General features: G+C 42.5%; 1 protein-coding gene across 2 annotated transcripts; it reads right to left on the bottom strand.

The window, feature by feature from the left end:
• Positions 1-12812: 12812 nt before the first annotated feature.
• ACP3 (acid phosphatase 3) lies at positions 12813-53716 on the bottom strand. 2 transcript variants are annotated; one of them, XM_028518421.2, is made up of 11 exons: positions 53448-53716; positions 44755-44850; positions 41933-42019; positions 41312-41464; positions 36776-36874; positions 34753-34845; positions 33001-33133; positions 28460-28542; positions 26481-26584; positions 24599-24768; positions 12813-14539 (listed from the first exon to the last, which is right to left on the bottom strand). In XM_028518421.2, exons 1-11 carry the CDS (start codon positions 53565-53567, stop codon positions 14421-14423), a joined length of 1257 nt encoding a protein of 418 aa, XP_028374222.1. In that variant the 5' UTR covers positions 53568-53716; the 3' UTR covers positions 12813-14420. The 2 variants fall into 2 exon arrangements, with proteins under 2 accessions (XP_028374222.1, XP_035886548.1); XM_036030655.1 differs by lacking the exon at positions 12813-14539 and adding an exon at positions 23031-24246 and having other exon boundaries at positions 53448-53714.
• Between the last annotated feature and the right edge of the window lie 18373 nt (positions 53717-72089).

Raw genomic sequence — 72089 nt, 5'->3', positions numbered from 1 at the left:
CATTTGGAACATTGCTTGGTACATACAGCTCCCACTGAAAACCAGATGAATTTTTCTAGAATTATTTTCAACGATCTTTGAATTATTTAGATAGTTCCTAAAATACATATGTGAGACATGTAATTCTAGATAGTGCACATATCAACATTTTATGGTCATAGTAGTTACATTTAGTTTAATGAACATGAGAATACAGATAGCCAGGTTTTCTGAGTTCGCATGCAGCGTAGAATAACACTTGAAAAGAAGTCAATTAAAAGACATATTAAACCATAAATAGTATAGTGATGGCCCAAATAGTGAAGATGAAACTGAAATGCTTGAAATTGGCATTTGGGAATTGCAAACCTAAGACTCTGCAAAGGAGGGAGAGGAGTAGAGAAATGGAGTCATTTATTCTTAGTCACAGAACCAGCACCAAATGCTAGCACATCTGTGCCTCAGTCTATTCGGTTTTACATTCGACCAATCAAAAATGGGCAGACTACACCTGCTTTTCAAGAGGACGATGTATCTTTAATGGGGTGGGCTGCAGTCTTTTTATTTTGGCATGTTTCTCTGAAAAAGATCATTCATTGTGGGCTCAAAAACACTGGTCTACAAATTTATTGTGTTAATTTGGTAAAAGTAAGTTCTTACTAGGTTGCCTACTTTTGTTGTCCTGTGCTCTGGTTTCTGGAAACTTGTTCTTATTTATTTTTCTGGTGTCAAGATGGAAGCACTCTTTGAGAAGTTTATAATGGACTGTTAATAATATTCAGCTATGATTACATGACTGGGCAGTGAGTGACTTTGTAACACAAAAGTTAGGGAGAGATCTGGAAATTCTGTTGGAGGTTTTAGCACTAAGTTTTTTTGCTAAGTAAGGCTAAGGCGAAAGCTTGAGTCGTTAACAAATATCTGACTACTTTATCAACATATTAGGTTGTTAACCTGGGTGCATTAGCCTCCAAATGAGAGTATCACATCTCATCTTCACATCCTCTTACATCTCCATAAAAGCTACAAGCTTGAGGTTGTATCTGTGTCATTGTGGCAGGTCAAACTTCATCAAGAGAATTAGATGTTTTGTGAGTATAAAGCTACTTCCCAAATCTTTCAGTGATTTAGAAGTGTCAAAATAAGAATGTCATTTTCCTGAATAAAGTGTAAAAAAACCCCTCACTTTTATACTTTAAGAGGCATCAAAGTCACTATATGCAGCCACACTTATGGAGTGGGGTAACTTACACCATCTTTCCTCGAATGCAGAGTATTTATTTAAATTGTTGGACATTCTTCTCCATAAGAGATCGACCTATTCTTATCCATCTATTTATTTACTTATGGGTTCATGGCTATTTATTTGATATATTGGATTCTAGCCCAATACTTGCATTTATTCTGTTGCCCGACTTCCCAGCTTTGGCCATTGGGAGCTCTTTTAATTGGCTCCACATCTCTTTGGTGCACCCCAACCAGTGTGTGCATTTTTACGCTTCCTTCCTGTTACATCTACTAAAGAAGCCCATGGCTCATCCTGTTTTTAAAAATAAAGGCATCAAGTTTGAAATGATCAAAATAAAATGATATTTGATTTGGATGATACTCACATATCATCTTAGCAGCCATTTTCCTTCAGACATTAATATCACACAAAGAGACGTTTTGGGTAGAATAAACAACAAAGTAATATAAAAACGGGGAGCGGTTTTCTGAAAATCTTACCAAAGTACTTTCCCTCAAAGGATAGCAGTGTGGTTTGGCAGGTCAAGAGTGCAGTGTCTAGAAGAAGACAGCTTGGGTTCAGACCCCATCCTTGCCTCCGTCCAGGTCTGTGGCTGTAGGTAGGTTACTTGGCCTCGGTCCCCTTATCTGTAAAATGGGCATGATGCTCCTATTAGCACCTGCCTCACAGGACTATCATGCAGTAAGTGCCTTAAGGCTGTTCATTAAATACATGAAATATAAAAAATGTATTTGTCAATCACAGGAATGTTTTTTGTCAGTTGCTTTAATGAGATTAGGATATTCCAAGTTTACAACTTTCCGTCCATATGGGTACTTTTTCACATTTTAATGAAGAGTAACTTCTTAGGAATTAGTTATATAATTCCTAAGACTACATAATTCATTGAGGTCAGTAAAACCTGGGGAGGCAGTTTGCTTCTATAGTTCTAAAAAAAGAACTTGAGATATAGCAAAAGGCTAAAGAAAGTTGGAAAGATATCTACCACCTACATTCAATATTATTCTACTTTAACATTAAAAAGATAGCAAATCTTTAGAAAATCAATGCCTTTGCTTGGCTTTATTCTTTCTGCATTATTTACCTTCGTATCTGTGAACTGAAGCTGGCTTCACTGTGAATGTCTTCACATTTATAATGACTTGTTTTCTCAGCATTCTGTTAGCTCTAGTGGTGTTACATCTAGTGCTAAAATCTAGTTGTTTTGATTTCCTGAGAGTATTAAGAATATTGTGTTCTCTCAGAAAGAAATCCCCAATCAAAGTAACAGTTTTAATAAGACCTCAAGTTTTCTTGTTGCTCCATCCAATGGAACTTCCATCACTTTAATAATAGTTATTATTTCAAGATGTGGTTTAAGAAGATTGAAAAAAAACATTTTCAAGAGTATACAGAGAGCTAATGAAAAATGAAATCTTATGGTTGTTTACTTTAACTTCATAAAACTTAAAATAATAATGGGAATGATAAATTCCTACCTTTTTCTTTCAATATTTTTATTTAACAAACACTTGTCTAGTGTCTACTATATGCTAGGTACTGTTCCTGACACTGTACAACTATTAACCCATTTATAGTTCTCTGAAGTTGTTAATATTATTATTCACATTTTACAGATAAGGAAACTGAGGCGTACAGAAATTAAATCACTTGTCCAGGATCATATGGTAGTAAGTGGCAGAGCTGGGATTTGAACCTGGACAGTCTGGCTCCACTACCCTATTCTCTTGTTCCTCATATTTCATCATGGTTAATGACCCAAACATAGGGATAATGGTATTGAAGATAATTCCCCTTGAGTCACTTCACGAAGAATAGTAACTTCTAACACAAAAGTACTAGGCAAAAAAAAAATGATTTAAAAGACTTGGCCTCTCTTCTATAAAATTTTAAAATAATCTAGTCATAGGTAGATCAGATATATATGCGAGAAAGCACTGCCAAAAACACAGCTTTAAAGACTGAAGAGAAGACGTGGAAACTTTATTTTCTTCCTCCATTTTCTCTATTTCAAGTATGACTGACTTTGTGCAACATTTGTAAGGGGGGCAGAAGATAGGAAGAAGTGGTGATAACAAGTACTTCTGGAAAATGTACTTCTGGAAGATACGACAGTTACGTATTACACTTTCTGTGGCATGCTAAAAGTTGCTATTTGTCCCAGATTTTTTTCAGGGAAGTTACTGTTTCAAGTATCTTATTACATTGTAAGTTTATTTTCCCTGTGTTTAAACCTGGAAAATACCACCTTTTTTGAGGAGCTGCCACACCTTGTTCTCAAAACACCATTGTTAACAGGTCTTAAACCTTGAATTTCCTCTGTTCTTAAGGTGAGACTTATTAACACTACATTCCAAAATGTGAGCTCGCTTCCAACTTCCATGATTCTTTTTTGGAAAACGTACCTTTGTGGGGAGGGAGGGTGGGGACTAGGTGAAAAAGGGGAAGGGGTTGAGAAGTAGACTGGTGGCCACAAAACAAGTCATGGAGCTGTAAAGTGCAGCCTAGGAAACATAGTCGATAGCATTGTAATTACTGTGCACGGAGCCAGGTGGACACTGGACATATCAGGGGTAAGACTGAAAAGTATATGATTGTCTAACCACTACGTTGTACACCTGAAATTAATACAAAATAATATTGAATATTTTAAAAATACCTATACACCCACCAAAAATAAAATAAAAAGATTTATTTTGATATATAGATATATATATCTATATATCAATATTCATGGCTTAAGTCGTTATTCTATCAAATGACTTTTTTTAAAGCTTATTTTACCATATTTTTCAGACCATAAAACACATCTAGGTTTTAGAGGAAAATAGGAAAAACAATTTTGAAGCAAAAAATGTGGTAAAATATTTAATAACATAAATAACATAATATTTCACCAATGGAAATGTAAACAGAATTCAACAGCAGCATTAACAACCATTATTCCTCCCAAAGTTTGCAGGGTGCATCTTATAGTCCAAAACAGTAATTTTTTTTGTTTTCTTTTTTTTCAAGATTTTTTTTTTTATTTATTGTTACAGAGATGGCACAGGAGAAACAGAAGGAGAGAAACCCTGATGTGTGAGAGATACATTGACTGGTTGCCTCTCTCAGGTCCCCAACCAGGACCCTGGCGCACAACACAGGCTTGATCTCTGACCAGAAACCGAACCGGTGACTCCCCGGTTTGCAAGCCAGTGCTCAATCCACTGAGCTACACCAGCCAGGGCTCAAATGACTTTTTAAAAAAATGAAATACAGTTCTTACCTTCAAAAAAATAAAGTCATCTTTATACTTACCTAACATAATTTGACACCATATTTACCTCATTTAACTATGTTTTATTTAGGTTATGTTTAAAAGAAATTTATATTTCCTAAGCATTCACCAGTTGAAGATGTAAACAGTGTCATGAGAAGCATGTAGCCAGGCTATAATGAAAATTTTGCCTTATATTGACAGGACATAGCTGAGCAGTACCCATTCTTAGGTAGGAGCTGACCAGCAGCCGTTCCCAGACAGCAGCTTTTCCCAGATAAGCAGTTATCTCAAGGTCATACACTAACCTTCACTTTCTGCTTCTGTATGCTTGCTTTTAGCAGTTGTTCCCCCACCCCTTTTGCCTTGTAACAAGAATATAAGCAAACTCCAGCTTAAGCTCAGGGCACAGAATTTGGAATTTACCTCCTCTGGGTCCACATGCGTGAATAAACCCCACTTCGAAAACTCCAAGGCCGTCTGAGTCGTCTTTTCTGTAACAGTATAACAGAAACAGTGTAAAGTCCACCTATAAATAATAAGGGAATGTAGTATATATAGCCCAAGGTTTAAAAAAATCTTCAATGCCTACTTAATTAAGGCATTTTTGGACCTTTGAGTTACTTCACAGGATCTCGACGAAGCAGATACACCTGAAGCAGTGGGTGAGCACTCTGCAAATCCCAAGGCCTGCAGGGGTGTCTGACCCGCAGTCTGTGGGCCACATACAGCCCAGGACGGCTGTGAATTCGGTCCAACACAACATTGTAAATTTACTTAAAACATGGTGAGATTTTCTGCGATTACATGTTGCAATGTATTTAACCCATGGCCCAAGTCAACACTTCTGGTTCTGGTGTGGCTCAGAGATGCCACAAGGCTGGACTCCCCTGGTAGAGCACAGGTTAGAGAAAGGTCCTGAAAACAAGGTCAGAAACTGCCAACGGCAGAATCACACATGACACCGGTTAAAGTGGCAGATTCCTAGGTTCACCAGTTCGGGGTTTCGGGCGGTGCGGGCTGGGAATCTGAGTCCTTAACAAACATTCTAGGAGATTCTTAGGCACAGGGACATTAGAGAAGTGCTGACTCAGTTATGCCTCTGGGAGAGTCTCTGTAACCAGTGAATTTGAGGTGGGGCTTTATGAATCCCTTCCAGCTCCACATTGAGTAAAAGCTAGTATGGTTAGAAATACTGGTTGGGTCAAACAACAGGTATTTATAGAGGACCTGATTTTATTTAGCCCAATGTATATTCTTGAACAAAGGCTGGAAATGAGTCATAAGAATATCATGCAAGATTAACTGGAAAGAGAGGGGACCTCCTGGTTTTAAACCAGAAATGAGGTGCTGAAGGGCAAGATTTATGGCGACGCTAAAAAGGAAGGGCCAAATCCTTGAGGAACTCTGGAGGAAAAACACAAGCTAGCGAAAAATGAAAAGCCCAGTTAAAGGACCTGTTTAGCTGTGAGCCCAATGAAGGTAGGGTCTACAGCTAATTCAGTGCCTGTGCTCCCCATGCTAACTAATGACACCACCACCGCACTTAATGTTTCCTTGAGCTAAGGTTCCCTTTGTAAAATATGATGGGAACTAAGTACCCTACTTCAGGCTAAGAGCAGGCACTTAGGAAATGTTCGTGAGATTAAGTTACATTCTATACATAGTGTTATATTTGTTTTTCCTTCAGTTCAATAGCTTGACTATAGTTCTTAACTTTGGCAGACAATTATAGACCCTTTGCTAGACAGACAAACTCAGTGTTTCCTGTTTGTTGGGGAGAGGGGGAGACCTATTGCACCTAACTTCCCTTCCTCCCAATGTTTTATTGAAATAATAGAAAAGATGTTAAAAATAAAAATGAAATCATAACAGTGCTAGAGAGAATGACATCAGCGGGTCAGATATTTTGAGAAATTCCTCAATGATGAGCAGATGTGAGGAAACCAATGAAGAAGTTAAAATAGGGAAATTGCAGGCACACCCGTGAGAGAGGAACATGGTTCGTCCTGGGGGAGACACAGGGAAGGCTGGAGCCTGGCTCGTCCCACAGAGCGTCCACAGAGCGTCGGGGAACCGGCGGGGGGGGGGAGGGGGTACTTGTCAGGGTCAGTGACGAACACATTCCCTGTCAGCGGTTCATCCCACTTCTTCCTTCGGGTAGACAGAGTGGCTGGTTCCAAGGCACAATCTGGAGGCGTGCTCTCTGTGAAAAGAGGATGCTCTTTGGGGGCAGGGCTCCTGCTGTGTGTGCCCTGGAGAAGCAGAGCAGGTGGTAATTCAGGATTTACCTCACAGACATGAAGGGGAAAAATTTTAAAGTTAAGGTCATTCCACTCAGGAAATGTATACACAGAAACACTCCAGCCAAGAGTCAAGTCTCTTCCCTTTTTGACACATACCTGCTGACGTACCACTGCCTGTGCACAAACACTCCTGGGTACCTGATGCCATAACCCCACCCTCATCAGCCCTTCCCATTCTGGTGAGAGCACCTACTTCCAGTAATGGTTTTGTCCCTCCTTTTAGACTAACTTCCACAGGTAACAGCTATAAACTCTGGCAAAATACAATGTAAAGATACTTGAAAGCAATCAAAAGCAGGCAGACACTGGAGGAAAATCAGCAGTTGGAAAAAGAGAGAATTTTTAAATGGCTCTTAGCCTATTTTTTTTAGGGTTCAAGTTTGTGCCATGCAGGGGCAGACAGTGGGGAATAGAATAGCTAAAGGCAGGGGGGCAAAATCCATAGTCTTAGTGGTTTGAAATATCAGAGGACAGAGTTTGAAGGCATCCACCGCCTCTAAAGGAGGGAAGAAAATCCCCCAAAATTGAAAGCCAGAGAGAAAACTATACAGAAACTCTGCAGTTGCCCCCTACGACATGAACTAACCACACACAGGGAAGGCTCCAAGCAGCCTGATTTAGGCCAAAAGAACTGAGCTGAGATTTGAGCTGCTGTCCTTTGCAGGGGAGACGGTTTGCAGTTTGAGTTCAGCCAATTTAACTGACTGCTTAAAAACAAAACCCAAACATTTCTAGAAACAAAATAAAATCCAGAGTCTCTACAATATCTCATTTACAATGTCTAAGACACAATCCGAGATTACTCTATATACAAAGAAACAGGAACACCTAACCCCTACTTAGGAGAAAAGACACAGTCCTAAGATGACCAAGATGTTGCAATTAGCAAAAGAGAAGTTTAAGGCAGTTGTTCAAAAAGATGTTTCTTGGGGAAACAGACACACAGGGCTGACAGGGAAACCGACATTGGCCATTCGTACTAATCCCCAAGGATTTTCCTTTGTGGACAATGATTCATAAGAATTTAAAAAAAACCCAGGACATGAAAAAAAAAAAGGTTCAAGATTAATTAATTCAAACAGCTGAGCCTGGAGAAAACAGAGATAATTTAGGGAGTGCAGGAGAACTTGAAAAACTTCTAAGTAGTGTCCTCAAAGATACTCAAGGATGGATTGAATTCGTGAAATAACAAGAGGCCACTGTGAAAAAGGAACAATCAATAAACAGGAAAGAATTCTTGTAAATAAAAAAAGTAATGAATTTGCTGAAGACCAAGATGGTGTTCTAGAAAATATTTTTTAGAATATAGAGAAATAAGATAAAAAGATGGAAAATATGAGGACTCTCCCTCCCCCAGGCTTGGAGGATAGAAGTAGGAAATTCAAGTTCTAGAATGCAATTTTCTTGAGTCGAAAACACATGTAAACCATACAGGATTAGACAGAAAACAAATACCCATGCCCAAATATATTCTAGTAAAATTTTAGAACTTCCAGGATTAAAAGAATGCCTTAAAAGATTCAGCAATATGTACATGCATACATAAATTAAAGCAAACCACAGCCGATCACTTACAGCGAAATGAGAATCAGACTGATGGCAGATTTTCACCAGCGATCCTGTACGCTAGAAGACAACAGAATACTGCATGCAAATTCTGGAGGAAAATGACTTTCAACCTGAAAACTTTTATATGTAGACAATGGACAGGTAAGAGGACCAAATATAGACATATTTAGGCATGAGAGAATCAGAAAGCTTAAATGCTCATGTACCCTTTAAAAATTCTTTCGATAAAATGGAAAAAAAAAGATAGAGGACAGCATGGGTTATAAGAGCTGTAAAGACATGAAATTTCAGAAAATAAAAGTATAAATATAGCTCATAAAATTCATGCTGGCCTCTACGGGCACAAACACCAGATACTGTGACAGCATTGCCTCTTGCGACTAGAAGTGGCCAGGAAGATTTTTTACTTTGTATTTATTCTCTTCTGTATTATCTGCATTTATTTTTGTTCTGAATATAATTACTTATAGTAAAAAATAATATACTTTTTAAAAGACACCCTCCAAATCTAGCAGTACTTAACTTTTAAGCATATCGTCAATTACTTCTTTAAGTATATTTTATTGATTATGCTACTACAGTTGTCCCATTTTTTTCTCCCCTTTATCCACCTCCACCCTGTACTCCTCCCTCTAGCATTCCCCTCCTTAGTTCACATCCATGGATCATATATGTAAGTTTTTCGGCTTCTCCATTTCCCATACGGTTCTTAACCTCCCCCTGTCTATTTTATGCCTACCAATGATGCTTTTTATTCCCTGTACCTTTCCCTCAATTCTCCCCTCCCCCTCCCCGCTGAGAACCCTCCATGTGATCTCCATTTCTGTGATTCTATTCCTATTCTAGTTGTTTGCTTAGTTTGTTTTTGTTTTCAATTCATTTGCTGATAGTTGTGAGTTTGTTGTCATTTTACTGTTCATAGTTTTGAATTTCTTTTTCTTAAGTAAGTCCCTTTAACATTTCATAGAATAAGGGTTCAGTGGTGATGAATTCCTTTAACTTGACCTTATCTGGGAAGCACTTTATCTGCTCTTCTATCATAAATGATAACTTTGCTGGATAAAGTAATCTTGGATGTAGGTCCTTGCCTTTCATGACTTTGAATACTTCTTTCCAGCCCTTTCTTGCCTGTAAGGTTTCTTTTGAGAAATCAACTGACAGTCTTATGGGAACTCGTTTGCAGGTAACTCTCTCCTTCTCTCTTGCTGCTTCTAAGATTCCCTCCTCGTCTTTAATCTTGGGTAATGTAATTATGATGTGCCTTGGTGTGTTCCTCCTTGGGTCCAACTTCTTTGGGACTCCCTGAGTTTCCTGGATTTGCATGTCTATTTCACCAGATTGGGGAAGTTTTCCTTCATTATTTTTTCAAATAAGTTTTCAATTTCTTGCTCTTCCACTTCTCCTTCTGGCACCACTATCATTCAGCTGTTGGGACATATAAAGTTGTCTAAGAGTCTCCTACGCCTCAACTCATTTTTAAAAATTCTTGTTTCTTCATTCTGTTCTGGTTGAATGTTTATTTCTTCCTTCTGTTCCAAATTGTTGATTTGAATCCCAGTTTCTTTCCCTTCACTGTTAGTTCCCTGTATATTTTTCTTTATTTCACTTTGTATAGCTTTCACTTCTCCCTTTATTTTATGTCTGAACTCAATCATTTCTGTGAGCATCCTGATCGCCAGTGTTTTGAACTCTGCATCTGATAAGTTGGCCATCTCCTTGTTACTTACTTCTTTTTCTGGAGTTTTAATCTGTTCTTTAATTGGGGCCATGCTTCTTTGTATTGGTGCACTTGTTACATTGTAAGCGGTGGAGCCTTAGGTATTCGCCAGGGCAGGGCAACCCACTTCTTGGAGCTATTGCGCTGTCTTTGGGGGAGGTTCAAGAGGGAACAATGTTGCTTGCTCAGCTCTGGCCCCACTTTCAGTCACTTCCCCCACTACCCACAAGCCAATTCGGCTCTTCTGGTGCTGAGTCCCAGGCGGGTGGGTTTGTGTAAATTCTAGGACCCTGTGGGTCCCTCCAACAGATTCTCCCATGAGACTGGGAGTTTCTCCCATTGCCACAATCTTCACAGGTTTTTACAGCCAGAGATTTTGAGACTTTATTTCCCTGCACAGGAACCCTGGGTTACACAGTCTGTCTCACTCCCCAGTTATTCTGCCTGGTTTATCTGCACAGGAATGTGGGACCATCTGGTCTGCCAGCTGTCACCTTGTCATGTGTCTTCTCTGCCCCAGCTGTCTGTCTCCACCCCTCCTACCAGTCTGGATGAATGTTTCTTCTTTAACTCCTTGGTTGTTGGACTTCCATACAGCTTGATTTTCTGGCAGTTCTAGTTGCTTTTTGCTTTTAAATGGGTTGTTATCCTTCTTTTGGTTGTGTGAGGAAGAAAAGCATATCTACCTACACCTCCACCTTGGCCAGAAGTTCAATTTTTTTTTTCTTAAAACATTTAGTAAGAAGAGGAACTTGTCCTTTTAGTTAAGGGTAGTTAAAGAAAAAGTACATGTTCCTACTTAAGGCAAGTTTAAAAATAAAACATTTCAGAAAAATCTTTTATTGATTTAGCACACATGCAAAAATAGTAAGATACAGATATAAAAATACAACTTTTATGTTTTCACAATAATCTGAAAGTGGATTTTACAAATTATAACAAAGCATACATTCTTGTTGCTTCAGAATGGTCCCTAGTGGTGATGTCCAATACAGTAGCCACTATATGGCTGTTGAGGCTTGGCACGTGCCTGGTCCAAACTGAGATGTGCTGTGAGGGTGAAATCCACATCAGATTTCAAATGCTTGGAGTAAAAACCTGTAAAATGTCTCATTAATAATTTTAAAATATTGACTCTATGTTGAAGTGATATCTGAGGTATGCTGGCAAATAAACTGGTAAATAGCAAATAAATGCTACTATTAGGATTAATTTTATTCTTTATTTTTACCTTTTGAAATGTGGCTGATAGAACATTTGCAATCCCATATGTAGCTCTCATGTGTGGCTTGCAGTGTATTTTTATTAGCTTTGGTCTTAAGCACCCAAATACCCCTTATTGCATATGCATCCCCTTATTGTTCACATGGGGTTTCTACAAAGAGTTTCAAAAGAGAAACTGACACTTCAACTTTCACTTACCAAGAAACTCCCCTGGTTATGAAGCAAAAATCAATGTCAACGACATCAGAATAAGACAGAAAACAGGAAGTTGGGAGGAATAGGGAACACGATTAGAAGAAATGCCAGTTCTTACCTAAAAAAATTTTGTTGGTTGAATGATGTCCAGTAAAACATTTTCCTCTAATGCATGTACTCTTCTAATCCCACCCATTATTCCTTGTGTAATCATGTTCTCTCACATTTTCTTTATGCAATGCCATTCTAGCTAGGAATATTCCATCTACAGATCTTCCTCAGAACTTTCCTATACATACATGGCTGATGTTTTTTATGGTAGGGAATGTCCCTACATTGGTATAGTAATTATTGCAATATTGTAATTGTGTTCATTCTATAGTGGTTCAAATGTGGGGGGTGCACCTTGGGGCAGAGCTTATTTCAGCCCTAGCAATTGTCTTGCAAACAGTATTTATCTTTGTGTCAAATGGACCTGTCTTTCCTCACCCATCTGAAAAAGTCACTTTATCAGTTTCCTATTGCAGTTGGATGATTAACTTACTTCCTGAGAAATGTCACACTACATTTGTGCTTTCGGCTTTATCACTGTAGACCATTTGTCACTCTGAATTTTCATTTGTCCTGTGCGAATACGGCCATGAAGTATGAAAAACAATAACCATCCGTGGTTCTGTGGAAGGTAAAAGAAACAGCTAAGTTGGGAGGGGAGAGAGAGCTTTCTCTACAGTAATCAAAGATGGTGGAAGGAAGAGAAATCGGGGATGTTAAAAAAAGATCTCTCAGAACCAGTAGAAAGTAGAAGTCCTTTTAGCCACTTACAGTAAGAAAAAAATATGAGGAAAAGGTAGTGAAAGCTTTTATTTTTACATTCTATCAATTCTGTTTAAGATAGTTGTTGGGACCAAATACCTTAATAATCACATTACGGATGGATAATTTGGCATCTGGGCCAGTGATTAGCAAACAGTAGGTCTTCCATAGATGTTTGTTGAATGAGTGAGAAAACCCATGTCTTATGTTTCTGTTCAGACTTCTGTTTTAAAGTCTCATCACTCATTAGCATGAGATATTGTGGCTTCCTTACTGACATAGCTAGCTAGTTTATGCAGACAGAAATGTGTCCTTTGTTCCTGCTGCTATAGACGTTTTTCCCTTTCCCAAGCTGGGAACATAGCCAAATCTTGCCTGTTTCTTTCTTTCTTTTTTTTTTTTTTTTTTTTTTTTTTTTGCCCGTGTGCCTCTTGTGTTCCAGGAGAAAGGAGCAGTCACTAGGCAAGAGAAGGCAACTCCTCAGGCTTTTGGTTGCAATAGCCTTGGCTCAGTGAGACTATGTAGAAAGTGAGGATGATAGAGGTAAGTGCTTGGAGTTTAACTGGGGGAAGCCATGGAGTCCCAGGGGAGAGAGGAAGATTTCTGAGACTAAGAGATGGGGTAGGGCTGTGGGGGGCAGGGTTTTGTGCTGGTCAAAAATGCCAGCACTGCCTGTGGGTGTCACCTCAGTAGGGGACTGGACAATGCCATGCTGGTGAACTCCAACTGTGTGGCCTCGGGAGCCAGGGCACCGATGTCCTCTGCCTACCTTCAGGACACCACATGATAATAGAAAGCGAGCTGGTTGGAGACCAGTGTGGTCAGAGGCCTAGGGAACCTGTGTCTCACTCTTTCCACCAGGTATATTCTGGGGCCTTTAGATGAACCTGAGAAGGTGAAGAACACTACCAATGAAGAAGATTAACTTTCTCACCAAGTTGCATGGTTGGAAGCTCAACAAGGAATAAAACAGTTAAAAGTAAATTTCAGGCTCACTACAATGGTACCATTCACGAAAGTGCTTGCTTGGGCAATGACCCACCCAGAGCACAAAATGAGAAGACAGATTGTTCACAGAGCCTGAGAACTAGAGGTGACTCCTACGTTCATCCAATCAGGGCTCTTCACTTCTGGATTATGAAACCAAGGTTTAAGATTTTAAAAACTTGTTCCTACTTGGCGTAGAGCTGAGGCACTTGGTCTTCATCCTTAGTCTACTTTTCTATCTACCTCACCACTTGAGAAATTCGGATCTCTTTGTAGCAATTAAAATGCATTATCATTTCATCATGGCCATGAATAGCCCTTATCAAAGTAAAATCTCTTAAATTTAAAATGAAATAAGGAAATTAGAACTTTAAACACATCCAGCTCTGATAGTGGATGTTAAAAAAAACCCTTTGGGTACATAGATTTCCTGATTATTCCCCATCATAGAAATTGTGGAGAAATGGCCTGAGCTACAACTAAAGTAGTTGATATTATGGCTTCTGAGAATTAAAAAGTCTCTTTCTAAGGCATTTTCAAATACAGATATGTATGTTATGTATTGGCTATCAAACACCTGGTAGAAGCTTCTTTTCCAGAGTGTATATTTGTATTAAACCTACTTAATGACTGAAAAAAGCAGATTTATTAACCTTCTAATGGGATCTTATTTCTTAAGAATCCCCCTATTAATTCTACGTCTAGTCTAATTCCCCCCCCCCCTCCATTATCCAGTCTTCTTTGATCTATGTCTTGGCCACACCCCGTAACCTTTGGTTCTTTGCAGGGAAAAGGCAGATTGGAATGCGTCTTCTCATTTCTGTCTGGACACCTGTGCTAGAGAGCACAGCTGTCCTTCGCACAGAGCGTCTTTCCAGCCCAGTGAGAAGCCCGCACCGTGAGGAGGAGACCTAACTAAGCAACCTGGGTGTTCACTCGTCAGTCAGCCCGCTCAGCGGCTGTCCTCCGGTCACTGTGAGTTCCCGCTCTCGGCAGACTCAAAGGAAGAGTGTGGGTAGGGTGGTGCCCACATGGGGAAACTGTCCTTTGAGTGCTGCGTCCCTGAGAGGAGCTGCTCCACAGGAGTCTGGCCTGGCGCGTCCGCCCTCTTCGGCTGTCTGTTCAGAGGTTCCCGTAGTAGTCTCTCCGCCAGCAGGTCCCCGAGCGAATGAGCGTAAACAGCAGCACCGCCAGGATACCAGACACCAGGAAAAAGGCTACGGCCAGGGCGATCCTGAGAACTGTGGGAAAATAGGAGGAGCATTAACAGGTGAAATTAATGGATTGGAAAGATATGAAGATCACCAATCAGTGCTAGTTTCTGCCTTCCACGTAAATGTCAGTGGCGTTTCTGAAGGAGCCTTGAAATCAGCATGGCATGGTGAAAAGAGCACTGGACTAGGGGTCAGGAGATGACCTAGGTGCCGGTTCCTAGGTGACCTTTGACCTCGGGCCTCCGCTCCCCCACTGTAAAGGGAGGACAACTGGCTAAAGTGTTTCCAAAATCTTCTTCCAGGATTAACTTGATGTATTTTTTTATGAATAAAATTATCAGTTGTTTTACACTTAAAGTTATTAGTTGTTCGTGGTCTCAGGGTCAAAGGGATTTCTAAATAGTTAAGTGGTTGATCACTAATTGATTCTAAAAGAAATGGAATATTAGCTTTTGGTCTTTGAATTTGACTTTTGGTAAATATCTTTTAAAGAAGAAACTTTGAGCACACATTGACTATACGAGCATTTTTTAGGACAATTCTGTACTATTGCTAATCTGTACCTTTATTTGCACACATCCCTTTGACCGCTGACCAGTCAGGGTACAGATATGGGGGGTCATTTAAAATGAGATGTTATTTATTATTTCACCTGGAAAGTTACCCCCCCACACACACACACCCTCATCTACTGTAGTATATGCATTGTAAATGTCAGTTTGTACCATCTGTAAATGTGTGTCTGATTTTCATTGTAAAAATATGTATTTGTTGGCATAGGCACAGGGAGGGCAAACATCTCTCTGGCCCTGGCAGCTCTGTCTGCAGAGCCCTACTGCTCCGTGGAACGCAGCTGAAAATCTCTTATTTAGCCTAACTTATCACTGTAGAGAGGATGAAAATGGGATGTGCAGAGATGAGATAATTTGGCTAAGGTGAAGCAGGTAATTGAATTGGGGTTGGAATACATGGGATCTTATCAGCTGTATAATTTTAAAAGCCATCTATTCACTAATGACTTCAAAGTTAAATTTTTCCCTGACTCACAACTCATGTATCCAACTGTGTCCTTGTCTTACTCCCTTGAACATCTAATAGACATTCCCAAACTGAACTCCCAACTCCTGTGCACCCCTGCCCCCCTTTCACCCCGCCAAATCTGTTCCCCCAGCAGCCTCCCTATTTCAGGTGACGGAAACTTCCTTCTTCCAGTGTCTCAGTCCCAAACCCCTGCAGTCTCCCTCGACTCCTCTCTTTCTCTCACATCCTACACCCAGGCGGTCAGGAAATCCTGTAGGTTCTGTCAAAAACTGTATCTGGAAACCAGTGATTTCTCCCCTTCTCTGCCACGCCCCTGCTTTGAACCACCATCGTCTTTTGCCAGGGTTACCACAGTGCCCTGCTGACTTGCTCCCTAGCTTCTCTCCTTTCTTCCCCACTGTTGTCCTATTTTTAACACAGCAGGAAAATCACAGCACTCCTCCACTTAAAGTGTGCTCATCTCCCTTGGAATGAAAGTCCGATTTTTGATGACAACAGTTTATGAGACTCCTTGTCACTTGGCTTTATTAACCTCTTGGATTTCCTCTGTTACCCCTCTCCTTTCATTCATTCTTTTTAGGCCACACAGGCCTTCTTGTTGATCCTCAATCCTGCCAGGCACACTCCCCTTTACCACCTTTGTTGTTACTGTGGTCTGGATGCTCTTCTCACCTATCTCTGAGTCAGGCAACTGCATCGCCTGCTTTACCCAGATCTCATCTTCTCATGAAGGGCTTTCACTTAAAGGTGCAACCTGTATGTGTCCCCACCCCCATTTCCAGCCTGGTGCTTGTGGTCCTCACCTTCTAAGGTACTTATTTATAATGTCCATTATTTATTATCCACTCTTCTCTCTCTCTGATAGAATGTAAGCTTCATGAAGGCAGGAATGTTGTCTTTTTATTCATGAGTGTATCCCAAGCACTTAGAACAACAGCACCTGCACCACAGCAGGTGCTCAGTAAATATTTGTGGAATGAATTAATCATCTAGAACACCTGGGTTCCCAACTGTTAGTCCAGTGCTTTTCTCATGATGTCAGGATGCCTCTTAGCATCATGAGAAGGTGAATATTAATAAAATCAGATCCCGGTGGCTGGGTGCCATTAGTAGTGAGGATGGAGTTGATGAAAAGTTAGAGGAGACTAGGTAGAATTGAGGAAGGGAGAAAAGGACTGTATGGAAATGAGGGAAGAAGGCAGAGACTAACGGAATATTCATGACTGACTTTCTGTGTTTGGAGATTATTTTCACTGATTTGGGGGGGGTGCTATGTTGTCATGGTGATTCCATGGATTCCCTCTCTCCTTCCTTCATGCCTTCCTAGGCATGCAGTGGGCACACACCATGTGCCAGGCCAGCTGTGTGATAGGTTCTGGGGTTCCATGATCCCTGCTCTTGAGGAGATTCAACACCTCATGGGAGACTCAGATAGATGCTTATGAGATTGTGTGAGGAATAGTAAAAGAGGGATGTGAAAGCTATGCCATTGGAATAGAGAGGACATTGCAATCAATGCAAAGTATTCTCTTTGGAAGAGAAAGAGTTTGGAAAGTCTTCTGAGAAAATGGTAAAACTTGAGCTGGCCTGTGAGCCAAGTTAGATTTTGCCAGGAGACAGAATGAGCAGCACAGGAGCAGGTTTGGGGAGCAACGAGCCGTTGCACATGACTGGAGTAGAGGTTATGGGGAGGTGAGGCTAGAGATGTAGGTTGAGGTCCAGATTTTAGAAGCTGTGGTTTGCCAGGGGGAAAATGGAAATCATCAACAATTATTACACATGGATATGACATGGCCCAATTTGTGTTAAAAAAGAAACAAAAATTAACAAACCCAAAACTGTGGGAAAAGATGGGATGTTGGAGACACTGTATATATGATTGAGAGCTGTTAAAATGCCTTTGACAAGACACTGAGCTATGGCCCTGAGAATGCAGATGAGGGAATTCAAGAGACACCTCTGATGTCGGATTGACAGGTTTTGTGATGAGCTAAATATACCGGTAAAGAAGTTGTGGTGAAGGTCACCCTGCGGATTCCACCTTTTGTGAATGAGAAGACTAGGCTGTGGATTGAGATGAGAAGCATGTTAAAAAGGATCAGTTTGGAGTAGAGGAGATAAACGTTGCTTCACATGCAGGATTGAAATAGGTAATTGCCCTGGTAGAGACGACCAGTAGGCAGCTGGAGAAAACAGGCTTAGAATTCCACATGCAGATGTGGAAATAAGGACTCTAGATGTAGGAGATGGGGGCCTGGGGAGTACTGGCTCATGCTGAGCGTGGAACGAGAGAAACAAGGCATATGACCATGTAGGAGGTTGGTAGAAGGTGCTACTCCAAGAGAAACTAAACAAGGAGTCTGGGAGCAAAAAGAAGACTCAAGAGATTCTCTCTCTCTCTCATTCATTTTTAAAATTATATGTTCCCTATACTGTAAAGGATTTGGGAGTTTGACTAAGTAATGTTCTAGAATCTTGAAAAGAGAGCGTGATTAACTATATCTTCCTGCAAAGAGGTCTAGTGCAGGTAATGACTGAGAAGAAGTCCTTCAACAAGGGGATGCGTGAAGGCTGCTCAGGGCATGTGAATCGGGAATACTTTTTGAAAAGAATTTTGGCAATATATATCAAGAGCCTCTTCCTCTTGCCATTAATCCCCAAGTCCCATGTGCTAGATCTATTCCCCCCTTTGAGGACATCTGCTTTTCTCCTTCAGTCACCTTGTATTATTGCAACAGCCTCCCAAATGTTCTCCCTGCCCCCAATCCCACCCCTCTCCTATCTGGTCTCCTTTCTGATGCCAAAGAGGTCTTTCTAAAAGCAAGAAGCCAGTCACATCCTCTGTCTTCTGCCTGAAATCTGCAATGATTGGAGTTACTCAACTATGAGTCACTTAATGCCTGCCTCTCCAGCCTCTTGGTATTCTCACCAGATACACTTTTTCCATTTTCTAAAATGCCCATGATTTCAGCCGCATGGCTTTTTACACATGTTCTCTCTTTTGTCTGTAACATTCTCCTCTCTCATCTTCATTCACCTGGCTAATTCCGTCTTTCCTTTAGTTTTTGGTTTGAACATTTCCCCCTCTAAGAAGCTTTCTTGGGCCCCTTAGACCTGGGCTCGTTGCCTCTGTACGTCCTTTATTACAGTACTCACTATAGACAACAGGGAGGGCTTGTTTAATTCTGTCTTCTGCTCCTTCTTGCCTGCTTCCCACTTCCCTGCCAGTCCACAAGCTTGTCTTGTGGCTGTTTCCTCAGCAAACTTAATGCCTGCTACATACGTACATACTGAATACATAATAGGTAGTCAGTATAGATCTGCTGCTTGTTAAATATTCATATTCCCAGACCCACCAATCCTATTTTGGGGAATTTGTCCTCAGGAAATGGTCCACCAGACAGTGTGGGATGGAAAGGGGCTGTGAAATAGTGGGAATGTGGTGTTGGAAAGAGATAGGCTTGAACCCTGACCATACCACCTGTGGCATGTGACTTTCTGAGCTTCAGTACTCTTCTCTGCAGAGTGGGGGGATGTGGTGTGGACGGGGAAAGGAAACGAGCCGCTGGATTAGGCGCCGATGGCTTGCAAAAAGGAAGTTTCGAAAACATGAAGGAAGGATGAATGTCATTTCACAGAAGAGTTCAGGAGTGAAAGGGTTATGAGAAGACAGAGGCAGAGCATGCAAATCCTTAGTGTGAGAATGTTGGGACTGCAGAGGGTGACAGGTAGCAGGCACCGGAGGGCACTCTCTGGTGAGGGAAGATCTGGGCACTTTCGTTGTAGGAGGGAGGGAAGCCTCCTCCTGTGGAATGGAATGCAGCTGAGAGACTCACTGAGGCCCAGGGAAACTGAAGGGGCTGGGACCACACGCACAAGGAAAGGAGTTACGTGGCTTGTTGCTTGCTCAGGGAGGAATGCGTTTCCCTGACATACGGCAGGAAAGGCAGGTTAACGCCACCGAGATGCTGTATTTTGCCGTGTATAACACACACCCATGTTTCTGGCCCAAACTTTCAGGAAATACCTTTCTTTTCATTTTACTTTTTACTTCAATTATATATTTACTTATATCTTGATACTTGCTTTTTGTATTATAAAGGGATTTAGCACTTATTTTTGAACATACTATGGTACAAGAAATTTTATGTAATAAGTAATTATAAAACACAAGAACAGGTACGAGGTGTTTCAGGTACTACACATGTATAATGCACACCATTATTTTTCCCTCAAAAATTTGGGCAAAGCATGTGCATTATACACGGCAAAATACGGTATTTTGTGTCACTGACAGAACTTAAAAGGGTTTTCAGTGGATTATGTTGGTCTTCTTAGGACATCTCATGGGAATTAAAGAAGCCAAGATGGAATGAGAAATTTCAGAAAAATGGCAAGGCCTTTCTGTCGAAAGCAGGAAAGGAGTCCACTAAGTGTGAATACGTTTACCAAGCAGGGTTGAAAGATCCAGCTAAGGCTGGGATAGAAGTCTCAGCACTCACAGTCTGAAATGGTAACACTGGCTTAAGCTTCCCTCAGCAGATCAGAATGGAGAACCCGTGCGTTTGGTTTGCTCTAGGGTTGGATACTGACACGGCGGGTAGGGGATAAGATGGAGCATTGTTCTGACTTCCAAACGGCCTGGGCTGAGGACAGGAGTGGACATGGGGAGTGGGTTGGTGTATACCAAAGCAAGTTCCCAATGCCTTTTATGAATGATGAGCTATGTCTTGGGAAACTGATGAGAATGGCAACAAGGATGAGAAAAAAATTACAATCAGGCGGGCTTGTTTCTGAGGTGGGTGGGGTGCTGGGATGGGGTGTCATTGAACGTGGCCTCCAAACAGCAGTGAGGGAACAAGAGAACACCAAGGCGACTATGCTGAGAACAGAGGTCAGATAACACAGACGTGTCGATGCGCATACACACATCATCAGTGACTGCGCCTTTATAGCACAGTCGTGTTTGAGGCTCATTCACAGCTTCTCTCCCTTATTTATCGAACAACCGAGTCTGGGCTTCTGACATCTGAGTCCAGCCGTGAGGAAGTCAGGCTAGGTATGGAGGGCTGAGCATTTATTCAGTTAGCAAATATTGGTTGAAGGGACCAGGTTCTTGGCATTGTTGACTGCCTGGAGATTCAAGGAGTAAAAAGGTATGGGTCCCACCTTGAGGGCTCATGGTTGACTCCTGGGCATGTGTATTATGTGCTGTAGTTTCTCAGCTTTACAAGGAGTGTTAGGGGAGATGGGAACTGCCCACCTTAAACCTCCTTCTTATGAAACCACGGGGGCATGCTAGAGGCAGCCACACATTGATGTTTCTCTTCCTCTCTCTCCCCCTCCCTTTCCCTCTAAAAATAAACAAATGAATCTTTAAAAAGAAGAATTAACTGGGGTTGGAGATTGGGGTAGGGGTTGAGAGACAGCTAGTGAAGAAAGTCTGACTATGTAGCAAAGTTTTGGAATTAAATAAGGAAGCATTTTCTAAAAAAAGAATTTTATTATTTTTAAGTAAGGAACACAGTATGGAACTTAGACTTATCATGAATTTTCCAGCAAAGGCTCTGGTTAATTTAATTGATATGAGAATTAAGTTAATTGGTCTACCAGCTGAAGACACTGCCCACAGGTGTGATAGGATTTCATGGGTGGGAAAGCCCTAAGGTGCAGGGTTCTGTATACCTACAATACGTCTTATTTAATGGTTTTGTCCTGCTTCCTGTACTGGCTTTCTCAGAGCACCCTAAGTGTCCTTAATTTGGCCTTTTAAAACATAAATTATAAAAATTCAGCAGTTAGAGCTATTGATTAAATTTATCTGGGCATCCTGAATGTCTCTTTGCCAAGTTTGGTGGCCCTACTAAGGAGTCACTCAACCCCAACAACCTTCCGTGGTTCACCCTGCTCTACAGTCTCTGTTGAGGCGAGTGACCCCCCAGCCCAGTGGACACTTTCAGTCCCAGAAATTCCCTGACGTGAACACAGTCTATCTCCCTGAAATGTCCGCCTGCGGCCCTTAGCATCACTGTGTGAGACTGTGTAGGACCAATGCAATCCATTTTACTTAAGTAAGTTCCAATATCAAGTTCATGTTGAAGACCACCTCACATTACAGACTCTTGACAAGCTCTCTGTGAGCTAAAACCAGTTGTGTGCTGGTCACTGGGTCTAAGAAGGGGAAGGAATTCATCAAAGGACATGTATGAAGGACCCATGGACCTGGACAATGGTGTGGGGATCGACTATGGAAGTGGGGAGAGGGCTGGGCGGGTGGGGGTGCAGGGGAAAAATTGGGACAACTGTAACAGCATGACAATAAAACATTAAAAAAAACCCAAATCAAAAAAACAACACTGATTTGTGGTGTATGCTGACTTCTGTGGTGAAAACACTCCAGCTGTGATGAAAACGAAGTTGTTGAGCTCAGAGGTGGTGAGCAGCACCCCGCCCCCCACCACTGATCTGTCTGGGCTGGCCCCACACACCAGTCCCCGAGTGTTCTTTCTATCCCCGTGTTCTGCTGCCCGACTACATGTCACTGTATATGAACCTTCACTTGTTGTTAGTGGTGTTTGAGGAAAAGATTTCTGCAAACATAATACAGGCAGATTTGATAAGAGGCGACAGATGAGCTGTGGAGGATGAAGGAAGGGGGTGGGGTCAAAACTACCTCCCCGGTTCCTGGAGATTGCTGCTAATTAAGATGGAATCTGCTCTGGCATCATCCCAATATGCCCAGGTTGTGGGTTTGATCCCTGGTCAGGGCACATACAAGAATCAACCAGTGAATGCACAGATCAGTGGAACAACAAATCTCTCTCTCTGCCTCTCAGAGTTGGCTCAGGGAGGAAAGGTAACTAATTATATATTTATACACACAAGACACACACACACACACACACTCACTGAGCGCCAATCCATGCCAGGCGTGGGCACTCCCAGGTGCTGAGGACATATAGATACAGCAGAGAACACAACAGATAGAATCCTTGCTCTTGTGGAGATGACATTTTATCTCCTTAGAATTGGCCTCTTGAAGGAAACCTGTGGGGATCTCTTTGAACCCTGGATCTTCGGCAGAGTAAGTCCCCTATCCTTTCTGGCTTCAAGCCTCTAGGGCGTTTGACATGCCTTTCAAGTACCTGGCACCACTCCATTAGACACCTCCGTCCAAACTGACTTGAGATGGGTCAGCTGTCTCCTCCTGCCAGAAGCCTTCTCTGACATTCCTACCTCTCTCCCTCCACACCCACGTAGCTCTCGTTCCCATAGCAACCCGTGTAGTCCTAAAACACAAACCTTTGTCATTCTGTATATTATGTATCTCTTTACTTCCCACTACATTGTAAATTGCTCAAGGACATTTTCTTATCAGTCAGTTTAGCCTGTCTCCAAAGTAGTAAAGTCCAAACGAAATACAATTTCAATGTAAAATGTTAATTTAAGCCAGGCAAATCATTTTACTTTATATATATTTTCCTCCAGTTATGTTAAAATAAAACCTCAAAACAAAAAGAGCCCCTAAAATCTGTCCTCCAGGAATTGTATTATAATTAAACACACACACTTTTCAAAATTCATTATAAAAAGTAATGGTGTTGAACTTCCTAATAATGCTTTTATTCACTGTTTTACATCTGACTCACTTCTGGAGGAAAGTTACATGCATGGAGGAGAAAGAATAACTGGATGATGGCTGAGAGGCCAAATACTTACTTGGGAAAGAAAGAACACAGATAAACATGCCAATCACTGTCTCGTGTCAGTCACCCGTGGCCGACTGGGGGAGGGAATAGCTCTGCTCTGGACTCTGGCACCCAGAAGAAACCATCTCTAGAAACCACCTCCTCTTTAGCCATAACGGCAACGTTGTTCCCTAGACATACTACGTCTGCCATGTGGCAAAGCTACAGGGCTCGAAAGAGCGGTCATTTGAGCACGATCTCTCCCTATGTAGGGAGCAGTGTCAGCAGGACCCGTGGGTGTTAGGTTTTCTGAAGATACCAGGGTCCGAGCCTTATGCGTTGCCGTCGTCTGCAGAACCGGTGTCACAGCCCCACCTTCAACATTCCTGCAAGTTTTGGCCTCGGAGGCGTTCAGGACATTCGGACGTGTCTGATTTTGTTCCAGTTTGAAATGTGTCATCACACTTCCTCTCTGCAACCAACTCCACACTCAGCATCTCTCACCATCGGAGCTTCCAGGGCAACTCCACTGCCACAGGGCTCTCGTGTCTGATATGTCATGCCTGATTATCCTGTTCTCATCAGATCACGTATTTGCTATGGTGTACGTCCGCCAAGACGTACAGTAAAGTATTATGTACACCAAAGTTTTCTGGAAAGTTTGCTTTTGGTCTCTTCCAAAGTAACACGAGCTTTCCAAGGCCAAAGGATACAAAGAGGTATTTATTTTTCAGCTCTGTCACCCAAAGCGTTTTAACAGAAAATTTAAAATACAGGGTCAGTTTCCTGGTGTAGGAGATTTCTCCACATCTCTACTGTATCTCATTTCTTTGCTTCTTGTGGGAAGGCTGGAGGGAATGGGTAAATTGGTTCTTTGCCTGTTAGCCTAGGATTAAAGTCTTTCCGTCTTGACTCTCACTGAGGTTGTGGATTTTGTTTGAAATCTGTTCCGCTTCAGACACTTAAAGAACAGCCTCCTTCAATTCTGCTAAAACATCTTGAAATCTTTAAACAACAAAAGGTCCTGTGTGGCTGACCATGTAGCTCATGGCAGCCCCGTGAGCTTTGATCAAAGTTTTATCTCTGATTATGTTTGGCCTTGACACCCTTGTATACTAACACGGAAAAAAATCAAGTCAAGGTTTATGGCAAGTAGGGGCGGGGCCAGGCAGAGATGTAGGAGTTGCCTGAAACAGGGGTGCCCGAAGCGTACCATTATCTCCCCAGAACTATTTCCTTCAGACCTGGGGGTAATGGCCAAGCTATATATTCTCCACGCACCACCCACTCTAGGAAAGGGTGCGCCGCCCTTGCTGCTGGGCTTGGCATGCAACCTAACTTAAAACGTGCTTGGTACCTTCGTGTTTGTTCGTGATTTTACACTCCGCGGACCAGTCCTGGGGGATCACAGGGGCCACCAGCTCAGTGAACTTCATCAGAGGACAGCTGGGGGTGCAGCCGGGAAGCGTGAGGGGATACGGCTCGTGGTGCGTCTCGTTCCGATAGTACATCTCCATGAAGTACTCCCTGGTGGGGGAAGGAGAGGACAGAGCTCTGTTAGTTCTATGTGGTTGAATTGCCACTAAGTTTCTTTCCAGCTGGCCTGTGACACATCAGCTGAGGGACTAGTAGAAGAATTTACGGGAATGAGTAGATTTTAGCCAATTTCGGGGTGGGAATGTGGAGATTGGGGCAGGAGGGGCAGATCTGGAGGGTGAAGCACTGGCGGGGGGGGGGGGGGGGGCGGGGATGGTCTGTTAGATGACGGGGCAGAGGAGGTGGGGACCAGGAGACTGACTTCCCCAGGGAAGAGGCTGGAAGGCCGTGGCTGGAAGGGCAGGGGGTGATGTGATGAGTCTTTGGGGAGGAATTGCGGGGCAGGTGGAGTGTGGGGGTTTCTTTCTCCTGTTCTTTCCCTTTTATGCTTCTCATTTGCTCCTTCCTTTTCTCTCTTTTCATCTCTCAGTATTTTTCAGTTTTTCCTCTGAATGAATCTATCTCCTCTCTCCTTGACCAGGCCATAAACATGGAACTGAATTAACACATAACATGTGTGCTTGAAAATACAGCGAAGACTTTATCAAAATATATCCCTTAGAACGAGGGAGTGGTGACATATTCAAGTTCTTACACTCTCTCATAGTAAAGAGGACGCTCTCCATACTCGATTTCAAAAAAACAATGTACTGTTCAGGGAAGGTCCGTGGGCCTAAACCAGTCTCAGTAAAGCTGGTATGAGGTGCTTGTGAAAGTCATTTGCCAAAGAGGAAGGAGGGAAATTCTAGCAGGATTTAGTGATTTTTTTTGCAGGGGATGGGGAGAGAGAGTAACTGCACAATAGCCACTTTTGGATGTTGTTATAAACAAGCCTTTTGAAACATAACTTAAAATGCCACATAAACAAATATTCACTTACAAGGTGTTTTTAAAAACTTCCTTAAAATTATGTGAATGAGTACTTACATAGTAGGGCAACTTTTCCCGTGACACTATTTTTATCTCAAGATGATATGGCAAAGGTCAAAGTCCTTCCAAATTGGTAATTCTCTTTCCATACAATAGAGTTGCAGCTGAGAAGTGGCTACACTTCCCAGAACCCACTGCACCCATGGGACCAAGTGACTGATGTTAGCCAGTGGATTGTAAGTAGAAGTGACATGTGCCCCTTCTGGGCTAGGGGGAGTTCCTAAGCGGTTGCTTTCTTACCCTCTCATTCCTTTTTCAAGCTTCCTGCAGACGAGCACAGCCCTCTTAAGAACCGAGGGTCCAAAAGATGGAACCCTGGCTCCCTGAATCACTGTGTGTGACTCACACCACGAGTCGCCTCCTACCGGCCAGGAACTTCTACATTGAACTGACAGGTGAGGGAGAAATAAATCTCCATTGGGTTAAGGAAGCCTCTGAGAATGTGGGGTTCATTTCTACAGCGACCAACATTATTCTTATTAGTTAATATATCTGGTAAACAGCTTTAGGGGATTCAAATTTGGCTCTGGTGGTGAAGACACAAGTTAAGGTGCATACAAAAGGTTGGGTAAATTGTTTCATAAATTATGAAAATGGAAAAAAAGTAATATTTTTAATTTAGTGAATTATTTAATATAGCACAGGATTTTAAAGTCTATGTACCTAAGTAAAAATTAAATACTTTAAGAATATAGTCAAGCTAACAATAACAATAATAAAAAAACTTGAGGTCCAGCAATATTAATTTTGAAAAGCACCTCCTACACACTTACCCCTTTTCGAGGTACAACTCCATTAAGTGGCAGGAAGCATAAGGAGGAAGGATTCCGTTGTAAACATCTAGCGCCATCTGCAGGCCACTCACAGTTGTGTCATGCTACAGAGATTTGAAACAAATCATTTTTGATCTTTACCTCTGGTTCAGACTGACATTCAATAGGTATGTATTAAGTGTGTGTAGAGCACCATGATAGTTTGTAATTCAGTTACATTTCCAATGCCCCCATTGATTTAATAAGTAGAGAGGGGAAAGAACTAATTTGGTTGAGCATCTGCTGTGCTAGGCAGTGAGATTTGCATACATATTACTTCCCTTTAAAAGATGAACAGGCCATAGAAATTCAGCGACTTGCTTAATGTCATGTAATCCCAAACAGAAGAAAGCACATTTAAGCCAAGTCTTGTGATTTTCTTTTCCATGCCTGTTCCCAGTAGCATCTCTGTCATTGATTTTCATTAAATTTTAAACTATTTTGGAACCTATTAATGCTAGATTATTTTTGTGTTATAGATTAGAAAAATCTGTGATTTTAAAATTGGGGAAGGTTACTATATGAGGTTATAGATGTTTAGGGAGGATTAAACATAGGGAAGCCGAGTGTGTAGCTTAAAAATAATTGTTCAGTGTTTACCGCAGAATGGTTGGGAGGCAGGGGGGGTTGGTTTTGTCACTGGTTGTCTCCCTAACTTTAGGAACTCCCCCACCTCCATATACAGCAGATGGGTATAACATTTGTTTGCCTGAACTATGTTGCCGTGTACACATACTCAAAAGGCACGAGAACTGGTTTGCTGCAGAGAGAAATGGCGTTCCAGACACATGGCTTCCCAGAAGTCACGCACGTTAGAAATAGAAACCAGATTAGAAACTAGAATGGGGATGGAAGGAGACTTGACTTGGAATGGCAGACACTCAATTCAATATACAGATGAAGCATTGTATATCTGAAACCTATATAATTTTATCAACCAATGTCACCTCAATAAACTCAATAAAAAAAGAAGGAACTGGAGAAACTCATGTGATTGACTTTTCAGGCCTTCCTCTCTCCAGAAAGCACTGTGCTCCTGAGCTCTTCTTTTTCTAGTCACCATTTAGAACCCCTGATGACAAACAGAGCTCCCTGTATCCTCAACCACCTCTTCCCTCTCCGTGCAGAAAGGAAACACGGCCTTCTCCAGCCGAACCACATCCGAGAGATCCTCTGTCATGCACACAGTGGGTGACAGACCGAGTCAGCATTCTACCTCCAGTTTCCCGGCTCATCCCGGACTCCTCGGGCAGGCATTTCAGCCCACGGGCCCTGCACTCGCCTCCAGCTGTGTCTCTTCCCCTGTCTCTCCTGCCCCGAGATGGATCTCTCTCTCTCTTTTCTTCCTGGACCCAAATGCAGCTCTAGCTTGAAGCTGCAACTTCTCTTTCTCTTTCCCTGTTCTACCTGTTCCTTTGCCATCTGGAGTTTTCTACGTGGATGCCCCCTGGGCACTTCACACCCAGTTGTCTAGTCGGTCCATTCACCTGGCCCAAGACCACTCCTGTTCACGGTTCCAACTTCCTCCTCATCATCGATGCCTGAAACCCTGCCTTTATCTGTGGCTTTCCCTTCCAGGTTGTTAGCCTCCACCCACATCCCAGCTCATCCAGCTCAAGTCCTGCACACTCAGCTTTTCCTCTCCTGCTGATGCCCTGGTTTGGAAAAGAAGTGATTTTGCTTTTCTTTTCCAAGGCACCAAAGCCCCGGCTTGTGTGGCGCTTCTATATTGCTTCGCAGGGTGATTTTATGTTTACTCAGCTTCTTGTGAGTATCAAAGCGTGAATTCCTCCAGGGCCAGAATCACGTATTTAGTTTTAAAAGCTTTGTATGGATGTCTACCATCTCCTGGACAATAGGGAAATGGTGATGAAGAAGAGGAGGCCCCCCACCCCCAAGAGATTACAAATGGAGGGTTGAGTGGAATCAAAAACACTTACCGCAGAATACATGACGAGTTTTCTGTGGTTCGTTGGCTGAGTTGCCCTCTCCATGTGCTGGAGGATCTCACCGACCAGGACACCTTAAAGAGATAGATCAGCCATGGAGCTGGACCTAACACGGGCTTCTACTTTAGTTAATAAGCTTTCAGTGAATTCATACTTAATGATTCTCTCTGCCATGATCAAGAATCTAAGAAGGAAGGGGAAGAACTAATTCTGGCTGAGCATCTGCAGTGTGCTAGCAGTGTGACTTACATACATTATTTTCCTGAATCCGGGCTTGTACCCTTTTCTAGGTGGGGAAGCTGAGGCCTGGAGACATCAGTGCCTCACACAGCTGGGGAAGGAGAGTTGGCTGGCATGCCAGGACTTGACTACTACACCAGATTTTGTTAAAGCTCAGGTTAGGAGACCGAGGAACTTGGAAGTGATTTCAGATGGCATTTTTTTTTTGTTTTTTTCAGAGTTGTTAGCCAATACTCTCCCCTCCAGGGCAGGTCTGAAATGACAGCAGGGCATGCACGTCTCTGCCTTCACCTCTCACTTCCACTCTCTGTCAACTGGACATGTTTGAGACCCTGGGAGAAAGCAGCTCTCTAGTTGTCTGTACTGTGCATGGACTGTTTCCTGGGGACCATTTCCATAGGTTCCCGTGGGTGCCACGATCAGGGGGACCTCCAGCATCTTCAGCTTTCATGTGTCTGCAGAGGTGAGAGCTTCTGCCCCTCACAGTTGTTGCTCTCGGGGCGGAGAAAGGCAGGTGCACATCCCGGTCTTGACCTTGTCTGCAGACACTAATGGCTGAGGGGTTCCTTGAGGTGCCAGGTGTCATTTGGGAGGCATGTTGCATCAGGGACTTCCACCACCATCACTTGAAGCCCCCTTCTGTCTCTGTTAGTGGTCTCTCTGTTATGTGCTTGCTTGTTTTGAGACTGACCCATTTTTGTTTTTTGTTTTTGTTTTTTTAATGAGCAGGGCATTGCTGTTAACAGACACATACAGAGCAGTTGCAATGGGCCAGGTACTTTGCTAAGTGAATTAGACACGTTTCCTATCCTCACGAAGCTCACGAGAATGTAAGAAGAGACTTCATTGGTCTGTGTACCGATACGCACAGTAAAGGATAATTACGGAGGGAAGTGACCTGCTCTCTGTGGATGCTGGGACTTCGACTAAGAACAGAGGCAGCTGGGTGCTCCATCTCCAGCAGGTCCACATCCCCATCCCAGGGAAGGCTGCCTTCAGGGAGCCCTTTGCAGACTTTAGCCTTATCTTCATGCCACATCGGTACTACACCCTGTGGCCAAGTTTCTGTGAGTCACCACAATCTTCATCAACTTGACCCTCGTCAACAGGTGCTTCTGCAACAGCCTTCAGTGTTGGTAATGGAATGATACTGGCTCTTGGTCTGGAGTGATTGCTCACATTGTTTTAGGAAAAGCTAGGGGGAACTATCACCATTATCCCCAGGCTCTGGCATCCCAGTAATGATGTTTTATAGGAGGGGAAAACTGGGACCCAGAGAGGTTTGGCAGCTTGTCCAAGATCACACAACTGGGAGTAGGCAGGCTGAGTGTCTCTGGACCCAGCACGTCCGACCTGAGAATGCTTACTCTTAGTCATTAGACCGTGTGGTCCTACGAGCCAGCTTCTGAGATCCCTGTGGCACCATTGATTAAATCTGCATAAACTGGACAAAATGCCACTGGTCGGAAGACATGAACACCACTTCCCTCACTCTTGGGCTACAGCACGGACCGGCAACGGTCTTCTGTGAAGGACCAGGCAGTAACTATTTTAGGCTTTGTGTGCCTGCCACCACGGTGCACTCTTGGGCGGAGGCACAGAGGCAGCCATAGACACAACCTAAGAATGAGCATGGCTGAGTTTCAGTGACATTTTACTCACAAAAAGAAGACAGTGGGCTGCATTTGGAAATGCGGGGTGTAGTTTGCCAACCCCTGGTCTAGAGCAAGAAGAGGTTTCCATGAATATGGATATGACTAGCCATACATTTCTAAATGCACTGCAGGGATTTTCTTGGGGGGGTGTGTTGCGGGTGGGGGGAGGATAAGGAGACGGTCACCCAACAGCATCACCCCTGAAACTGATAGAACAGAAAGTGTTGGTGAAGGTCAGAAGATGCCAGTCAACATCCTGCTATCCCCACGGGACTCTGTGTCACTCAGATAGTATGTGTTTTCTCTGCTGGATGGTGTCCCGCCTCTTCATCATGCGACAAGCATGTGGCCAACCAGTCTCTCCTGCTCAGCCAGGTTGGCACAATGGACTGAGCTTGTGCTTCGGCAGGCATCACTCAGCAAACAATTTCCAGAGTATCCACAGCATTGGACTTCATCCAGAAAACAGGACGGGTGCATCCACATGAGGGCCAGCCCTTAGCGTCCAAGGCCGAGGGAACACCTTAGGGAGGAACTCTAATAGACAGAGTCTTGTTCAGCACACGCATTGGAGGGGAAAACTGAGACCCAGAGAGGGGAAGTGGCTTCCATGAAATACAACCTCTAGTCACCAAATGAAAAAAGAGAAAAACAGGAGCAAGCTGCTAGGGTAAACCCCATCTTTTGTTCATAGACAGACGGCTGCAGCTACTGTTAGGCTGTTGACAACTCTGGCCAGGATTTTTTGCTCTTTCCTCCACCATCTCTTGCGGCTAGAGAAGTGTTTCTGCAACTTTAATGTACAGATGAGGTTCTTAGGAGTTTGATTAAAATGCATATTCTGATTCACCTGGTTTGAGGTGGGGCCTGAGGTTTTGCATTCCTAGTCAGATGATAGCTGGTGTGGCTGGTCCTTGGGCTACATTTTCAGTAGCAAGGGCTTAAATTCCCCAGCTCATTATGACTAGGTTGGAAGAAATAAATCCAGAGTCGTGCCTCCACTATCTAAAGGGGCTTGATATCGAGTCATAACGCTGGCACCAGGTGGTCCATGTGTGAGGCCTGGTGCTTATACAGCCTACGAGACCCGACTTTCACCCTCTGCATCATTGTGTTGTTCAGTACGTAAGGCCGAGCTGCTTCCTGGGCTCCATCTCTACACACAGTCTGTGTTCTGCCTGGGAATTTCCCCCAACATACCAGATCCCATTAAAGACTCATCTCTGGATGCTCTCTCTTCCCAAAAGGCTGGCTCTTGTGCTTAGCATGGAGTAAAGACTTGCATGCTTGTCTCGGGTCTGCCTCTGTGCTGTGCAATTAAGACTTTTGCAACAGCAGGCCTGCAACTTCATTACATCATTAATAACCACTGTCCTAGAGTGTTTGCCACAAGCTACTTCGTATGCCTCGTATGGAATTGCTCTTGACCATCCTGACTTTAGATGCCTCATTAGCTATTTTTCTGGTTACAGCTTCCCTCACTCTTTTGTAGCTACAACCAACTCCTCTCCTGGCTGGTGATTTGAATCCTTTCTGTAGCGATGCAGCCCTGAGCAAACTTCTGCCCTGTCTGGTCCAACCACTAGGATGCTTTGCCTCTATGTACTCCCTAGGGGTTCTGCTGAACTTGTCCAAACGCCATGGTGCACAGTCTGGCCATGGCTGGCGTCCTGTTGTGACTGTACCGTTTCCCTCAAACTGTCTGGAGCGTATGACTTGAAATACTTCCTGTCGCTTAGAATTGCTTCATTGTTATGTTGACATGACATAATGGACCTATTCTTGTTCTCCATCCCTAGTTTTCAGGCCTACACTAACAACACCTGAACCTGACACACCCTCTGGTGCCTTGGCCTGCCTGCCGGATGCCCTGAGAGGCCCCAGTGTTCAGCCCCATCCTGGCCCCGGCTTCTTTCTTCCACCTGCCTCTCACGACTATAAGGGCTTGGCATCCCCTCACCTGGGTCTACCTTCATCAGGATAGAGTTCATCATCTGCTACGAGGGGCCACATCTAGTTGAGAAGAGGCATCACTGAGAAACAAACACTCTTCAACACCAGTGGAAAACTTAAGCTGAGTCATAAGCTTGTCAGTTGCAATGGGTATTAACCTGCAGGGCGTAATTAGCCTGCAAGATAGGTTTTGTTAACTTTCGCAATAGCTGCCATCAAGGGTTTCGGGAGAACAGGCCACTTCGGTCATACGCCCACTGGAATAATTCATGCCATAGGCCATCAGACACAACTGGTTTTCATGGGGCTCAGATACAAAAGCCTTGATTCTTTGATCTAAAGAGGATGAAAAGTATCATTTACCTTGAGCCCAAAGCTTGCATTTTCCAGAAGGCCAGAGTGGGTAATACTGATAATTAAAATGACACACAATGTTTGTTGCCAGTGTATTATGTACCAGGTAGACTTTATTCTAAACCTCTTTGAATATATTTGTTCATCTGAGTCCTTATGACCTATGAAGTCAATGTTATTGTTATCCCCATTTGGCATGATGGAAACTGGAACGAGAGTGGGTACTGGTTTGTCCGAGGTCACGAGCTGGTTACTGGCGGAAGCAGGACTCAGGACTCAGTCACACCACACAAATCCAATTGCTCTGCTCACGTTTCAAAATGTACTTACCCCCCTGCAGTCGGGATTTCTCTTTCTGTTTGTGAATCCCATAGGTGGACAGGAGGGACAATTCTGATAATTCCTTCAACTTCATCATGGCGTCCTCTGTGGCCCAGGAGGGCAAAGTGAAATTGTGAGTACGCTGCAGCAAAGAAAAGGGAAGAAAACATATTTTTATTTCCCACTGCCCTGTTTGTGGGCTTTTGAGCATCTTTCTCCCCACAAGAACTACTGGGTCCAGCCTTTCTTGTCCTGACATTTCTTTCTAGGAAAAGTCTACTTTGTGGAAAGTCATGGTATTGATTTTTAGAAGAATAATTCACAGAAGTGAATTTGCCCCTTCCTACCATGTCCATAGCTTTTGGCTTAACTCTGGGTGAAAAGATGATTCATATTTTGCAGAGTAAGGGTGGGGTAGGGCAGGAATGTACCTTATTCTTTTATGAAAGGTTTAGAAATCTTCCTATTGACCTTGGGGGGGGGAGGTAAAACTGACAAGGTTAGATGGTGTTTCCTTAAAAGTTGAACGAGTGGCCCAGGAGGACGTCTGGGAAAGGTCATATATTTCTAGAGCCTGCAATAATGTACTCCTACTGACACTGGCTTGTAGTGCACCGACTCCTGAGCAATGCCTGCACCTTACACGCAGCAGGCACTTGGTGAGTACTTGTTGCATTGATAACTGGACTGCACATGCACAGCAGGGCAGGTGGAGGCCTCGTGCCATGCCTGTGACCTGCTGTGAAGAGTTAATTTAGATGGTCCCAGTTTCAAAGGCAGGAGATAGGGTTTGGGGGGGAGGGAAGAGAGAGAGATAATGAAAGTGGAGACCTACGAAAAGTGAGCAAACAAGAGAGGAACAGGTGAAAAAGAACCACACACCATGACCACATTGTGGAATCGCTCAGATCAAATGGTAGTAAGGAAGAAGAAGAAAAAAATCAAGATTGAAATCAAAATGTGGGCTCTTTTCTCCACTGAAGAGTCTTTGATAAATAGGTTAACAAATCCTCCTTGAAATAGATGATGAAAAAGGAACAATATTAAGAAAGTAATGTGTGCTTGGGTCAATAAACTTTGACATGGAGGAGGACAAACTATGTCACTGTTACTGAGGTGGAACTATGAAAGTAATTGCTGACCCCCAGACACAATGACCTCTAAATCAGAAGTGGTATGAGTCACGTGGGGGGGGGGTCAGAATTTTGCCCCAGGATTCAGTGAGCTGGTTGGAAACCAGGACTGTAGAGTACTTCTTTCTGCCAGTAGGTGGAGCATGGTGAGTGAGAAACACCGTGTGTCCTTGAAAACCGCAGTCATTTACCTAGCTAAAAAAGTTATTTCGTATGCATTACACAACAAGAAAGAGATCCTTTCCTAATAAACCATTTTGAATAGCTTGGCTTAAAGTTGATTTGCTTGTTCTTATATCCAGAAATTGGATAATCTTTTTTCTTTTACTGTACAATAACTTAGTGTTTTTTCATTAAAATCCATGACAGGAGCCCAGCATTCCCGAGAGACAAGGCCTAGAAGAAAAGCAATTTTGTTTTCAATTTTCTAAAAGGTGAAAACATAAAAAATGGTAAGAAGAAGTCAGAATGTTCAAGCTAATATAAAGAAGTCTGGAGTTACACTGGAGCGTCAAAGAAAGTATATGTAATACATCTGCAAAGAAGCAAAAGAAAATGTATTCATCTCCTTCCAAGTAGGCATATGTCAAAATCAGATTGCAAGTTAGTTGATGTTTTTTTCTTTTACCTCACAAAATAAAGGGTCGTAGACTCTACTCCAAATTCCAAAAAGGTCCTTGCCATGGTATCCTGAAAGTTTTGCCAATGTGTCTATAAAATCCTGAAACAGAGAGGGAAAAAGAATTTCTACACCAGGGTTTCTCAACGTCAGCATTATTGACACTTTGGGCTGGACAGTTCTTTGTTGTGGGGGCTGCCCTACGTGTTATAAGATGTTTAGCAGTATCCCTGGCCCCTACCCACTCGACACCAGCATCATCCCCAGGCCCTCAGTTGTGACAACCCCAAATGTCCCCAGACATTGCCAAATGCTCCCTGTGAGGCAGATGACCTCTGTTAAGTGCTGCTATTCTTTACAGAAAAGTGTGCTGGTAATACTGTCTATGATGTTGCCAATTCAAAGAATTTCACAAATACTAATTGATCATTTCTCATTATTTCACTAAAAATGTGAGCGACAGCTGACTTAATGGCCACATGCTCCGGGTTTGTCCTGGAATCAGATTGATGTGCACTGCCTCGAAGTCCTTTGTGGAAATAGGTTAAGTATAACTCATGTATAAATGATCGGCCAACTTGAGAAGGGAAAGCATGTTCGAGGCCAAAGCATGCCGAGAAAACACAGCGGAAACAGGACCGGGCCTCTGGCTGTAGGCGTGAAATGTGTGCGGGATGCAAACTGTTCTCTGGGTTCCGGATCACTCTTACATTGTTGTGATAATGAGACCCACTGTTCAGCTATCTGCCCGCTGACATAGGCAGCCGTTTCTGGGAAGCGCTTTGGAAGATATTGTCTGATGGACACATTTTCTAGGAAATAGTTTGCCAGTATTAACCCAAGCATATGTTTGTGAAACAAATAGCATTAACCTCGATGAAGACACCCAGAGTTCACTGCAGCACAATGTCGCAGTGACACTGTGCTTCCCTGTGTCCTTCCTGATTTGGGAGGAGACATTCCTAGTGATACGGTTTTTCCCTGAGTAGATTGGCAAGCATCCCTAACGTTGTCTGCAGGCGGTTGACAGACCACGGAGAAACAGCTACTTTTCATGCATTGTTGATAGGAGTAGGGTTTGACATAACGTTTGTCTTGAGGGTAACTTGATAATATTTTAAATTGCTCCAGGATTTTACTTCTGGGATATTATTCCTGATACGCTTGTGAACTTATTTATATGCACAAGATATCCAGACAGCTATAAAAGTAAAAGATTGGAAATGACCCAGAGTTCCATCAATGGAGACTGGTTAAATAAACTCTGGTATGACCATAAATTCAAATACACAGTAGTAAAAAAAAAAGTGAGGAAACTATGCACAAATAGAGAACTATTTCCAAGATATTTTTTTAAATTAAAAAAAAACCCAACAACATCTATCCAATATTGTAAATAGTATGGCACTTTTGTGTAATAAAGGGGAAAACCACCAGAATATACTTAAATTTATTTGCATATGAATAAAAAAACTGCAAGACAGCATTCAAAAATACTGCCAGCAATTACCTGTGGGGTCACTGAGAGACTTTCCACTGTATTCCTTTATACATATAATCATATATATGATTTTTGAACAGTGTAAATGTATTACAGATTCAAAGTATTATTTTTAAAAATACCATCATATTTATATTTTGTAGTCTTGAAAAGGGGTATTTCACGAAGTAGAATCATAAAGTAAAAACAAAGTGACCCTTTGTACATGGAGACAACAGCCCAAACCCCTCAGCTTCACACCAAGTCAGACCATTTCAGATTTGCACTGATTCTGAGCCAGACACATGCTGTCAGCTGACCCCTCTCCGAGACATGGGAATAAGATCCCAAAGGGACTGGCTTCTTTACTGACTCGTGGCCCCAGCACAGCGGTGGGGACCATGCAGTGATGAGTGACCTTCATTAAACAGTCTAACCCACTGCCATAACCAGCCACTGCAGACACGTCCCGCCCACACTTTGAAGAAGCTGCAGCTTCATCCTTGGCCTTGGCCCTCACAGTCACTCCACCAAATGACGCCATTTTTTAACCTTATAAGGGCGCAGCCTCTTCTGGAATTCCTCCGATTTCAAAGTCTCTCTCTGAAGCTCGAGAAAACGAGGGCAGTTCCTGAAAGGCATGTATAGCAACTGAGGACGAAAGAAAAATCACAAAGCCTTTATAAGTCAGAAGAACTTAGCTAAAGATGCTGCAGCCATATTTTAAACATGCAAAGGGATCTTAATAAAAGATTCAAATGTGTTTTGAGATGCACAGAAATTCTAAAGTTGAGGGACAAGAGATAAATGGTCTGCAGGTCTTAAATAGTAGGATATGTACCCAGAACTGAAAACCTTTTATTTTTTATATCACAAATTTGCCTAAATAGGACTGTGCTGTTGGTAAATATTTACACTTCCTGGTTTTCCATGTGAAATAGTCACCACTATCTTGCTTTTTTTCCCTGATTCTTTATTTCTAGGTGTGCATGAGTACAGAGAAATGAGTTATAGGTTCTTGAAAGAATGTAAAGAGATCAATTAACCATTCATTGACTTAATTCTTGTCAATTCACAGATTGCTAAAAGAAGGGCACATATTAAATCAATAGAAAAATATATTTAAAGACCTATAACGAGGACAAAGTGATCGTGCTAAAATGAGTTTAAATTCAGCAATCTTTTGTTGCTTTAACAGGTTGGTGACTCCCAGGTTTATTTTGTTGCTCTTACTTTCCATCTGTGGCTAGGCCAGCCCTTGGAGGATATCACTACTTGGGTGGTTTTCTTCTTCCTCACATTTAACGTGTACGAAGCTGAACTCAACTTCTTCATTTTCAACCATTTCCTCTTTGTGATCTCTCTACTTCTGCCAACGGCAACATTTATCATTCTGCTTCAGAAACTCACCACTTTTGCTTGTTTGCTTTTAAAACATTTCCAGAATAGACCCCTTCTGTGTATCTTCATTTCCCCTTCCCAGCCCAAGCCACCGTAACCTGTGTTTCAACTACTGTAAGAGCAACCTGCTTGGTCAGTGGGTGCCCACTCTTTCTACCTTCACATTTCATTCTCCAGGAGAGGCTCCACTAATCCTTTTTATTTTTGTAAACACTAATCTTTTTTCAAGCCTCAGTCAGGTCATGCCATTCTGTGGTTCAGAGCCTTCATTGGCTTTCCATCTTACTTGGAGGAATAACACCCCAGCTCCCAGTGAGCCCCTAGTGCCTGCTCTGCCCGGGGTTCCCACTGCTGTCCTCACTCGCCCCTCCCCAGCAGCCCTGTGGGGCTCTGTGGTCCCTTGAACACACAGGCTGGAGGTCTCTGCCGACGGTTCCCTGCTTGAGATGCTCCCCTGTCCACTCCCACTTGGACTTTCTGACCACCCTGCCCCAGCCTCCACCACGTTGCCTTGTTTTATTCCCTTCAAGGGGCTCATCGCCATCTGAGATTATTTTATTTATTTACTTTTTTATAATCTAGTTCCTAAAAAATAAAAACTCGAGGACAACCAAGATCTTGACTAATTTATTCACTGCCGTGTTTGTTGTCAATGCCTGGAACAGGGCTGGGTATATTACTAGTTACTGAGAAAACTTTTTTTTTTTTAAATTAAGTTGCTTCCTGTTATTTCTGATTCTGTGTGTCACTTGTCTTCCCTCTCTTTCCTTCCCCTAATGTCTACACCATCTCATTTCAGGCCTTCGTTTCCTCATTGCTGAATTGCTTCAACAGTTATTCTCAGAGGCTCAAGTATCTTTCCTCCCCAGCCATTGTCAGACAAATGCCTCGAAGCACCACTTAGTGTGTGGGTGTTACACTCATAGAAGAAAATTTATTTAATTTTATTTTTCAATTACAGTTGACCTTCTAAAGAAGGTATACTTTTATATCTACTGCTTTACACCTAAATTTCCTTATATGGCTTTCAAAATTTTCCACAGTTTAGAAAAGACATTGTTGAGGGGAAAAACACAGGGCTGTTCATTGAAACGTCTAAGTTTCAATGAATTATTTAACTTTTCTAGACTTTAGCTTTCTCATTCCACACAATGAAGAGTCAGGATGAAAATGTATAGAATGATACCTAAACATCTGCCCAGCATTTTGCAGTTTACAAAGTCTATTCCATTTCTTAACTAACTTCTTTTCTCAAATCCCTATGAAGAAGTTAGGTGGATACTGTTCCCGTTTTACAGAAAAGGAAACTGAGGTGCAGGGTTACTCAAGATCGAGTATCTGAATTAGTTGGCTATCAAACCTAGGTTCTCCCAACTTTGAAGCTTTTACTGGATGCTGCCTTCCAGCCTCATGATGTTTCCTGGCTGTTAAATTTGGATTCTCTAATCTGTACCCAACATTCTTCCTAAATGTGAACTCTGAACTCAGAAGGGCAAGTGCTCTGTGTATTCACTCCCTGCCATGCTTTCCACTGCCTTCCTCTCTTCCCTATCCCTCCTCCAAGGTCTTGTTCAAGTTCTTACTCTCTCCCTGCAGACTTGAATGACTGCCCTTTGGTAGCTCCGTGTATATCTCATTCTCTGAATCCCTTCAGCACGTACAGCTTGTATTTGAAATCATTGTCCACCCTCTTACATGCTACACATTTCACATATATGAAACTTTTTTCATCAAATGGATTATAAATTAACAAAGAAACCTGGCTTCCTAATTCTCTTATATTTCTCCACAGCACTTAGCACAGCTCTGGGAATAACTTTGTGTTGATTGATTGATTTTGTTAGATTTCTTAGTTGATACTAGAGAAAACTGTTTTCATTTTAGTGAGTAGGTAGCTGGAAGATCTAGGTAGGTAATCTTACTCATTTCTCTCTTACTCTCCCACATTCTCCCCATTTTCCTGTTCCCCTTCTAATAGCAGCGGTATTCTCCTTACTATTTAATGTAATTACTATTTTTCAGGATTAAGGGTTTCACAGCTACCTTGGCCTACTTGGTTAAAGTTGCTCTCTCCAGTCTTTATCTAAGTGGAAAAGGCAGCAAAAAGTGACTTTTTTTTTGGAAGAATATATTCACAGTCTTGAGAACACTGATAATCATATACTTCACTCCTAATTATGTGATGGAAAGATGCATAAATAAGTAATCCTGTCCTCATAGGAAACACCAGAAAAACCGGTTGGAGCACATTTACCTATACTGAGGTTGACAGTGTTGAGATGTTTCTACAAAGCATTTGGGGAAAATTTTTAAGTCACGAGATATAGCAATTAGGTCAAATTTCTAGGAGCACCTGCAGGTCAAAAAGAATAGTAACTACCCGAGAGGTCACTGAGCGAGAGTCTGGGTCCAGCGGTCATGGTAAGCTGTGGCCATAGAGAGGTGAGATGGCCATGTTTTAATGTGTCAGGGGGATTAGAAGGATTCCTTGTCCCCAATTATTTTCTTCATATAGTCTTACATTCTTTTTTTTTTTAAACTAACATTTATTTTAAAATATTTTATTTATTTATTTTTAGACAGTGGGGAAGGGAAGGAGAAAGAGAGGGAGGGAAACATCAATGTATGGTTGCCTCTCGTGTGCCCCCTACTGGGGGCCTGGCCTGCAACCCAGACATGTGCCCTGACTAGGAATCGAACCAGTGACCCTTTGGTTCACAGGCCGTAGAGTCTTAAATTCTACACCTGGGAAAGTAGTTAGGTTTATTTGTTACTATTAAAAAATAGCAATTCCTCTGAAGAGGTTAAAGAGTTCTTGATCGGTCCCAACCAGTATAAATAAATTTGGGAATTTTTCTCAAAGCAGCTTGCTTCATTTCACAGTACTGTCTCTCAGACTCAGCTGTCCACTGGACTCATCTAGGGAGATTGTTTGAAAAATGCTGATGCCTCCTCCCAACCTCAGACATTCTGATTTGTTATGAAGACTGCCCTGGGTGTCAGGATTTTTTTTTAAAAATTGTCTGGTGATTTTAATATGCAGCTAAGTTTGAGAGCCACTAGTTTACAGAGAAGGACATTACTCTGGAATTGCCTGGTCTCAGTAGTGTTGCTTACCAGTTGTGGGCTCTGGATTCATTCTGGTTAAATTCTCTATGTACTAATTTCCCTGGCTATCAAAGGAGAGCAATAATATTGTCCATTCAAAATTGTTATGAAGGGTAAATTCAAGGACACATATAAAGTGTTGGGTATCAATTATGTATTCAACTCGCTCTTTTTTCTACCTAGAAATGAGGATTTTGGGGTTACTTTGTAGGTAAAGAGGTCTTAGGATATTTTAGAGGGAGAAGAACTCTGTGTGAGCCATCAAAATAATTGGAGGCAGAACACAGGGAGCCGTGTGTGATATGTGTGGGTGTGTGTAGACAGACAGGGACAAATTGCCGAAAGCTGAAAGAATGCCAAAACCAAATAGATAATAAAGATCCAAAGAGAAATTCTGTTTCTACTCTCTGTTGCCTCAGGCTTCCTATGTTCTGCACTGGCCTTTGCACTTTTATTTAGGAAAGAATTAAGGCCGCACAGCCCAAGGAGAGTCCAGAAGTCCAAATCCACAAGTACTGAGCAACCTGCGTTACTTCTTCTGGGACCAAGAGAATCTCCTGGTTTTCCCAGAATACTGACCTTATCTTCAGACACAGGGACTGTGTGCACAGGGATGGGCTGCCAGGGTAGTTTGGGATTCCAGACGCTGATACCCTCTGGGGGAAACAAGGCTGCCAGGTTTGTCATAGCACTCATCAAAGTCCGGTCAATGTCTGTGCTTCGAACATAGATCTAAAGTGGGAAAATGAAAGCAGACTCCAGCTAAGAGGAATTGTGGGTTTTTCCTGTGCAGCTAATATCTGACGAAGGGCGGGATACCCACACCAAAATATTAACAGACATTGTGATAGCATCATGATCATAGAATCTGTCACGGAAGAGACAGAATTATGAGCATGCCATGCTGTAAAGCAACCCAGTATGCCAATAGCTGACTTGACAAGGGACCAATTAAGTGATGGCTACTTGCCAAAACCTGCCAAGCTCAAATATTTACCATAGATGTCCATAAAATGTTGAACTTACTCTTATTCATAATTTTTTTGGAACAGACTATTTCTACAAAGAGGAGGACATTTCTAAACAAGATATCTGACTTGTCTAAGTTCCTTGGAAGCAGACAAAGCACTTCGACAAGTGCAGCATTATGTTAACTTCTTTCAGAGGGACAAGGTTCCCACTGTGAGCTCCCCAACTTGCCTGCTGATGTTTATAGGACTCGTTCAAGAATGTTCCATATCTTTTCCTTATGTACTCTCCAAGTTCATAATGCTGCTCCATGCCCACCTAGGGGAAGAATAAAAGCCAAAGTTTACTGAAATTAAGTTCTGTGAATCTTATCTATGCATCTCACCTCTCGTCAAATAAGTAGTGTGAGCAATTTCCGCAATAATAACACATTTGTAAATTGAAATGAGAAAAGAAAGCTGTAATTTTTAGTCATGACTCCCTGAGAAAACCCTGTCTCTTCATTAGCACTTAACACAGAGCCTTGCACAGTTAATAGCTGGTGATGGATCTGGTTTACACAAGTGGTCCATCTGTGGTATGGTAGAACATGCAATGGCCGTCTTTGTTGGCAGAGCATTCAGAGAGCTGGTTGACCACTTGGGGTGGAGGAGGGGCAGTTGGAGAAAGAAATTCAACCACCTGATAAGAGGTTGGATTTGATGAATCTGAAGATCACTTTCAACCTCTGGGTGCAACGTTTTATTATTTGCACAGTTCATCTATGTGTGGTACCTAAAAAACTAGAGCCTGTTACGAAGTGTGATCTGTAGATCAGCAGTGTTGGCATCATGTATGAGTATGTTAGAAACTAAGTTCTTGGGCCCCACCTGCTTTGGGGATGAGCTCAAGAATCTGATTTTAACAAGCTCCTTATGATTCTGATGGCCAGTAACTGTTGAGAAGCATTGCTTTAGCTCAATGGTCCTCAAACATTACTGTGTATCAGAGGCAAAATTTATCTAGGGGTGCTTGTTGACATGTGGATTCCTCAGCATTTTCCCCAGAGACTCCTGCTCATTAAATCCTGGGTTGTGGCCCTGGAATCTGCATTTTAACATGCTCTGAGCAGTTCAGATCCATGTAGTAGAGCACCATGCTTTGAGAAACACTGCACTCAAGTCTGTCTTTCATCTAGAGCTTCACCAGAGTAGCAGGAGTCCAAGAGGATGTGGTCACTGTGGCCTCTGTTTGGTCCCACTCACCCATTTGCTTACCACTCCTGGCCACCACTATCACCACCACCCCTCGAGAATGGGGAAGGAGGTAGAAAAGCAATGTGTGCTTTGAGGTTTGTGAGTTTCCTGGCTGACCTGGGGAGCTGAGCAAGCAGGTACTCTGGGTCTAATCATTGTTGTAACTTAAAACTGACTTTTGAGGAAATAGCCAACGTCTGTAGAGCAGCGCTTTTCAAAGTTTACGATGCACAGAATCACCAGGACTCATTGAACAAAAATTCCCAGGCTTCTACCCTGGAGTTTCTGACTTAGTAGGTGGGGCCAAAGATTTCATGGTTATATTAAGTTTCCAGGTGATGGTTACATTGCTCATCTAGGAACCATACTTTGAAAGCTATTGACCTAGAAAGCCATCACTTGTCATTATATACACTGGAAGTACCCGGTCAAGGGTAATTTTGAGCTCTAGAACCTTGCTACTTCAAGGGTGTCCATGTAGCAACACTGATGGCATCACCTGGAGGTATGTCAGAAATGCAGAATCCCAGGTCCCACGTCAGATCTGCTGCATTAGAATCTGCATTTTTGGCAAGATCTCCCAATGAGTCATTTGCACTTGAAAGCTTGAGAAACACTACTGTAGGAGATTCTGATGGTTAGTGGAGAAACTCTCAGAAGAAGAATACAGATCCCACAATCTGGAAGAGTATTTTGGTCTTACTGCAAAAGCACAGCAAGGGAACAGGAATCTGTATAGATTCCTAGTTATTAAGAAGCAGCCCCGAATTGTTATAACACCTCTTATTCAGGAAGTCACAAGCTGGGTAGGCTATGGTGGGAAGAGCTCTGACCTGAGAGCCAAAAGACAGTGGCCTCAAATAATCTCTCTGAGTTTCCTTGTCTATAAAAACTGTAGTTGATTTAGGGCAGTAATTCTCGGCTTTGGCTGACATTAGAGTCAGCCGAGAAACTGAGGAACTTCTAAAAATCCCAGTATCCAGGCCACACTTCAGGGCAATTAAATAAGATTTTCCTAGGCAGACAACAATACTTTTTAAAGTTCTTCAAATAATTCCAATGTTTGACCAAGAGTAAGACCCATTAGTGTTGGAGACATTCTTTGACTCTTAACATATTTAAACAGTGCTTTGGTCAGGACAGAAGGAATGCACCTGGCCTTATGGCTCCAAACCGAAGAGCCATTCACTCTACAAGTGAAGGGGATGGGGCACTGGAGCGGACACTGCATTTGCCTTTGTTCCTCAGTTCAGCTTCTCTTTAGTGCTCAATAGGAAGTAGGGCTTCCTATGTGTAAGCGGCCACTTATAAGGAAGGCTAAACCCCAACATACCCAAGCTGACGAGAAATCAAATTTGCTATCAGCACCTGCAGAGGAATAATGTTTTCCCAACACTGTTGATTCATCTTATTGGTTACAAGATTATTTTCTACTTTCTCAGGTGGAGCCTGAGAAACTTGGGGGCTGGCTTTTGGCTCTCTTCAGCATCTCTAAACTCCTGTTATCCATGCACATCTCTTATCCTTTAATAAAACTCACAGGGTAAAGAAACATGAAAACAGGCACTTCTCTGTACTTCTCCCAGTTACTGGTCACTAAGGGTGGCTTGGACATGATGAGAAATGGACAAAGCTAATCATTAGTTTCTCTTGTCCCACAATCGAAACATGGTTTAGACTTTCAGATCCTAGGTAATTGTGCAAAGTATTTTCCCAGATCTGAGTAATTAAAGTATGTGGTTTTGACAGATCACAAACCCCACAAGGTTTCATTTCTCTTGAGACCTATCACCGACATTAGCTAGAAATCCAACCAACCTGAGTGAGTTGGCCAAATCCCTGTGGCCATGAGGATTCTTTAATGGGGTCACTGGGGAAGGTTTCAATGGGACTTCGGTCTCCATGCCTAAAAACCTGAAAATAGATTAAGACAGTAATGTTACAAGTTTCACTTAGGTATTCTGCCTCTGCTCCTCATGATAGATGTATTTTCAACCACTGGTCCTCAGCTTTGGCTGCTCATAAAATCACCTGGGGAGTTAAAAAGATTCTGAGGATGGACCCAGCCCTAGTGGTTGTGTTTTAATTAGTTTGGGGTGCAGCCAGGGCATCAGAATTTTGAAAACCTCCTCAGGTAAATCTTAGGTTAAGAACCACTGTTCTAAGACCACTAACACTTCTCCTGTGTTTCAGGCAGTGCAAGTACCACAATGATTAGCCTTAGAGGAGGCAGGCGACCCACACCTGGAGACTGGCTTGTGCACTGGACAAGAAGGAACACAAAGCTTAGCAAGATCACTTTATTGCAGACAGACTCCAATGAGAATTATTCCTCCCTTAGTTGTAGTTACAGTAATAACGGTGTTCATTTTTTTTGCATGTAATAAAATAGTGGCTATTAAATGCTACAAGAATTTGCAACCACTGTGAGCCAATGATTTGTGAGTTCTTAGGAGGTTGGGGGTAAAGGAATTGGGGTGGGGAGATGAGAAGAGTGAATTCTCAATACTTTACAGACAGACTTTGGATATGTAAACATATCATGCTATTTTGATTGCCCATTTTATTCTCTGGGGAGAGTAGCCTGAACTTTTGAAATTTTGGCTCTTTGATTATACTCTCTGAGCATAATCAAAGCATATACTAAGTCAAACACAAAGTTATTTTATCGGCAAATGATAGGGAAAGAAAAATATGCAAGAAGTACAAGATGAAGTTTACACTGATGTCAGCAAACATATTTAATTGCATTATCTGAGATTCCCTGCACTTTGCACGTATACTACTTAACTAAGACGCTCCATTGAAAAGAAAGCCAGGAGGCTGCTGTTCTGAAATTCTATAAAATAGTTTGGCAGACACTGAATTAGGAACAGTCTCAAAACTTTTGCCATCTTTGAGGTGGGATTCCAGGACAGCAAGGGAGGATTCTGAGACCTGGGTTATGTCTCTCGTGTCTGAAGAAAACTGATCTTTTTGTCCCTAAACCAATGACACCTGACTCTTTAGTTAGCGGCACTGACCTCTTTTTCCCTGGACTGTCAAATAAAACAAACAAACAAACAAACAAACAAAAAACATGACAATGGCCAATACAACAATAGCTGTCCAGTGTGAATAAATAAAAAATAATATCTATTTTGTGTCAGATCAGCCAAAAAATCCAATATATTTTTTAGTGTGCCACAGAATTTTAGTAATTTATTGTGTGCCATGAGATGAAAAGGTTGAAAATCGCTTCCCTAACCTAAAATCTCTCAGCAGCACAGGCTGTGGAAAACAGAGGGCTAATGTGCAGTGGCTCTTAAGAAGATGTGTTGGTCAGGTAGGGAATTACTGCTGTAGATGGTACCCTCCCGGCAGGAAGAAAGGCTGCATGCTCTCTGAGGAGAACCTACAATTATTAGGCACTGAGTGTGACTTGGTCATGACCAGAGATTACTGAGGCCAACCCTTAGTGCTTCTCTTTTCAGAGTGGAGACAGGTCAGACATTTAGATCCCAAAATAGTCTGTGCAAAATACTTCCCCAGATCTGGGTAATCCAGTTGTTATATGGTTTCAATAGACTATAGACCCCACACTGCTTAGTTTCCAGGGTTTCTCAGCCTCAGAACTGTTACATTTGGGTTGGATGATTCCTCGTGAGGGGCTGTCCTGTGCATTGGAGGATGTTCAGCATTTTACATCCCTGGCCTTTGCCCACTAGATGCCAGTAGCATTCCCCATGTGCGACAATCATAAAGTTGTTCAGACATTGCCCAGTGTCCCCTGGGGGCAAAATCATCCCCACTTGAGAGCCACTGAGTTAGTGAAAGGAAGTCAGATGAGATAATTTACATTTCCTACCGGCCTATAACCACAGCAATAATGCTTCGACATTTTTTGAACTCTTGTTTCCTCCTGGAAACTCTGTAAGTGCTTTTTACACATTTCTTCCTTTCATCAGTTGTATAAACCAGCTATTATTTTCATTTCCCAAATGAGGAAACTGACCTGAGTTAAGTGAGCTCCCCAAGGTCACACAACAAATGAGTGGTAGAGAAGAGCTTCCAACACAGGCTGTGTCTCCAACGCTGGCATTCTCACCCTCGAGTGAGAGGTGCATTTCTCTGTGGTCCTACACACCCCTCAGCATTGCATCGCTAAATGTGCAAGATCTGGGATATGGGACTTTTTATAAACTCCACTCTTTCTCCCTCTCAGCTTGGAAGCTGTGTGTGAGTAAGGGTGGTGCATCACCCTTGATGTAAACCGCAAACATTATTTAAATAAAAGAGCTGAAGTTATGTAGCTAAATGGCAGAATGGCCTGGGGAGCAAAACAAGTGTGGTCCCTTCCAGGGGTGTCCAAGCTGCAGCCCATGGGCTGCGTACAGCCCAGGACAATATGAATTTGGCCCAACACAAAACTGTAAATTTACTAAAAATATTATAGGATTTTTTTTTGTGATTACGTGTTGCAATGCATTTAATGTGTGGCCCAAAACTCTTCTTCTAGTATGGCATAGAGATGACAGAAGGTTGGACACCCCTCCTTAGAGCAACGTGTTTGAAAATGCAGAGCGCTGAGACAGAATCATGAGACACGGGCAAGTTTCCAGACTCGGTTTCACAGGTCAGGAGTAACTGTGCTCCCCTACACTCCAGCAGATTTTAAAGGTTTCCAAGGCAGTGGCCCTAACACGTTTTGAACCCTTTGGAAGAAGTGTTGCCCAGAAACACTTAATAAACTATCCTTCAATTCCAGCGCTGGAAACCCAAGTGTGTGTGCATGTATACACAGGCATGTACACACACAGGTGGCATTCTTCAGCTTCTGGAGTTTCGCCAGTTCAGCTGGGGCCCTTGGACTTGGCCTAGCTGCTCTTTAAATCTGTGGCAGGGCAACCTTCTTAACTGCGGCTCTGCCAAATTTATACCTTCTCTTCTCAGTCCAGCAATCACACTCTAGGCAATCCTTCAGAAAACTCAAAATGTGTTATTAGCAGTGGGTCTATTTGCAGTACTAGTGGTAATTACTATAGGAAGACATTCAAGATGGTGACAACCCACTATGTCTGTGCAACCCTCCAAGGGTTTGTGCAGCCCCTTCTCCTGCTGTACCCCTGTGAGGACAAGCCACACTATTGCTGCACTGAACGAATAAGGAAACTGAGGCTCGAAGAGTTCAAGTCAGCTGTCCAGATCTCCTAAGTCTCCTGACTGCCAGCCTACTGCTTTCCCTACCACATCACATTCGTTTTGCCCTTTAAAATCACAGATAACTTTTTTCTTTAAAGAACCACAGTGTGCTACCCCGATAAATGCTGCTGCTCTGTGGAGTCTGCTAACCAGGTTTGTTGAGCTGCCTTGGGATGTGCAGATCCTGATGCGCGTAGACTGGGGGACACCATGCCCAGTCCCTCTCTCCATGCAGCAGGCATGTGCTTTTAAAAAAACTGCCAATCAGAATAAGTTACTTGACCGCTTAGAATCCTCTCATTCCACTAAAATGTATTTGGCAGAATATTGTAAGGCCACACAAAAGTAGAGGTTTCTATAACGAGCCCCTCCCTAGGAGTCCACCACTTGCTCCTGCGATTGTCAACTCACGTGTGGCCAGTCTTGTTTCATTCATACCCTCGTGCTCTCAGACACTGGATCATTTCCTATGGCTCTTTGCAGAAAAGTCTAAGTCCTTCCACTGACTCGCAAGGTCCTACCTGATCTGGCCCTGCCCACCCCAACGTTCTGATCTTACATTTTTGCTAAACATGCTTAGCTCAGAAGTCCTCCGGCTGCTCCATCGAATACATTAAACCTGTTCCAGCCTGAGGGCCTGGATGTCCTGTTTCTGCTTCTTTTCTCAGTGTGCTCTCACACATACAGGCCTCTGCAGAGAGGCCTCCCTTGACCACCAGTTATAAAGTAATCTTGCTCCATCTCTTTCTTATTGCCTGGTTCTACTTTTATCCTTGATATTTCCTTTTCTTTTTTTTTTAATTATGTTTGTATCTGGTGTCTCCTCTCCCCATAAACTCCCTGAAGGCAGAATCCTTGATGTCAGGGGTACTGCCCTATCCCCCAAACAGTGAATACACACACGTGGACACTGCTTGTTTTGATGAGTGAATGCATCTTGGATTGGCTCCAGTTCCTCCAGGTGCATGACGCTTAAGGCCTTGTACGTACCCTATTTCCCTGATAGCATCAGCTTTCCAGCAACCAAAATCAGAAAACTCAGAGTCACTTTGGTTTCTGTTTATTCCTTCATATTTGGATTCAACCCACAGGGATTCTGCCTTTATTTTCCAAGTCCACTGCTTTCTGATCCAACTTGGGTCTCCACTGTGCTTTTCCTGAACTGTGGCAGCATCCTCCCTCTGCCCTTGCCCTCACCTTTCCTCCTCCTCAAGCCACACTTCAGGTGTGTCGTCCCCACGAGAAAATACATTCGAATTTATAGGTGGGGAAGACTTGATTACAAAAAAGTGAAATAGTCTAGATAATTATCTAATACCTTATGTTCTCTTCTCTTTGCTTCAAGTTACAGATGTGCTTAACTAAGTTTATTTATTAATTTTATAAACTAGAAAATAATAAAATTTGTATTTTATTAAATTTATAAGCTCAGAAATAATAAAGGATGATCTAGAACCTTGAGGACATTAGGCTACGTAAAATAAGTCAGTTCCCGAAGGACAAATACTGTGTGATTTCACTCACACGAGGTGTACAGAGTTGTCAGATTCATAGGTCAGAGTGTAGAACAGTGCTTGCCAGGGCTGAGGGGAGGTGAGGACGCAGAATTACTGTTTAATGGAAATGGAGTTTCAGTTTTGCAAGATGAAGAGTTCTGTAGTTAGATGGTTTTAATGGTAAGGCAGCCATGTGAATACGCCGAATGCCACTGAACTGTACACTTAAAATAGTTAAGATGGAAAAAGTTTATGTTCTGTATATTTTACCACAGTTTTTTTTAAAAAAAGAATAATTAAGAATTGGTTAGATTTGATCCAAAAAGTTGGAAATCTCCTGTTTTAGCCTGATGACTTGAAGTGGCACCTTGCATTTGTTTCATGGTTCACACTTTCCTGTGTGTAGCATGTCCTTCGAAGCTAAAGGCAACTCTCTGAAGTTGGAAGCATAGTTATGGTCACTGTCCCCAACTTTAGTTTTGGGGAACTTCAGACTCAGCTGGATTAAGTGACCTGTCCACGGCCTCATACCTGGTAGCCAATGCTACAACTTAAATGAATGAAGTTTAATGTTTCCTTAGGTATAGCTTTCAACTTTTGTCTTAGCACATAGCATTAGAAAAGTTAGAACAGTACTGGGCTGCCAGCCTGAGAAGTAACTTGCCTCTTTTACTCTCCAGGAGGAGTGAGGCAGCCCCCAGAAGGTCTGATGTCCCTGCAAATGTGTGATGGCTAGCATCATTTGGTTTCACCCAACCATAATGTGCAAGCTTACCTGTCCCAGTGTGGAGATGATGTGCTTAAGATCTGGAGGCTATTTCAATTGAGGATATTCTGTGACTTAAGGCTTTTGTATGGTTAACCATGAAGACTGAGAAGGGCTTATACTATGTGACTCACCATCTTTGTTTGTAAAAGCTGGGTGGAATGAGAAGGAGTTTTCCTCTCTGTCTGAGATCAACTGAGCTTGTGGTTCTCCCCTCACTTAGGGGAGAAAGACTGCATTCCAATGGCAGCTCCCTATTGTGGGTGGAATATGGAAGTGGGGGTGATGGTAGGAGTGTGTGGGCACATGGATTGAAACAAGACTGGCCATGAGGGATAATTATTGAAGCTGGTTGATGGGTAGGTTGGGATTTACCACATGTATTCTCTCCATATAAATTTTAAAATAGCAGTTCTCTAAGGGTTTTCTACTTTCTGGAAGTCAAAATTTAGGAAATACAATTTACTAAATCTTTTCTTTGAAAGCCACAGCACATATTAGAATATTTAAGAATGCGAGGGGCCCCACATTTAAGAGACCTGTGAATACAGTTTAAACCACGTTTAATTCCCAGAACTGACTTGCTGTTGGAACCCATTTCACCAAGCAGCAGCTATTCAAAACACGTCAAACTAGCATGCTATGGGAAACACCTTGGGGAACTTGTTTATAAAAGATCATGGGGTGACCCTATGTATATGACAGAACAAGAACCAAGGACAGTGTTCTGCTTTCTGCCAAGAACAGCTTTTCAGTGTGCGGGGAGATTTATTTCTCTTGGATCACAGAGGAAAAGCAAGAAAACCACCTGCTGACTGTGAGTCAAGACAACACTCCCAACCTCCTAGGGGAGCTCTCGGCTCCGTGCACTGGGCTTTACGCATACAACAGTGATTAGGGGCATGGCCCCTGGGATCACACAGCCTGGGTTCAAACCTTGGCTGTGTGACCATGGGCAAGTTGCTTAACCTCTTTGGGCCTCATTTCTTTTTTTCACCTATAAAATAGGGATAATCAAGGTTTTACAAAAACCTAATACAGTGATTGCTGGATTTTGCAAACAAAAAGACAGGATGCTCAACTGTTGTGTGGAACATACTTACACTAAACTTTATTTGCTGTTTATCTGAAATTCAATTTTCACTGGGAATTCTGTGTTCTCCTGGAATACCACTTTGTAGGGTCGTCGGGTGGATCACGTGACATAATCCATATTGAACTCTCAAAACAGTGGCTGCCACTTAGTAAGCACTCAATTAACTATTGACTATTGTCATTAATATTACTGCTGTAATCAGAGGCACCTTTCTTTTATTCTGGTTCTCCTGTTAATTTTCTAAGGATTTCCCTGGCTATATAATTGAACCCTTTATAATCAAATATTTGCTATAATCAATAGAAAGAAGAAAGGGACATCTGGCTTAGTCCTTGGATAGAAGTTGTTGTATATCGGCCAAGATACATGCATTATGTTGCTCGTCATTTACTATTAATGGAAGGAGGCTGCAGTTGGAAAAATTGCTAACATTGGCCTTGTGTGATCATTGTTAATTTTTTAGCTTCAAGTGAACTACCTTTGTGAGGTTTTCCTTAGGGAACTTGGACTCCTAAACAGCTGTTAACCAAGAGTGGAGGGGAAGAAAGAAAACCCACAAGAGTTTGGTGGTCAAGGGATGTTAGCCTGGGCTGGAGTAAAACGTGGGGGAGAGACTCAAACCCATGCAATTAACTGAGAGGTTACTGTAATAGCTCAAGGAGGATTCCCACTCAACAGGCTTGTCTCAGGTTAGCAGGGTTGGCAGGGGCATTTCTGTGCAGTCCCCACACTTGCTTAATGCCTATGGTGGCAGGGAGCCCATGTCTAACTTGCCAAGGAACTAAAAGTCTAACTTGCCTGGATTTCTCTGTTTAACTGGGAGTCTAACTTCCCAGGGAAGGTACACAATATTATACAGCTTCTTTAGCACAGAAGCTGACAACTTGTGAATCACTTGTAAATAAGTTGAGGACACATTTCTCTGGTTCTCTCTCTCATTGTTTACTCGTGACCCAGTAAAGATTTACTAGGCGAAGAATCATGATTTGCATAAACACATGGTTATGAAACATTTTTGTGGAAGGAAAAGAAGTTCTGACTATTCTAAGCTGACAAAACAGAAACTTCATGTTTAATTCTTAAGTAAATTCTAAACATATAATGATTATAAAAAGAAATTACGAGTCCTCTTAAAGAAAAAAAATCTACTTATTTACGGGCACACTTTCATGATCAAATAAAAAATGGAAGGCAGGGAAAGAGATCGAGGGAGGCTGTGAAAGACAAAAGGGTCCAAGGCAGAGAGAGACAGTAAGTGAAACGGACTAAAGAGAAACAGAGATACAGAGAAAATCAAAGACACAAACAGAAACCAAGAGATATGTAAAGCGGTAAATCCCCTTTACTTTGCACACTTTCTATTTTTAAAACAATGCCAACAGTATGAGTTCCTCCCTTGACATCATGCATTAGGCAGCACCCCCATCAGTCACCTGCGTATGGATGAGAAAAAAGGTGATTTTTAATGGTCAACCAAATCTATGTATCAGGAAGTCATCTTAGAACTCTTGAGTTTAGTTTCATTTTTACGCTTCAAACACTGTTTACAAATACACTTTTCAATCTCCTGATAAAGAGAAGGGCTACATAATTCTGAAATGACTGTTTTTTGGTTGGCAAATTAATCATCATTAAACTGCACAAAGCTAGGTTAGCTCCCAGTACCACACGGTGCCAGCTGAGGCTTCCTTCTTCTGGACTGAGTGGCTGCCCGAGGGAATCTGCATTCAAGGCAGTTGTGAAGAAAGGGGATAAATAAAGAACATTGGCAAAAGCAAAAACAACCAAACCAAACACCTTTGTGTCAGGACACATTAAAGCTTCAGTACGAGGAACTGGTGAAACTTGACTACTCACTCTCTGAGTTTGGTCTTCTCAAGACAACACAAGGGTAAAATGAAACCAGGCACTTGGTTTTCCGACGCCGTGGTCACAGTTTGAAAAGAAAAAGCAAGGAGAGAATTCCACTCACCAGAGTCGCAAACTTGAGCTCCTTAGCGACCACCCCTGAGTCCAGCCAGAAGGAGAGCAGAAGCAGGAGGCAAAGGTGAAGACTTGCCGCCCTGGCCACCAGGAGCGGGGCGGCTCTCATGCTGGGGAGCGCTGTTTCTAGGAGGATGTGGAAGGTGCTGCTTCCCCTGCAAAAGCCATGAGAGGGGAAGCTGTTTAATCATGGATTAAAAGAGAAGGAAGAGCTGGGAGGAGCCAGGCTCCGGAATCGTAAACTCTCCAGGTAGCTTAGGGCGGGGTTTGGTACGTGAGATAATTTGGGGGCTGGGTGGTAGAGACCACAGGCTTCTGGACTGACCGGTAAATTAGCACACTGGGTCCCAGAAAGGGGGAAGCTGTTGCTCAAGGCCACAGAGCATATTAGCAGACATTTCTTTTTGAGTTTACTTCTAGCTTTACTTTAGATGGGGTGTGATACAGCATTTGCTTTGTAGTTGTCACTTGGGAAGGGGATTTACCCCGACCTTGGAAACCTTAGGCAGGTCCTGATCACTCTTTTGGGAAACCAGAGTGATGAGGAGTGCACTATGGGAGAAATTGCAGGAACTGGCATGTTTGGGGTCTGTTACCCAGGCTAAACATGGCTCTGTTTTCTGAAACTCCCATGCAGCCTATAGAGCTATTTTTAAATGGAAGAAAAGTAAGGGCAATTTCATCTTGAAAATTTTTAGTCACATGATACGATATTTGAGGCTCATCCGTGCTATCTCAGAATTAGGGTTAAAAATACCTTTCCTAACCTGACACAGTTCAAAATCAACAACATACTCACCAACTGTGGCCACAACCCTTACGTTCTGGGTGAGTCACACTCTTGCCTCTCCAGCTGTGATCTCATCAGGGACAATATGAAAGAGCGTAATCTGGACTAAGGACGTTTAGCTTTCCATTTTCCTCATCCTGTCAGCCCCAGTCACAGGCTGAAACGGGATTTTCCTGCAGAGAGCTCTGGTCCTGATGCTTCCAACCCGTCAGAAGAACGAGAATGACGTTTTCCCCCACTGCTTGTCCTCTGGTGCACTGCAGCCACCTGTGACAGGAGGGTGCTCTTTTGTGGTCACAGGGTGTCCTAGAATGTGGTGTGTGGGAGGGCTGTTGCTTCTTCCTGTAGGGCGAACTCTATGTGACTCGCGAGCGCATGTGTGGTTAGGGTTAGACCTCGAAGGGGACTTGGGAGCCTCTCTTTGCCATCACATTCTCCACCTGCCAGTCTCCACCATCATCTTTATTGGGTGAGATTTTGAAGAGATGGGTGCAGGGAAAAGAGGCTGTCCAGGCCACACTGATCCCTGCTATGTGTGCAAAGCTACCCGAGAGGGGAAGCTCCAGCACCTGTTTGCCATTCACAGGCTTGATACTGAACCACATGCCTTAAGTTGTGCCAGATACCCAATTCTGTTCAACGTCTTATCTTCTCAAGGACCAACCTGGCTCCTTGTTCTCTGATTTTCTTCCTTGTCTCAACCTTAAATTGATGTCTGACGCTATTCTGACTATGGCTGTAGTGCTTCCTGATACTCAGGTTCTCTAACCTACTTGTGCCGTGTGGTGTGCTAGGTTGGGTAAGCCCTACTTCTGACCCAGACCCCACTTTCTCTGTGTCATCTCCTCTGGGCTCCTGTTAGCCCTTCAAGTAAGAACAACAATGACCATGGCAACAATTTCTTATAGAGAGAGCCAACCGCCACCCCCTGCAAAACAAACAAACAAACAAACCCTGCTTGAAGTATATATACCTCAATTCAAACTTAGTTCAAGTTGGAATAAGTGGGTGGTTAACGCTTCTCAGTCACTATCCAAACTCCTACTTCAATTGTCAGATTATAAGGGGGGGGGGAAGAAGTTCATAAATGTAGGTCTGCCCACCATGAAGTAGGGTTTGAAGACCCTCAACTCAAATAAAACCTGTTTTAGAATCTTCTTTGGTCTCTTGAATCTTAAACTCATAAGGCCTTTGTAAAGACTTAAAGACTCTTCTGGAATAAAATATGGGTATGGTGGCATTGTAAGTGTGACTTGAAAAAATATTGAGATGTCTTTATAGACATTCCAATGAAGATTGTCAATCATTTTACTGTCAATGATTAGCAGAACTTACTGGCTGAATCATCTTTGTTTCCTTGTGATATTTCTTTCATCATACGTCAAGTGTGCAACCTGTAATTAGCACAGTGTTGGGAAGTTCCATAAGTGAGGTAGGTTGTGGTCATTGGAAAGCAAATTCCCAGATGGAGATTTGCATTAGGAAATTTGTTAGGGAGTGTTTTCAGGATCAGCAACAGTAGGGGGGAAGATAAGTAAGCAGGACCGAGAAGAAGGAGAAGGCTTCAACTGATCCTCCTAGGAGTTTTACAGCTGGGATACCCCTTTGAGTTGTGAATTGGGGTGAAGGCATAAAGCCTTTTACCCCTGCATTAGCCAATTATTGGATGCAGGCTGCTCCCGGCAGGGAATTTGACCACAGGTAAAGTGGGTCCTTCCTGCCATAGCAGTTCTCAAAGGAGTTGACAACCGAGTGAAGTCAGATGACAAATTCCTAAGAGCTGGAGGGAATTAATTCTTCAGCTCATCAAGGGAGGCCTGGATGGTGCAACACAGAATCAGGGCAATGAATAAATATGAATAAATTTGATATTTGGTAGATCTAGGGCTATAAAAGTACTAAGTGTGCCTCTGATAGCAAGAGACTGGGTTGGGATTGAAATCCACTCGTAGGTATATTGGTTGTTCACCAGGAAGAAAGCCTATATTTAAACTCTCTGACTTGCCACATCTTCATGATTATATTATTTGACTTTCAGTGCCATACGGACTTCGGACACTCAATAATATTGATTGAGCTCTGACTGGCGTGGCTCAGTGGGTTGGGTGTTGTACCACAAACCAAAGGGTCGCTGGTTTGATTCCCGGTCAGGGCATATGCCTAGGTTGCAGGCCAGTCTGTGGTTTGGGGCATGTGGGAAGCAGCCAATTGATGTTTCTTTCACACATCCCTGTTTCTCTCCCTCTTTCTCCCTTCCTTCCCTTCTCTCTAAAAAAACAATACATTAAAAATTAATATTGTTTGACTAGTCAATGTAAAGACAAATTATTGCATTAGAGCCTTGTTACAATGTTATGCTTTGGGGCACATCTAAGATGTGTTTAGAGTAAAAGTGCTTCTCCCCTCAGCCAGTCATTTTGTGTATGATCTGTGTGTATGTGTGTCTACTTGCCCTTGGCGTAAAATGACATTTAATGTTTAGGCAAACATCCCCCTATTACACAAGTAACTATGTCTTTGGAATATATCAAAGAAGGCGGTAGCTGAGGTCATCTTTCCTGTTCCTCTCTAACTGTAACATGTGTAAGAATCACCTGGAGAGCTTAATAAAATACAGATTCCTGGGCCTCACTTCAGGAGGTCCTGCTTCGGGAGGCTCTGCCACGATCAGTAATGGTGCGCTGCCAAGTCTTACGTGAGCGTGAAATGAAGGGAAGAATCAGTAATACTGATCCTGCCTTCATTTAAAGTTTTGATACTTTAAAAATGATAGATTAGCCCTGGCTGGCGTAGCTCAGTGGATTGAGCACAGGCTGCGAACCTAAGTGTCGCAGTTTTGATTCCCAGTCAGGGTACATGCCTGGGTTGCAGGCCATAGCTCCCAGCAACCACACATTGATGTTTCTCTCTCTCTCTCTTTCTCCCTCCCTTCCCTCTCTAAAAATAATAAATAAATAAATAATTTTTAAAAATGATAGATTGTTTACATTAATTTTTTAAAATATCATGTAAAATATTATTTATCTTGATTAAGGTTTTTTGGCGCTCCTTTCAATTGTGTGCCCAGGGTGAGTGCCTCGGAGTGAATCGGAAGACAAGAAAGAACAACTTTCATTTTTTCTTTTTGAGATTGAATTATTTTTGAGACAGAACTTTGTTCTGTCCACAAGGAAATGAATGCTTGGGGCGAGGTGAGGCCACTATACTGAGGCCTGGAGAACTGAAAGGAGCCCAGTATTTTGTCTGTTAGCCTGAACAAAGCTGACCCCCAGCTGCTCCTTGGATGGTAATTACCTGCACAGGGCTGGCCTCCCTCATAAACGTTCCCCTGCAGTAAGGATGCTTTTCTCACAATCAGATCTAACACCTGCAAGAACAGAGATGACAGTGACTCCTAGCTCTGGAGGACAGGATAGCGTCCGGTCTTCCTGAAGCTATCACCTGGGACTGAATCTCCATTGTTCACGTGCTGGCAGGAAAGAGGGGGCACACATGTTTTGTTACAGTCCGCTTTATGTGTCATTCCAAGGTTCTGATTGGTGGAATAACTGGGAAATACTGTCTTATTGTTTTTACCTTTCCTGTAGTCTTGCAGATGGAGCACCAGTTTGAGCCTATTGTATTTCCAAGATTAAGGACAGAACTCACAACTTACAACAATATTATCCTATCTCATTTGGTTGAAGGTGTATTCAAGAAAAGACTGGTGGACATGCACATCTTTTTTGATGGTTTTATTTCTGGGTGATGTGATTATAAGTGGTTTCTGTTTCTTCTTTCTGCTTTTTCCCACTTTCCAAATTCCTTGCAGTGAACAGATACTTTTATTAAAATCAGCAAAGAAATTTTAAAGTGCCTGACATTAACTACATGTTACTTCTCACTTGATTCTTGGGTATCTGTGAGGATTCACAGTTGTAGAAGGTGGGCCCGAAAGGTAATTCAGTTTATAGCATAGTTCACCTGCCTATTTCTATCACATGGTCAATTCCTAAGCTACTTCTCAAAAGAAAAAATTTTCTTTCTCCTGCCCCAATTTTTGCCCCTGTCTGCCTCCTTCTCCTTTGATATATCCTGTCTTAAAGAGATTCCACAATTTCTTATAGTATCATGAAAATCTAAGAGTAACACAATGTCCATTGATGAAGTCTTCAGTTTGTGCTTGAGGATTTCCTGAATCAAATGATGTCAATGGCCTATTAGAGATCTTCCACTAGTTTCCCATCATACTTAAAATCCAAAACCCTTTCATGGTCTACATGACCCCATTTGATTTGGCCCCTTCCACCTCTTCAACTCATCTCTTACTCTTCTTCCCTTGCTCACTCTGTTCTAGCCACACTGACCTCATTGTTTCTTAAGTCACACATGCTTCCACTTCATGCCTGGGGCATTTTATGGCTCCCTCTCTGGTACACTATTCCTTCAGATGGGCTGATTCTTTTGCTCCATTACTTTAGGTAGGCCTTCCTTGACCACCCAGTTAAGCTAGCAATTTCCTAGCAGTCACACCGCCTGTTTTACTTCTGTTAGAGCACTTTTTATACCAGACATTATTTGTATACTTTTTTGTTTCTTGTTTGTCTCCTCCATTAGAATGTAAACTCCATGAGAGCAGAGGAGTTTATAGCTCTGACCTCATTGGATAGAGCAATGCCTGGTACATAGTAGGGGCTCAATAAATATTCATTGAATGAATGAATAAATTCTTGCTAATCAACTCCTTTATCTAAGAAAAAAAACCCTTTCAACACATTTTGAGACTTTCTTATAATACCTCTAAACTGGTTTTCTGTTCATACCATTACCAGAAGAATGGGCACGTCTACAGCTTAGATGGCTTGCTTTGAATAAATAAAATCATGTTTATCTTTATCTGTTGATGGTGAGACTTTCAAAGCTTTGTGATTTTCTGAGTCTGCTTCTCCGTGATTGGGCTGCTGACCTTAGCTTCCCGGCTAATTTCTGCCAGTGGAGACGTGTTTGGGGGAAATCAGTCAAATGAGGGAGAGACACTTTTTTCAATCCCGTATTGGACTTGAACAATTAATGTAACTTCATTTTATATGATAATATCTTTGTTTATTTTAACAAAAATAATATTTTAAATTACTTATCATGGGACACCCATTTCATGATGAGGTTACACACACACACACACACACACACACATATGAATGCATGCCTCAGGATAAATACACCCTTTTCTGGAAGTGTGGCCTTAATTGTTCTCAAAGGGGCACTAGTGTGAGAAAACGTGGGACACTTTGTGGTGTTTAATAGGGGAAGTTTTGTGGTAGGTACAGGGCGTTTTCTGTTACAGCATAGTGAGGTTGAAAGCACGTTTCCTAAAACACCCTAAATATATCCATTTTACCCCCTTTCATCCTTCCTCCCTTCTCAATAACTTTACAACAACAACAAGGGAAATCCAGGAACCTAAAGTCCATACTGTTACCGGATGCTGCTCATTAGAAATGAGGAACATGGAAGTATTATTCTTGGCACGGGCAAAACTGAAACGCCTTTGTAACATGACATAATTTGGGGTATCATATTTTTGTAGAAAAGATAAAGGTGTTAGTGCTCCAAGTTCAGTTAGGCAGTAGGTGCCAAGACAGGGTCAGAAGCAGACTCTTAATGTCTGTTAAAAGAGAAAGGGAGAAGGGGGCAGGCAGGGAGAGCCTTCAGATGGTGATGCGGGGCAAACATCTGGAAAAAGACAGGTGGGTGGAAGGAAGAGTGGGTAGAAGGAATCTCAAATGGTGTGCAACCCTGAGTAAGGCTTGGGCTCCCAAGTGCCATAGGAGAATCAAAACTGGGCAGAGATTCAGTAGCTCGCGATGTAGTCACGGCCTGGGAGCTTCCTGAGTGGAGGGAGGCCTCACCGCAAATGTTACAGTGGATGCCAAGGGCTGTTAGCTAACTTCAGTCCTTGGAGCTTCCTGGCAAGTTTGTTCTTGAAGGCAGATCTGGGTATCACACCTCCATGTGTGCTTGGAAAATTTACAGCTGCTACTTTTCCAAGACAGCTCTCACTGGCTTAGTGTTGCTGTGAGGAACAGCAGGGCCTCCATCCAGGTACTGGCTCCTGACCAGGGTCCCCCCTCTGAATGCCTGATGTGGAGCTTCCTTTGAGAGGGTGCTCGGTCCCTTTTCTGAAGCCTGTCAACTTCTCTAGTACTCAGGAATCTCTTGGTGGCAAGTGACAGAAATCTATAGTTCATTTTAGGCAAGGAAGAGAAGTTTCTGTCTCAAATAACTAACTGAACAAAGGAAAGGTTAAGATCAAGGGGGACTCAGAACAAACATGCCACTGGAGTTCATCTAATTCATTCCTTTTTCCTTCTCTCTCCAAAGTGGCTTTAATTTCTCAAATCATACACCCTCCCACCTGAGACTAGAACCAAGGCTGCTTCCAACTTCATCCAAGAAGAAAGGGCTCTTCTCTAATGCCAGCTCAAAACCCCTGGGGATCAGTCCGATTGGTCTGGTTTTGGTTGTATGCCCATCACCTCACAATGATTCAAACAGTTGTTTATTGAGAATCTACGTGTATGGGGCTGTTCTAGGTTCTTAGAATGCTGGAGTAAACCAAACAGACCAGTGTCTTCTTTTCGAGAAGTTTCGAGAAGTTTTCGAGAAGTTTCGTGAAACTTTTATTTTGGCAGGGAGAATCAGATAAACAAGTAAATTAATAAATGAACAGGATGGTTTCAGATAGCGATAACTACTGTGAGTGCAACAAAACAGTGTGATAGGGCCTCGAGCAGCTCCATGGGGCTCCTTCAGATGGGTGGGCTGGGGGTGTTCTCTGACGTGGCATTTGAGCCAAGGCCTGAATGAGTATGTGAGCTCTGAGAGCCTCTGGAACGGAGTGGATGGAACAGAGTGAAAAGACTCGGTGACTGGAATGAGGTTGTGTATTGGAGGGAAGGAAAGGCAGCCGGTGTGCCTGGAGATTCATGAACATGGGGAAGAGTAGGAGGAGATGAGGTCAGAGAGGTGAGAAGGTGTGGAATCACACAGGGTCTTGCTTGCTGTGGTGAGAAGCCTGGATTTATTCTAGATACAGTGGGAAGACAAATGAGGAATTTTAATCAAGGAAGTGATATGTGTTAAAAATCACTGTGGATAACCTGTCAAGAAGGTGCTACAGAGGAGTAAAAGATGGAGCAAAAAAGAACAGCCAAGGAGGCTATGACATTGGCACAGATAGCTTGGATCAGGGTGGACCTAGAGCAGGTGAAAAAAAGTGGATGGAAAAGTACATATTTTGGGAGGACCAGTGTTGGATATGAGATTTGAGGGCCGGTGAAGTCAAGCAGCACTCCTCAGCACTGGGCCTGAGACCTGGATGAACGGTTGAGCTGTTGCTGAGGTTATACAACAGGAGGCTTCAGGCCCTGAGTTGCTGAAGAACCATCTCCGTTTTCATACAACAAGTAGTACAGAAGTAGAATGTTGCTGGATTGGTTAATTTAGGGGCTCATGGATGTCACCAAGATCCTATCTTACTTCTTTCGGCTTATTTCTATTCATGGGCTCAGAATGGCTGTCATTGTTTAGGTATAGAATAATTCTGCTATACCTACAATATAGCTATAATGTTATGCAATAGGTACTATTATTACACTTCATTTTATAGATGAGGAAATTAAAGCACAGAAAGACTAAGTTACTTGCCTAAGGTCACACAGCTAGTAAGTGACAAGCCAAGATTCAAATCCTGGGTGTCTGGCTGCAGACTATGGTCTTAGCCACTACACCATGGGGAGTAAATAAGCAACATTCAGGTGTTTGAAACGCCTATTAAAAAATTAAGTGCAGATGTTGAATGACTATTTGGGTATGTGAGTCTGGAGTTTGGAAGAGAGACTGGGACTATTGACATGGTGTGATTATCCTGGACATAAAGATAGTCTAGAAAGCCATAGGCTTATATGAAATCTTTAGAGAGTATGCCAAAAGAGAAAAGGAAAAGCCGCTTCACACATAGAGAGAGTGGACCAGTAGTTGCCTAAGCTGGGTGTGGAGACCAGAATTGGCTATAGATGAACAAGAGGGATCTTGTTGGGGCAGGAGAAATGTTCTAAAGCTGGATTGTGGTGAGGGTTGCACAACTTGGTATATTTACTGAAAACCAGTGAACTCTACACTTAAAATGAATTTTGTGATATGTAAATTATACCTCCACAATGTCGTTATTTAAAAAGTAGAAAGGAAAGGAACACCAACAGACCACTGTGGCAAATAGGAGGGTCCTGGAAAGGTGTCATGAGGACCGGGAAGGGACTGGAGGAGTTCAGTGTCACAGAAGCTGGGCGAAGAGAGTGGTTCATGGAGGAAGTGGTCAACTGTTTCAAAAGCCTGGATCGTTTGCAACAAGAAAGGCGGAGAGAGAAGCAGTGGCCACTGGATAGGGCAAGGCTGAGGTTGTGCTGACTCTGACGGGGGCATGCCGGAGCAGAGGGGGTGACAGAAGTATGGTCTGAGAGGGGAATGAGAAGCGAGGACAGAGAAGCAGCGACCACCAATGCCTCTTTGAGATCATTCTGTATGAAAAGGAGCTGACAATGAGGAGATAGATGGAGACACTGAGAAAGAAGATGTGGGCTTTCTTCTTTCTGTGTTTGTGTGTGTTTAAGTATTGTATGGTGATGCTGTGGAGAATACAGAAAAAACGCCCTTGAACAGGGAGAGGAAATGGGATGCAGAACACAGTGGCACGGTTGGAGAGAGGAGATGCGCCCTTCATGCATTTCAGTGGGAGTGAGATCAAGTTCTATTCTGAGAGCATTTATATTCTCAGTAAAACGTGAGCTGCCACATCACGTGGGGAAATGACAGCAAGCAGTGTTGATTTAAAGGTTTCAGGGGCAAGGGGGTGGGAGGTATGTGTCGTGGGGAGTGGAGAAAGGAGCATGCCTTGGATGTGCCGTGTGATTACCGGGCAGTGCCAAGGTCCCACTTCAAGGCTTGGCTGTAATTATTTCAACATTCCTTCACTCGTATCGTTTTATTCATTTATCTTTTATTTAGCACAAGTTCATTAAATGTACCTTTCCAGTTGTTTTTTTGTCTCTTATTTCTCTTTTCTAATTGTAACTGTTAGTACTTAAAACATCGTTTTAAATCATAGCTTTAAAAAGTGCTCCCATGTGCTAATGGAGACACAGCACATTTTTGACTTTAAAGGAACTACTAACGTTTCACCATTAAGCAGGAAGCTGAATTTCGTATTTGACACACACATACATATCTCTACAAAAACACATTCTTCACTGGCTCATTTATAGACTTAGAAATCCTGCCTTATTAAGAGTCTTTAAAAATTAAGAAAAGTATATTGAATAGGTATTGGATTTTCTTTTTTTTTAAAAAGATTTTATTTATTTATTTATTTTTAGAGAGGGAAGGGAGGGAGATAGAGAGAGAGAGAGAGAGAGAGAAACATCAATGTGCGGTTGCTGGGGGTTATAGCCTGCAACCCAGGCACGTACCCTGGCTGGGAATCGAACCTGCGACACTTTGGTTCGCAGCCCGTGCTTAATCCACTGAGCTACGCCAGCCAGGATGGTATTGAATTTTCTACAGATTTCTTTTTAACGTCTATGGAAAAAATTATTCTGGCTTCTTTGATCTTTTCCTGTGTGTAACTTTGAATTTCTGCAGTCAATTCTTTTTTATCATTTTGCAGCTTTCTTTTCATGCACAACTGTGTTTCACTTCTATCATTTGATTTTGGATTTTTAAATAGGATTCATAAAATATTGATCTGTGGTTCTCTGTGTTATTGTTTTCAGGTTTTGGGTGTCAGTGTTGCCCTGGCTTTATAATTACTGTTTGAACACCCTCCCTCTCATGCTTTGGAACTATGTGACTATCATGGGATGTCCTGTTCCTTGAGAGTCTGAAAGAAGTTGATTGATGTCCCCTGTGAAACTGTCAGGGTTGGCAGTTTTCAAAGGAGAGTTGTTTGACAATTTTCTCTGTTTGTGCTGTTATGTCTCCTTTGTTTTTTTCCATCTCTTTTGCTGTTTGTTTTGGTCATTTATACCAACATATAATTCATATTTAGTATGGGTTTGAAAGTTTATATTAAAATAATCAATTTCATCCAGATTTCTTATAATATTTTAAAATTCCCTTTATATTTGGGTATATGTATAGATTTTTTTCTCACACGTAAGTTTGATTTAAAATTGTATAGCCAATGAACCATTTATTTGTTGTTGATCCAAGATTCAAACTCAGGTGTGTTTTTAGCTGTCTCTTTTTCTTTCTTTCTCTCCCCGCTGATTCATTGCTTTCTGCTTTAGTCTTTTTTTCTTTCATGCTGTATCATTTGGTTTACTTTTGCCTTCTTCTAATGTCTTGATTTGAAAGTTTAACTTGTTCTTGGTCAATAATAAAAAAGTTTAACGTTGTAAGTTTTTATCATGCCTTTAGAAGTTTCTCACTGTTTCTTGTGTATTGTGATTTTATTATTGTTATTTTCTAAATTAGTTTCAATTTTTTATTTGAATTTTTTTCTTGACCAAATTGAGAGGGTTTCAAAAATTTTTGATGACAGGGCACTTTGTCTTTTATTAATTTTGAAAGGTAAGCTAAAGTTTCCTACTGTACTTATATTTCTGCCCACTTCTCATTGCATTTTTTGAAGTTGTCTTATGGATTTATATGCTATGATTTTTGCTCTATAAAATTTATGACAATTGGATCTTCATTGTGAACTGTACCATTATTTTGATATAGTGACCATTTATATATATATATATATATATATATATATATATATATATATATATATATTTCTCTATCAAAATGGCATATTTTCCCCAGTTACTACATGGCTAAGCCTTGTTTTCATTATAATGTATATTCTAAACTTCCTCCCATTTTGAGCCTGTCCATCATCAAAACAACCCACATCCCATAATAAACAGTTAGATGAATTCATAACCTCTCCATCTGGATCCATAACTTCAATTACATTGTTAGGGTTCCAGATGTCTCCATGTCCTTTCTTAGCATAAAAAAATGTAGGCTGTAGAGAATTTATTCCCCATAAGACTAACTAACCAGTCAAACACACAAACTCCTAACTTGGACAACACAGGGAGCTAGGAAACAGAAGGTAGGTAGATGCTAGAGTTGTTCTGAAAGAATCACCTGGGAAGTTGGGCGGGGGGGGAGGCAGAATTCTAGGCTCTGCTCCCAGAGATCTTGATGTGGAGGGTTGTGTATGGGCAGAAATGGGAATTTCAAGCAAGTACTCCAAGTGATGTTACTGAACATGGTCCATGTACCTGCCTTTAAAAAACACAGACTTAGGGGAAGGACTCTGGCTAGAAAATAAACACAGAGAGTCTAGGACGGAATTGGCTGAGAAGCTGAATGCCCCAGAGTTCACAGAAATAAAAGAAGACTGGCTCTCCAATTCTTCCTCAAGGATGCTTGGATGACTGTGCTGTGACTGCCTGCATTTCCCAACAGATGGTATTTTGAATGGGAAGAAACTGGTCATAGCCTAGGATCTGGCTGGCATGGCAGAGGATGGCAGGGAGAGGCCACTGAGTAAAGGGACCCCTTGGTTAATGGTTCCCATACCTAAAGAAAATGAGCGGACTTCCGGCAAGATGGAGGAATAGGTGGACGCACCGTATCTTCTCGCACAACCAAGAACAGAACCACAATAATTTACAACAATGATTTGCAGTCATAATATCAGAACTGTCAGAGGATTTATCTAAATGGAAGTCGGACAGCCAAGAAGTTGAAGTAGACCCGTACATCCAGACTGGTAGGGGACGACAAGCTGAGCGAGCGGGTGCGGGGCTGGTGCGGGTCGCAGGCGCGCGTAGGTCGGGGGAAATTTGGCGCAAAATCGGCACCACAGCAATCCGGGACGCAAGAGTGCAGCAGTGTAGCGGTGATCCCTGAGTATGCAAGCAGCGGCTGGGGGAATCAGTGGGGCAGCGATTGTGGACCAGGGCAGAGCTCACGGCCCAGAAGCACAGGGAAGTGTCTGACTCCAGGAGAATGGAAGGGTCACCATTGATCCCTCCTGTCCCCGCTCCCACCCCTGCCCCCACATATAACGTCACAATCTAGCGACTGGGACGCCCAGCCCCGGTGAACACCTAAGGCTCCGCCCCCCACCGTAACTAGAGCGACCAGACCGGAGAAAAAAAAAATAAATAAATAAAATAATAGGAGAGATAGGGAAAGACATAAGATATGTTTCCAGCAGAACAGATCAGTCCCCCAGGACTCATCGTTTTGAGTGACCAAGAAATAGCCAATCTATCAGATGCACAGTTCAAAACACTGGTGATCAGGAAGCTCACGGAACTGGTTGATTTTGGATGCAAATTACATGAAAAAATGCAGATTACCATAAAAGGGATGCAGGAAGACATACGGAGGAGAGCCAATTGTGAAAGGAAGGAATCTGAGTCTCAAAACAACACAGTGGACCAGAAGGAAGATAGAATCAACCAAGCAGGAGAGCATGATGAAATAAGAATTCAAAAAATTGAAGAAAAGCTTAAGACCATCGAGGACACCTTTAAATGTTCCAACATCTGAATTATAGGGGTACCAGAAGGGGAGGACCAACAAGTGGAAAAGTTATTTGAACAAATAATAAAGGAGAACTTCCCCAAACTGGCAAAGGGAACAGTCTTCCAAGAAATCCAAGGAGCGCAGAGAGCCCCAAAGAAGTTGGACCCAAGAAGAAACACACCAAGGCACATCATAATTACATTAGCCAAGGTAAAAACGAAGGAGCGAATCCTAGAAGCAGCAAGAGATAAGGGGACAGTCACCTACAAAGGAGTTCCCATCAGACTGTCAGCTGATTTCTCCAAAGACACCTTACAGGCAAGAAGGGGCTGGAAAGAAATATTCCAAGTCATGAAAGACAAGGACCTACATCCCAGATTGCTTTATCCAGCAAAGCTCTCATTTAGAATGGAAGAGAAGATAAAGTGCTTTTCAGATAAGGTCAAATTAAAGGAGTTCATCATCACCAAGCCCTTACTTTATGAAATGCTAAAGGGACTTATCTAAGAAAAGAAAGTAAAGAAAAGACATGTATAGTAAAAGGACAGCAAACTCACAATTATTAACAACCACACCTAAAGCAAAACCAAAAGAAACTAAGTAAACAACTAGAATAGGAATAGAACCACAGAAATGGAGGGCACATGGGGGGGCTAGCAGTAGGGGTGGGAGGAGGAGAGAGGGGGAAAAGGCATAGAGAATAAGTAGCATAGAATGTAGGTTGAAAATAGATAGGGGGAGGGCAAGAATAGTATGGGAAATGTAGAAGCTAAAGAACTCATAAGTATGACACATGGACATGGACTAAAGTGGGGGAACGTGGGTGGGAGAGGGGGCACAGGGTGGAGGGGAGTGAAGGGGGAAATTGGACAACTGTAATAGCATAATCAATAAAATATATTTAAAAAAAAAGAAAATAAACACAGAAATCCTGGAGAAGCATTAACATCATCTGCCTTAGGCTGTTTGCCCATGTTGAATAGTTGGCCTCCCAGGGGAGCATGAGCAATTAATTCAAAATCTTTTTCCAATGGATTCCACAGCTTCACAGGACATCTCCCCATGGGGCTACTAAAAGAACAATGCTGTTGTTATAAAACAAAAATTTTTAAGGGCTCCCAGTCAAGATGGTGGTATAGGCAGACATGGCTTGCCTCTTCACACAACCATATCAAAATTACAACTGAAATATAGAACAACCATCCCTGAAAATTGTCAGAAAATTGTCAGAATGGAAGTCTGGCAACTACAGAATTAAAGAAATCACATCCATCCAGATAGGTAGGAGTGGCACAGACAAGGAACAGGCTGGTACCCCACCTACGTGTGGTAGATAAACATTCAAGAGGGATAGATATCTCAGGAGTAGGAGTTCCAGCCCCATGCCAGGGCCCCCAGCCCGGGGTTCCAGTGCCAGGAAAATAAGTCCCCACAAATTCTGGCTGTAAAACCAGCAGGGATTGAGGCAGTGGAAGAAACTTCTGGAGCCCCAAGAAGTTCCTCTTAAAGAACCAACACATGGATTCACCTACTCAGACTCATTCTCTCTGAGCTCTGGTACTAGGGTAGCAGTTTGAAATGCAGTAGTGGTATATGGGAAGACACTGAAGTGTCTGGCATCAAGGTTAGCAGAGGCCATTGCTCCTTTTCTAAACCCTCCCCCCACAGAGCCAGCAAGCTAGTGCCATACCTGAGACTCCATCAACCTGGCTAACACTATTTGACCTGCCTTGGAGATCCCCAGAGGCTCTGCCCCACCCAGCTTATGGGCCTACTCAACTGCTTTTCCATATGAGTGGCTGGTCTTGGCTCATGCTTCACAACTTTCTAAATCTTATCAAACAAGCAACAGCTGGCCTCAGTGAGCCCCAGGCCTGGCACTAGCAGTAGCCAGCCTAGTTTCACAGCTTGGCTTTGCATGAGGATCTCCAAGTCCAGTACACATAGCAGCCATCTCAGACTGCTTCACAGCTTAGGCAGGGTGCCCTGGGAAAATCACAGGTGGGAGCTGACCTTGGCCTGCACCTGCTATGCAACCCCAGGGCCAGTACACCCAGTGGACAGCTACAGACTATGTCAGAACACCATCACCCTGCCCCTGCACAGCGGATCCTCCACAGAGGGCAGATGTTGGTGGTCAGTGGTCACAGCCAATCATTGAAGCTGGCTGGCCTGGGTAAATTCCTCCCGTTGATTTGCCAACAACAACCAAGGCTCAACTACAAGAGGAGGGTGTACTCAGCCCACACAAAGTGTGTACCTGGAATACCCAGCTTGGGTGATAGGGGAGGCTGTGCCAGTGGACCTTATAGGGCCACCTGCTACATTAGGCCACAGTACCAAGACACAGAGTCAAAGCAGCCCTACTAGTACAGAGAAACAAACACAGGAAGGCTGCCAAAATGAGGAGACAAAGAAACATGGGCCAAATGAAAGAACAGATGAAAACTCCAGAAAAAGAGCTAAATGAAATGGAGATAAGCAATCTATCAGATACAGAGTTCAAAACCCTAGTTATAATGTTGCTCAAGTAACTTAGTGAGGACTTCAACAGCATAAAAAAAGATCCAGTCAGAAATGAAAGATACACTAATTGAAATAAAGAACAATTTACAGGGAAACAACAGGAGAGTGGATGAAGCTGAGCATCATATCAATGATTTGGAACATAAGGAAGAAAAAACAACCAATCAGAACCAACAAGAATCCAAAAGAAAGAGAACAGTATAAGCAGCCTCTGGGAAACTTCAAGAGGTCCAACATTCACCTCCTAGGGGTGCCAGAAGGAGAAGAGAAAGAGCAAGAAATTGGAAATGTATTTGAAAAAATAATGAAAGAAAACTTCCCCAATTTGGTGAAGGAAATAAACACTTCAGTGCAGGCAGCACAGAGAGTCCCAAACAAGGTGGATGCAAAGAAGCCCACTCCAAGACACATTATTATTAAAATGCCAAAGGTTAAAGATAAAGAGAGAATCTTAAAAGCAGCAAGAGAAAAGCAGAGAGTTACCTACAGGGGAGTTCCTATAAGACTGTCAGCTGATTTCTCAAAAGAAACTTTTCAGGCTAGAAGGGACTGGCAATAATATTCAAAGTCATGAGAAGCAGGGACCTATAGCCAAGATTGCTCTACCCAGCAAAGATACCATTTAGAATTGAAGGGAAGATAAGGAGCTTCTCAGATAAGGAAAAACTAAAGAAGTTCATCAATACCAAACCATTATTACATGAAATGTTAAAGGGGCTTATTTAAGAAAAAGATCAGAACTATGAACAATAAAATGGCAAAAATAAAAATTTACCAACAATTGAATCTAAAAAACAAACTAAACAAGCAAGAACTGATTGAGAATCATGGCTACAGAGAGTGTTTTGATGGTTGCCAGATGGTAGGAGTGTGTGGGGGAATGGGTAAAGTGGTGAGGGTATTAAGAAGTTCAACTAGAGCCCTGACTGGCATAGCCCAGTGGATTGAGCATGTGCTGTGAACCAAAGCGTCGCAGGTTTGATTCCCAGCCAGGGTACATGCCTGGGTTGCAGGCCATAAGCCCCAGCAACCGCACATTGATGTTTCTCTCTCTATCTCCCTCCCTTCCCTCTCTAAAAATAAATAAAATCTTTAAAAAAATGTTAGACAGATGTTCATTCATAACTTCTAATCTTGCCTTCTAAAAAAAAGAAGTTCAACTAGGTAGTTATAGAATAACCATGGGGTATAAAGTACAGCATAGGAAGCAGAGTAGCCAAAGAACCTATGCATGGCCCGTGGACATGAACAATGATGTGGAGATTGCCTGAGGGAGTGGAGGGTACTGTGTGAAGGGGAACAAAGGGGGAACAATTAGGACAACTGTAATAGCATAATCAATAAAATATAATTTATAGAGAACAGGCTGACAATGACCAGAGTGGAGAGGGGAGGGAATTTCAGGGGAAAATGGGGAAGGGTATACAGGAACAAATATAAAGGACACATGGACAAAACTAGGTGGGGTGTGGAAATAGGAGGGAGGTGGGGAGCACTGGGGGGGATGGGCTTGGATGGGGATAAAAGACAGAAAACTATACTTGAACAATAATTAAAATTAAAAAATGTTATCAAAAAATAAAAAAATGAAAAACACAAAAAATAAATGAAAGTAAAAAGAATAAAATATAATTTAAAATATAAAAAAATTTTAAAATTGAGAGAGTGAATGAGAGAGAGAAAGACATCGAAGAGACACTGATTTTGTTTTTCTACTTATTTATGCACTTATTGGTTGATTCTTGTATGTGTTCTGACTGGGGATCAAACCCAAAACCTTAGTGTGTCAGGATGACACTCTAACCAGCTGAGCTACCCATCCAGGGCCACTAACTCATGCTTCGATTCCACATCATCTCTTGCCCTCTGTAAATGTTTGGCATCCTTTCTTTTCTCAGTTCTGTCTCTGACATAACACTTAACTTTCCCTGCCTCTTGCCATTGAAGTCTACCTCTAATGAAGAGAAGGAAACACAATGCCTTCCAGATGGTCTACACTGATGGGTATTTCCTCAGGAATGAAACACTTACATAGGTAATATGTATTCACTATTTTTAGAAAACTTGATGTTATGTTGATTTTTTAACATAACTAATGAACATAATGTGGATATTTTTTATTTTCCTTCCAGAGATCCTCTCAGTTTACTAGGCTGACAAGAGTTGCTGTCTTTTCTTATCCTGCTCTTTCTCTTCTTGTCTTGCCCCTTGTATTAGTCCCTAGGGCTGCCACAACAAAGTGGCACACAATGGGGAGCTTGAACCACAGAAATTTCTTGTCTCACAGTTCTGGAGGTTAGAAATCCAAGGTTAAAGCTACCTAATGAAGGTTGGTTACTCCTGGGGCTGACAGGGAGGACTTGTTCCATGCCTCTCACCTGGCTTCTGTGGTGTTCCTTGCAGATGCATCAGCCTGTTCTCTGCCTCCCCCTTTGCATGGCATTCTCCCTGTGTGTGTCTGTCTCTATGTCTTAAGTTTCCCCTTTCTTTAAGTCATATTTTTTTCAGCCCACATTAATGACCTCATTTTAACTTGATCATCTGCAAAGTCCCTATTTCCAAACAAGGTCACACACACAGGTACTGGGGGTTAGGACTCTAGCATCTTCTGGGGAGACACTATTCCATCCACAATCCTCCTCCCTCTTCTCCAGGCAGGGTGACTGTGGCCTCCAGCGGCTTTGACTACTAACACTGCTTTATTAATCTTCCTTTGATGATTTGACTTTGGTTCTTTACATTTGT

This window comes from Phyllostomus discolor, chromosome 7 (assembly GCF_004126475.2).
Source record: "Phyllostomus discolor isolate MPI-MPIP mPhyDis1 chromosome 7, mPhyDis1.pri.v3, whole genome shotgun sequence".
Taxonomy (NCBI): domain Eukaryota; kingdom Metazoa; phylum Chordata; class Mammalia; order Chiroptera; family Phyllostomidae; genus Phyllostomus; species Phyllostomus discolor.
Note: the sequence above shows the minus strand (reverse complement) of the source record. Positions and strands in the feature narration are given on the sequence as shown.

What these genes read in the sequence shown, in the direction of transcription:
- ACP3 (XM_028518421.2), bottom strand. Translation starts at nt 53,567, where the DNA reads ATGAGAGCCGCCCCGCTCCTGGTGGCCAGGGCGGCAAGTCTTCACCTT. An exon ending in GATTTGGCCAACTCACTCAG is followed by an intron (nt 42,020 to 44,754) that starts GTTGGTTGGATT and finishes TTCTTCCCCTAG; the next exon opens with GTGGGCATGGAGCAGCATTA. An exon ending in AGAGGCTGCGCCCTTATAAG is followed by an intron (nt 34,846 to 36,775) that starts GTTAAAAAATGG and finishes TCTCTGTTTCAG; the next exon opens with GATTTTATAGACACATTGGC.